This window comes from Oncorhynchus masou, chromosome 26 (genome assembly GCF_036934945.1).
Source record: "Oncorhynchus masou masou isolate Uvic2021 chromosome 26, UVic_Omas_1.1, whole genome shotgun sequence".
Classification (NCBI taxonomy): Eukaryota; Metazoa; Chordata; class Actinopteri; order Salmoniformes; family Salmonidae; genus Oncorhynchus; species Oncorhynchus masou.
Window position 1 is genome coordinate 22,308,588 of NC_088237.1, and position 52,164 is coordinate 22,360,751.

Genomic DNA, 52,164 nt, shown 5'->3' on the forward strand with positions numbered 1-52,164 from the left:
TTAGAGTGTTGGGCCAGTAACCAAAAGGTTGCTAGATAAAATCCCAGAGCTGACAAGGTCAAAATCTGTTCTGCCCCTGAACAAGGCAGTTAACCCACTGTTCCTAGGCCATCATTGTAAATAAGAATTTGTTCTTAATTGACTTACTTAGTTAAATAAAAAATCATGAACTGAATGCACTTGAGCTACTGTACAGCCAGTACAGCTGGAATAGTGTCTTAATTAAAATGAAACTCACAACCTGCTCCACAGTATTTGAAGGCCGATTCCTGATCTGTTTTTGATAAGGTGGAGGGTAGAGAACAACACCTCCTAGCTCCCACCTGACCACCAGTGTGTGACCTGTCCTGGAACATGACAAGCGGGTGCTAGATGTCAGGGCTGGATGTTAAATAGACAGGACAAAGGTATATTTCTGGACAGGCCAGAGTGCACTGTGTCATTACACCAGTAAAATTGCTCCCAAATGAAGAGTTATTATGCCCTGTGAGTCGGTCACAGGCGTCGTAACACCAGCTGTGGGCAGGGAGAGAGGGGATATGGTGAGTAGATACAACCCCAAGCAAGTGCACACACTCACATGCACACGTCCATTAGCCATACTGCATATTTGTTGCGGAGCTTGAAAGATAATGATGAATTAACATTAACACTATAGCTGTAGAAGAGAAGGAATGAAATTAAATTCAAATGTTATCATAAGTTGAGGTTCAATCCAATGTCATTTAATTAGACCTCGTTGTCAAATGTTAAAAAAATAACAATAATATTTCACATACTTACAAAGAGTTATGGTATGGTACTTAAATGATTATACTAAACTGGTCAAGGAATTTATAAGATGCATTACTAAAGAAATCAAGTCATATTTTTCAGTAGCTAATAATCAGAGCAATTTTTTGTTGCATTTTTAGTTGATTCTGGGTACTACTTAAGCAATAAGGCCCGAGGGGGTGTGGTATATGGCCAATATACCATGGCCAAGGGCTGTTTTTATGCACGATGCAACATGGAGTGCCTGGATACAGCCCTTAGCAGTGGTAGATTGGCCATATATCACAAACCCCCGAGGAGCCTTATTCATTGGTATAAAGTACTTAATTAAGTAAAAATAATTTAAAGTACTACTTAAGTAGTTTTTTAGGGTATCTACTTTACTATTTATATTTTTGACAACTTTTACTTCACTACATTCCTAAAGAGAATTATGTACTTTTTACTCCATACATTTTCCCTGAAATCCAAAAGTACTCGTTACATTTTGAATGCTTAGCAGGACAGAAAATGGTCCAATTTGCACACTTATCAAGAGAACATCCCTGGTCATCTCTACTGCCTCTGATCTGGCGGACTCAAGGCACAACTCCTTGTTTTTACCTCATTTCAACAGCAGAGAGATCCAGCCAGGTTTATTTCACATTTTTATTGTTCATGTTACATGACATTGAAACAGCTTCTCTGATACAAAAATCCCCTTTGTTCAGGCAAATATACAATTTGAATGTTAGTTGATCCACAGGAAGCAGACGCTGAACGGCAGGACACTGATGCTGACGCAGTGCTTCTTTCAGGCCAGGTTACAGATAAGGCAGACACTGAACGGCAGGACACTGATGCTGACGCAGTGCTTCTTTCAGGCCAGGTTACAGATAAGGCAGACACTGAACGGCAGGACACTGATGCTGACGCAGTGCTTCTTTCAGGCCAGGTTACAGATAAGGCAGACACTGAACGGCAGGACACTGATGCTGACCCAGTGCATCTTTCAGGCCAGGTTACAGATAAGGCAGACACTGAACGGCAGGACACTGATGCTGACGCAGTGCTTCTTTCAGGCCAGGTTACAGATAAGGCAGACACTGAACGGCAGGACACTGATGCTGACAGTGCTTCTTTCAGGCCAGGTTACAGATAAGGCAGACACTGAACGGCAGGACACTGATGCTGACGCAGGCTTCTTTCAGGCCAGGTTACAGATAAGGCAGACACTGAACGGCAGGACACTGATGCTGACCCAGTGCATCTTTCAGGCCAGGTTACAGATAACACTGAACGGCAGGACACTGATGCTGACGCAGTGCTTCTTTCAGGCCAGGTTACAGATAAGGCAGACACTGAACGGCAGGACACTGATGCTGACGCAGTGCTTCTTTCAGGCCAGGTTACAGATAAGGCAGATGGTTTTGGGGTAACACATTACTTAAACCCTCCGGCATGAAGCCTACTTGACTTTGTCAAACGCATGACACGCAGTTTGCATGCCAGTGTTTGGTCATTTAACGTATATTAAAGTCAGCTGTCGTGACTATAGCATGTCATGCTACAACAGTCTAAAGTATGTTTCATAACAGAGGGCGAGGACATTGTACCTGAGTGATATTGAGGGCATAGCGCTGAAAGATCCCCCCCCCCCAACCCAATTCTTGAGTGTCTGAGACCCCAACATCTGTGGTCTCCGCTCTGGTCCTTCATTGGGAGAGAAAAAATTCTGAAGTTTTAAGGCAAAGATTGGTGTCTGAGACCCCTGAGTGATATTGAGGGCATCTGTGAGTGTCTGAGACCCCAACATCTGTGGTCTCCGCTCTGGTCCTTCATTGGGAGAGAAAAAAAGGAGAATATCACTGTATGACGGTCTTACATCTGGTGCCGTGCCTGACCCTAAGGTTTGCTCCCTAGATGAACTGAAGTTTGCAATTATTAAGGCAAAGATTGGTTTCTGCATTCTCACACAATAGTAAGGTTTTTGTCAATACACTTCATGAAGTGTATCTTCACATATAGTAACTGAGGCTCAGGAGGAATTTCAGCAAAGACCCAGCAGCCCCTATCGATGCGGGCCGCATCTCAAATGTGACTGTAGGGTGGTTCTTACTAAAAGCATGTTATCTGAACGTCATGGATCTTTTGACAGCGCACTCACCCGCATGGCATGAATCAAATACTTCAGCTCAACATAGACAATATCTACCCAAGTCTCGCAAGACATCAACACTGACATTCTACTTGGACCCTGCAGCCCCTGTAGAACTGAGGCATCAGACAACATTACCAACAAAACCATTCATTAATTCAAGGTCTACGTCCTCCAGATATGTAACTATAAAGAAATGAAAAGGGATAGAGATTTTCTACAAATGTACAAGCTTCCATAAAAGAAAGAAATATCATCATAGAGCAAAATCAAAAACATTGAATACTAAAATAACAGTCAGATTGTAGAAGACTTCTGGTAAAATCCCTTACAACCCCCCACACACATAATTCAGTGAGTACCATATAATAAGATTATTTACAAAGCATATACAAGTTGTCAGAAAAGACCATGTTTGTAATCCAAAACATACGCATTACATAGCATTTCATTTGAAATATCAATTTGTTTCATGCATATGTAGATCCACAAAGGATCTGTAAATGTTGTCCATTCTGGCTGGATCCAATCAGAAAAAGCATCTGCTTTAACACCTTAGAAAACAGGTATTCTATGCTTTGAATGCAAACTGCTAATGTTTTTTCAGCACGGCACAATTTGCACAACATTTTGAAATTCCTTTATCGTGGTGTTAATGAATTAATTAGGGCATTTTAAGACACGGTGGCCTGTTGAAATTATGTAAATTACAGTAACAATAGTCACAATTACAGTAATAAACACATACTGTTTATGTTAACTCTACTATCAGCAGCAATCTGGCATAAACAAATCGCTGGTATAAACATCACCAAATGACAAGCCTGCTAAGTAACAGTGGATGCATTTAATTTCTCTAATCTTTTCCACATTTGACATTATGACCCATATTGAACTTAAAGGGGCAATCAGCAGTTGAAGCAATAACAAAGTGTAGTCCCCGGCTGTTCCGGAAAAAGCTGAAGGTTGAGATCTAAGGATGCAAGGACTGACCTTCCATGATATCAAAATGATTGCTTTAACCATGTTTTGAGTCTATATGTTGTTTACATTTACGTTGTTTACAAACATTGGAGTAAACTAATCATATATTTTGGGATCTGATGGGGTACGACGGTTAAACTAAGCTCTTGAGGCATTTATAAGTTGTATTTTTCAAGAATCAATGGGTACAAATCATTAATTTACAAGTAAAAAAATTTAGCAACTGCAGATTTCCCCTTTAAGATGTGAACTGCAAACACAGATAAAACAATGTATCTTGTGTCCCAGAAACAGCACAGTCTGGAGGTTCAATCCATTGCTTATTTTACCCAGAATATTCTTTCCCACAATTTAATTTTGTCACAAGATATCGTTTTACACACTGGGATAGAATAAAAACAGTCTCATGGGTTATAGGATCGCTGTGCCAAGTCAAATAGCTAAATAACCTGTATGGTATACTGCCAGTATACCTTTAACTCTCACAGAGTTCTGTTGTTGTTCCTTTTCACTGAAACTAGCGTTCACTAGTTGTATTTCATAGCACAGTTCACTTCACATGAAGTTTAGGAAGAGATGGAGTTACAAGCTGAAAATGATCTCAAGCCAACAACATGAGCTCATCTCCTGGTATTGTTCACTGCAATTGACCCAAGGGCTCTGTAGTGTGACACATTGGACAAGAGTGAATAAGAAGGCAAAGAAAGAAACACGTAAACTGTCATTGAGTAGATCAGTCGACGTTTGGCCAAGTACCGGTACATTCAAAACTCGGCAACATTCAAATCTCTGCGACAATAACACAGTATGCAGTCTCTTGTTTGAAGCTCAGTCTACACGGCTGTTTCAGAATGGCTGACAGTGTGTGTTGATAATCGCGTTAAGTGTTGATTGGGAGAATGGACATGGCTGAAATTTTTAACTTGGTGTATGTGTCTGTCAATGTGTATGATTGCTAACGTCTGATCTCATGATTGCTGTCAAGGGATGTTTGAGAGCAACACACCAGCCACTGAGAAATTTGTGTGTGCACATAAACTGTGGTGATTTGATTGATTGTAAAAGTATAAAATACAATATAAACTACTTTACCAAACCTAATTTACAAATATCCCTCAGAACAACTTTTTCCAGGCTCTAACTCGGAAAAAGATACTACACCTGTCATATGTACCGTTACATCGACTTTTCTTACTCCCCCTAGGTGTACAAAAATACATTTTGACAGTAAGCAAAATAGCTCCAATTAGTGTAGATGGCGTGCTGTATGTGTGTGTGTTTCTTGTGTGTCTGGATGTGTTAAAAATACATTAAAACTTGAAACATATGCTAAAAGTGCTCTTTGTTTTTGAACCCTTATCCCACCTCTCTCTCTCTCTAATCTTCAAGTGTGCAGAGCCCATGGTGCTGAAGCCACGCCTGCAGTCACAACCAGCTCCAATAGTGGCAGCTCTCAGATCAGCTCTCGTTCTCTTTGGGTTCTCTTGACAGTTTAATGGTTGAGGTCCCTGCTCGTATTTTTACTTTGCTCAGGGAATATCACAGAGTAGAGATGATGGGTAATCTAGACAACTACGGCAGGGCGCGCAGCAACAGCCACAGCGTCTGACGTCTTTTCTCCCGTTTCTGACCGTCCTCCTTGATTACTTTGTGTCCTTTCGGCGAGCCCCTGTTGTGGAGGATTCTACAGAACTAAACCATCCAACAACAAGAAAGAAAAATAATAACGAACTTAAAAGAGTCTGTTTCAGTCGTAGAACGTAGTCCCCTCCAGTAATACTTTGTGGAAAGGGGTGGGGGTTGAGAAAAGCGAACCGCCCCTTTACAGTACGCTGATGTACTCAGTCTGTGGGTGATGTGTGGGGGCACCCCCCGGGCCCGGTGACCTTAACCCCAAGGCACAGTCAGGGGAGGGGGTTTGAGGTGAGAGGGGGAGGAGGTAAGGGGGGGGTCGTCTTAGTGACCACTGCCGGAGCCGGGAGGGTTGTGGATCCAGTCCATTGCGATGAGCGACAGGCTGCTGAACATGAAGATGATGCCCACCACCAGGAAAATGGCCGCCTAAAAGACATCATGAAAAATAATAACGACTCTGTGAGAGGAGGTTGTGTGAAGTGTTCATATCTGTACATGCAGTGCAATCATTTTTTGGCAAGAATCTCAGTGGGCCTCTGGGAAACCCTGTTTTGGGGGACTGCTGTAAATCAGGGTTGTTGTGGATGGTGGTCAGCTATGGTGTGTCTGTGTGGGCATGTTGATGGGTGCTAATTTCGTCAGGCTATGTCATGTGTGTGTCATATGTTGCGTGTGTCAGAGTGGCTGTTCTGTGTGTGAGTCACCGTATGTGATTTTGAGTTGAGTGTTTGTGCACCATCGTTTCCTGCACAATTACCGAGATCTTTTGCACGGAGCGCATCGGCACAGACTTGACCAGGCGTAGATAGAAGGCAGCAGGGAGGATGAAGATGAGCATGGTGGCTGCAGAAGAGCCTGTCAGAGGGGAAACGGGAAGAAGAACACCATCAGTCATTTAGTCTTTTCTGTCTAAACAAATGTCCTCACTTAGACAGAACTAGCCTCAGGAGGTGCGGGCGTTTGAGCCAGCCCAGCACTAACACACCTCACTCAATGAAATACCTCCACATCAAGACATCAAACAGTGTTAGTGCTTGGTGGGAACAAAAGCCTGCACACCCCGTAGCTCTCCAGGAATGGATTGGAGACCACTGCTGTGGTTGAGGACTCACCGATGAAGCCGAAGATGTCTCTGATGGTGGGGACGAAGATGACCAGCAGGTTGTTGAACAGGAGGATGAAGGCGGCGATGAGCATGTGACGCACCCAGCTGAACTCCCGTTGGCTGAACAGCATCGTATTGATGGAGGAACGGATCTGCAACGCAAACATCTTTATAATGTCTGATCAACCGCGACATACTGACGATCAGTTGACCCTTAGGATACCACTTGTAAAGTGTTTTTTTAATGTGTTGATTAATACAGCAATTTTTTGTCTTTATTTCTCTTACACACACACACACACACACACACAATGTACACACAAACGCACACACAAACAATTACACACACAAACAATTACACACACATAGTCAAATTCAAGGGAGAGTAGGTAACAATATCGTCAGTCACGTCTGCAAACTAGTCTAAGCCCACAGGCCAATTCCCACAGTTGGCTGCTGACTGAAGTGTGTCAACTGCAGCAGGTGAGAGTCTAAGTAGGCAGCCAGGCAGAGAGGCAGGGAAGGTGTCCACCAGCTAAGAGGCTGAGAGCTGCACAGCTCAAGGCATTGAGTAAAAGACTTCACTGGGTGAGAGGTCATGGGCATCAGGTGAAAAGGAACTACTATGGGCCAGCCGGCCACAGGGGGAAAGGGTGAGGAGGCGGGGCTTAACGCGCCATTCAAAAGGCAGAGGATTAACTCCGGGAGAGCCACCTGCAACGGCACCTTGGTATTGCATCAGCCGATGACCAGCGAAGGAGGGACTGAAGGCAGCAGGATAGGCGTGTTCTGTCCCCAGGCAACGCTTGTCACTTAACAATTTCCCTTTACTGATATCCTCTCATTTGTTCTTATCACTAATGACACCTTTCCTATGTACACATTTAGAGAGCAGAAAGACGAGACGCTTGGCTGGTTCATGTTTCAATCTAAATACTTGTTTGGTGAGGGTTGAGGGCGCGCTGCTCTCTTAAGTTGTGGATCTAAAGCTAAAATGGCCGACACTGACACTTTGCTGAAAGAATGAAGGAGTGGCAGAGATTTACACCCTTATTGTTTTAAGGGAGTGGCAGTAAGTCTGCAAGGCAAAATTACCCCCCCCCCCCACATTGATAATAAACAATTCCCTCTCCCAGCAGTCATGGCATAATTGGGCCGGTGAAAACCTGGCGCCTGGGCGTGACATTTCTACCCACCTGTACGCCAAGGCTCTGAACTATTCAGCGCCCAACAGAGATCCTGCGCAGGGCCTTTGGAGTGCACCATGCAATATTTGCCTGCATCTCCCTCCCCCCACCTGCTATGACAGCTCTCACTGGGGTGAGATATGTGGCAAAGCGCCACTGCTGCTAAGGTACCCGGGTCTACCAGGCCAGCCAAAAGCTAGCAACATGGCCCAAAACCAGGGAGCCTCCTGGGCTCCAACCAAGTGAAAGATGCTGCAACCTTTTCAGCTACAGCTAGATATATGGCATAGTATTACCACGCCTTGGTTTGCCCCTGCTTTTTTCATAGGGTGGAAGACATTAAAAAGGGAAGAGCAGAAAGGTAAATCCAAGATTAAGAGGAACAATCACACCATAAAGTCAGGAATAAGATAGACAGGTTTTAACTTGAGATTTTTGAAATCCTCAATTGACTGACCATCAGAAATCAAACCCATGTTAATCCCTTTTCCACCACATTTAACAAGCCTATTCAACCACTGTCAAAGACAGGTGACAGGATTCACTTTGTAAAGCCAGTCAAATGATCCTGAAAATATTGTATTACAGCATATAATTGCCTTATTATTATTCGACCATGCTGGTCATTTATGAACATTTGAACATCTTGGCCATGTTCTGTTATCTCTACCCGGCACAGCCAGAAGAGGACTGGCCACCCCACATAGCCTGGTTCCTCTCTAGGTTTCTTCCTAGGTTTTGGCCTTTCTAGAGAGTTTTTCCTAACCACCGTGCTTCTACACCTGCATTGCTTGCTGTTTGGGGTTTTAGGCTGGGTTTCTGTACAGCACTTTGAGATATCAGCTGATGTACGAAGGGCTATATAAATGAATTTGATTTGATCAATAACAAGGGCAGATATATAATTAACTCACTAACTATAAGCTGTTTTTCCATGAAGTCACTGAAAAGACAGCATGCATGGCAGGCTACTTTTGGTCACAGCCAACTAACTGGGCATTGTGCTTGTGCACCACAGGATTTGCCTTCTCTGACCTGCCCTCTAGTGGAAAACTCAGCAGCAACCTAACAAGCCCATCACAAGAATAACATCACTACTAGGCCAATGTAACCATCATAACTGACTGCAACACAAACAGAATCACTTCTTATTACAGAGCCATAAGCAGCAGAAAATACCAAGGTTAATAGATAGAAGGCCCTATTTCCTGCGTTTTATATTTCTCAGACAAGTGGTCCCACTGCTTTATTTAGAAATACGATCAAGAAAAGGTCAACCACCTTGAGATATCACAACATAACAGATCATATCACACACCAACATTCAACAACAATGTTGTAGGTCAATTAAAATGACTCATGAAAACAGGAATCGTTACACTTAAGAACACTTTGACTTTTTAAACATCAAAATGAACAGTTGACTTGAGGCAATTTAATTATTTGTGTTCCTGTTATTGAGGCGCCATGAAACAAAGAGAGCATGGGAACTGGACAAGCCTGCCTACCACATCTAAAAACTGTTTCATTAAAACCTGCTGGTTCGTGACCAAGTATCTTTACTGTTGCCTTTAGGTTCTTTACTGTTTGAGCCCACCCTTTCACCTCGCCCCTCCTACACAAGCCCAGCCCTCCTGCTTGTAATAAAGGACATAGTGCTTCAGAGACAAAGCAAACGTTAATCTGAGTGCTGAAGGCTTCTCTGCCAAATGAAGGGCAAAGGACTCTCAAGGGAAGATCTCAAATGTCACGTCTCGTGATTCAGATGGCTGGACACCTGGCAACGTGATGCCAGCATGACTGGTTACTTTCATCTCATCTCTCCTATGTCTCCACAGCTATATCCTCAAGATTGTTCAGTGAACTGAACTCACTGCCCTGTAAATGCTGAGGTGCACGTGATGCTTTGTTGAAGCCTGAGCAGCAGTCAAGGTGGGGAAAATCAATGGTTTGATGATGGGTTATCTAGGCCTGGACTAATGTGTTTGGAAAAGATGCCATGCATATGCCCCACAGTTTTTCAGGTGTAGCAGACCAGTAGCCAATGGCTACAGAGCACACGGCAGCAGACACATCAACATGATTGTGTCCAAACATGTATTCCACATGCTGTACTTGCTTTATGTTCACATCTCCTCCCTCAGTTCCTGTGCTTGACCACGGCCTGCTCAAGGAGCCTTTCTGCTAGGGGAGAGGCTGTACAGACACTCATGGTGCCCTCTGATTCAGAGGAGTTGGGTTAAATGCGTTAGACACATTTCAGTTGAATGCATTCAGTTGTACAACTGACTAGGTATCCCCCCTTTCCCTAATGGATGATGGACACTACATGGCCAAAAGTATGTGGACACCCCTTCAAATGAGTGGATTCAGCCACATCCGTTGCTGATAGGTGTATAAAATCGAGCACATGGCCATGCAATCTCCATAGACAAACATTGGTTGCAAAATGGCCTTACTGAAGAGCTCAGTGACTTTCAACGTGGCACCTTCAAAGGATGCCACCTTTCCAACAAGTCAGTTCGTCAAATTTCTGCCCTGCTAGAGCTGCCCCGGTCAATTGTAAGTGCTGTTATTGTAAAGTGGAAACGTCTAGGAGTAACAACAGCTCAGCCGAGAAGTGGTAGGCCACACAAGCTCACAAAATGCGACCACCGAATGCTGAAGCGCGTAGCGCGTAAAAATCGTCTGTCCTCGGTTGCAACACTCAATACCGAGTTCCAAATTGCCTCTGGAAGCAACCTCAGCACATGAACTGTACGTTGGGAGTTTCATGAAATGGGTTTCCATGGCCGAGCAGCTGCACACAAGCCTAAGACCATCATGCACAATGCCAAGCGTTAACTGGAGTGGTGTAAAGCTCGCCGCCATTGGACTCTGTAGCCGTGGAAATGCGTTCTCTGTGATGAATCAGGCCTCCCCATCTGGCAGTCCGATGGACGAATCTGGGAAATCTTAATGCTACAGCATACAATGACATTCTAGACGATTCTGTGCTTCCAACTTTGTTGCAACAGTTTGGGGAAGGCCCTTTCCTGTTTCAGCATGACAATGCCCCCGTGCAAAAAGCGAGGTCCATACAGAAATGGTTTGTTGAGATTGGTGTGGAAGAACTTGACTGGCCTGCAGACCGTTCTGACCTCAACCCCATCAAACACCTTTGGGATGAATTGGAACGCCGACTGCAAGTCAGGCCTAATCGCCCAACATCACCAATGCTCTCATGGCTGAATTAAAGCAAGTCCCAGCAGCAATGTTCCAACATCTAGTGGAAAGCCTTCCCAGCAGAGCAGAGGCTGTTACAGCAGCAAAGGGAGGACCAACACATTATTAATGCTCATGATTTTGGAATGAGATGTTCGACGAGAAGGTGCCACATACTTTTGGCCATGAAGTGTATGTGACACAGCTGAGAGTAATGTCGAGACAAAGGGGTTTGGTTCAGTTAGTCATCCTGATAAGCCTCTCCCAGATAGGCAATGCTGGCTACCTGGCAACAGCAGAAGCATGGCACTAGTTAAAACCTGTTAAAGAACGTGATGATTATGTCGATGGGCGAGGGAGAAATAACTTGTCTTATTGGTCACCATCTCCAATTTGTTCCATCCAACATGATTTTATTCCAAGTACGATAGAAGCCTAGACAATAAATAACTTCTAATGTTTGTAGTAACCATCTGGATACAATCTACACTCAATGGGGAGAGTTTGTGCTGCAAGCATGCAACACAACAACACTGGGAACAGTGTCCTTCGCTTCCGCTTGCCACAGTAAGGAAAGGGTAGCTAGATAGCGTAGCCAATAACAGACCTTGGTGACAGCTGAAGCACATTTATTGTAGTTTTCACCAAAAATGTACAACTCCTGCATTAACGTCTAACGTTACATTCAAAAACATATATATACTCAGATAAAAACAAAATGATTTCAACTTCGGCAGACAAGTTTCAAATTCTCGCTGAAGTTTCTAGCCACAAGCATAAACTAGGTAGCTGGGAAGGGCTCATTGGGACTGCGTGAACCCAATCCATTCGTCTCTACTCGAATCTCAGTGCGCAAGAAACGTAATTAATTTGGGCACTAGGCGTGTCCATATAGCCTCCCTTCTGACACTGCATTTTGGTGTCAGCTGCAGTAGTCAGTGAGTGCATTGTCTCTCCCTCCCTCCCTCTGTCTTTCTCTCTCCCTCCCTCTCTCTAAAGGGGAGGTCACAGTGAGGGTTTTTCCACTGTCTGCTCAGGGCTTATCTCCTGTAAACTTCCACTGGGACTGTGAGATTCACTCGCACATTTCCATGACCAAAGAAGCGTTCACTCCCACAGTGAGAGAGCTGGTGAGTGTGAGTTTCTGTGTGTGTGTATGGGAGAAATAGCGTGTGCGTGTAAGAGTGTGGGAGTATCAGTATAGCCCATAGACAAGGTGTGTGTGTGTGTACCACTGCAGCCTACAGACAAAACGGATACTCCCCCCACCTCTCTTTCTCTCTCCAAGCAGGGCTGACTTGAGCCATGAGGCTGACAGTTCTCCCCTACCCTCTGCTGGTGGCTCAGTGTAACAACATGACCAACACATACTCCATTAACCCTTCCACCCTAAAACTGTCTCTCCCATCACTCCTGCAAGCTACAGTGACTGTAGGTAAACAGTGGAATTTTGGTGCCGTTCCCCTGTATAGCACTTTGATTGCTTGGAGAAAAAAACATTCCATAAATCTAATCTATTATTACCATCTTAATGTTCCTTGGGTCAACAAAGTCCTTTGAGAGGATCCATTCTAACGGGCACTGCTAAATGCGAATGCATGGTTCATTGTAGGCTACAAAGGAGGTCCATGACACGTCTGATACCCTCAGCCCTTTATGGGCTCCTGTGCCAGGCTAGGGCCAAGACAAATATAGCCCACAGCCATATAGGGGGGTCAGGTACGGCCATGCAAGGCCAACGCTCTCATTCAGTGACTCACACACCAGGCAGGCAGGCAGGCAGGCAGGCAGGCCGCATGAACAGGATATTACATAATAACCAGTGGAACAGAAACACAGTATCAGACCTGAACTGACGCTACAAACCAAGGCTAAACTGTACAAACCAAGGCTAAACTGTACAAACCAAGGCTGCAGCTTACACTTGAACAAAATAAGGATAGTAGCAAATGACTTTACGGTATTTATTTGCAAGGACAGCATCTGGTGACAATGTGCAACTTAGAGCAGAGGGGGAAATGAGAGACAGGGGAGTAGTGAACATTACACTGTATTCCTTGGCCGCCAGGCTAAAGAGCTTGTGACGAACAAGACGTCTATTGTACCACTGCTTTTCACATTGGCATTTAGTCATTTATCAGATGCTGTTATACAGAGTGACTCAACTGAATACATTTCCGTACTTTCACATGCTGAGCCTATTGATGTGTCCATCTATGTGTCTCCCAGAAGGAAGAGACTGAATATGTCTGGCATCATGTGGGGAGCAGTGTAGGGGTGGAATTGTTTCAAAGCTGTGTATGCGTGTGCATGTAAAGTTGTGTTTATGCTTGTATTTGTGTGTCTAAAGCAATATGATTGGAGGAGGGACAGACTGCTCTTGTAAGGAAGCTTACGACAGACAAACAGAGCTTTGAAAACCTGGGCTGGTTCTCATTTGGAACCTGGGGAGTTGGATTGATGGGATTGCTGAAAGTCAAATAATGAGTCAGCTAACATCACATCAGAACAGTATGTGCTTTACCAAGTTCAGCAAGAAAACCAGCCGTGTCAACACACCCACTCACTCAGCCAATACAGAAACAGACCCTCATGTTGGTATTAAAATATATAATGGATGTTTAGCTCATTTGGATAAAATGACCAAGGTGTTGAGCAGCGTGTGAATGTGTCTGCATAAATTGTAGGTGTGAGAATATGTGCATATGTTTTGTGTATGTGGGTGTGTGTGTGTCTGTGCATGCATGCGTGTGTGAGTCTCTGCTTGTGTGAGTGTGGATGTGCGTATGCCTGCGTGCGTTTGAGCAGATGCCTTGTTGTACTTACAGGGAACAGGACAATGGGGACAGTCAGGGTGACAGCGGTCAGGACAGCCAGACGGACCAGCAGGAGCATGGTGTCAAACTTATACACCTTGGTGAAGGTGTGGAGCAACTCCGCTTCCACGTTTCCTGTGTTTGGGAGAAAGAAGGAATACGAGCTGTCAGAGACATACCAAGAGTGAGATATGGTAAACAAACACACAATGGTTATAGTAGCTTACTAGTGTATTTTAATACATACTACTGGCTCTTTAAAAAAAAATTCACTTATAAAATTAACACATAACGCCAATAAAATCAGAAACAAAGTAACACAATTGCTGTAAATGTATCTTATTGTGCGTGTGTATCTTACCATAGAAAGTGAGGTAGCCAAACAGCGCTGAGAACATGTACATGACCAGCATGGCCAGGATGGACAGGTTGGACACGTTCTGCATCTTTCTCCGGGAGCGACTGGGGAAGACGCAAGTTGAGATGTGAGTTGTATGGAGAAAATGTACCGCAGCAATTTCTATGAGCGTCTATGCAAACGTGTCTTTTGTAATTCACTTGGATGCATTTACTCTTTGAGTTCACTGTAGATGGGTAGAATTTCAGGGTGGCACACAAAGGAGAAGGCCAGGATGGGAACAGTGTAAGCAGTCTGAAATGACAGGAGAAGAGATCGTGGATGAAACACAGGCCCAGATACACTCACAGCAGCTAACTATGTTTGGTTTGATTTCATGTACGTTAAGAATTGCGTTCTTCTAAACCTTGATTAATTCAGTTTTTGGGAATGTTTTTCAGAGGATATTGTTTCCAAAACACAGAATTATGACATGAAGCATCCTGACTCACCACATATATATATATATATATATATATATATACACACACACACACACACACCCCACCCACATACAGTAGCTCCACACCTCACCAACTCACCTGAGAGTTGAACACAAAGTACTTGGGCGTGCACATCTCCTCCACGTCGTCAGGGTGTGGTTCGAAGCGGACCCCTGAGGTGTGGTGGCCATCCAGGTAGAAGGCGGGGGACATGTCAGCTCTGGAGAAGTCCATGAGGACAGTGCCGTTGTGCAGGGCGTGGGGACCCAGGGCTGTTCCATTCATACTGTGGTTGGTATGATGGTACATGAAGGGCATCGGGCAGGGGAGGTTGTACTTCTTATAGATCAGCTGAGGGGTAAAGAGGAGACAGAGGGGTGAGATGGGGACAGAGAGGTGAGATGGGGACAGGGGTAAAGAGGGGGAGAGGAGTGAGATGGAGTGAGATGGGGACGATTAACAAACATAGAAATGCATTATATTACATAGGCAGCATTCCATTATATTGCAGAGCAATGAGTTCCTTCCATCCTGTAATCTTTCATTCTGTCTTCAAAGAAACAGACGCTGAACGCTAAACTATGTAATTTCAGGGTTACTAACTACATAGGATGTCTCTCTGATAGCTACTATGGTATAAAACCCGTGTAAAGCTGAGTGTGGCCGCACGCACAGATTTATTTAATTAATGATGATACAGACTGTATCAGGGTTTAATATGATACAGCACTAGAGAGCAAGTGGGCCAAAGTAGAGTTTAAGATATCAAAAGAAGGCTATTGATAAACTCATCTCTAATCTCATGTACGGTAACTAACCAGCTGAACACCACACCAGGCATATTCTAAATGTTACTAGGAACTACCATGGCATGCAAATCACCCACATTGCCTGTGAGAGCAAAGCCAGCATTGGCATAATACCCTACAAACTGTCAGGATGACATTTAAGGAGGATAAAGTAGGTATGATCAAGGCGCCGTGTGCCAAGAATACAAAAGCAATGTAGGCGAAATGTACTATTTTGGCAACAAGTATGTTCTGTCTGCATTGAAACATGACTGGACAGAAAAAGAATGTCAGAGTTGATAAAAGGCTGTAGTTGTTGGCATATTGACAGAAGGTGAAATGTAACCGTCTTATCTCACATCTGATGCTACTTTATATAATATCAACACCATCATCCGTCATTGTTCAGTCATTGAGAGGGCTAAAAATGCTAAACTAGCGGAGCAAGAGGAGGCAGGTTAAACTTACCACTCCCAGGAAAAACACCATGCAGGATAGGGAGAATCCACTGGTGTAGCCAAGGTAGCCTAGACACAAGAGAGAGAATTAGAGAGAAACTCATGTACTATCAAGCAAATATTCACACACATTTATGCAAACAAAATATACAAAGACTCAATATGAAACACACTCGCAACCGCACACCCACACACACCCTCACGCACTCACACATACACCCATACACACACCACTTACCCAGGTTTTTGAGTATGCAGAGAGGCAGGATGATACCGATGGACACAAACACAACCAGGTAGTTTCCGTTCATGTACCATTCACTGTAAACAACGCAGAGAGAACAGGTCTCACACACAGAGCATCAATCCATCCATCTATCTATCAATACACCAACCAAACTGTGTAGTGTGTTGTGCCAAATGAACTACAAATAATAGATTTTATGAAATAGTTAACCAATGACAGACAGACACCTACCCAGAGCTCTGCTCCAGTCCCATGAAGGCACGGATCACTTCTGGCAGCTCATACTTTACAATGAAGAGGTAGCTGGACATGGCTGTGTGCAAACAAACACAAATGTACATTTCAATATAGAATCATAACACTACAATGAATGCAACATTAGCTGTTCACTTACCACCAATATTTTGAAGGGTTATCGATCCAAACGCAGCCATTTTCCCCGGCCAGCCAAAAGCTCGCTCTCCCAACTTTTCATAGATGAGAGAGCCTGTTAGAACAACGACAATGTGCTGATGAGTGATATTCAAAGATACAGAGGAAAAAAAGCAGAAAGGCGAGGACAGATAGACAGACAGAGGCTGACGAAAGACAGACATGCCCATTAGTTAAAAAATGACACCTACCTCCTTCTTTTGCAGTCATTAGCAGCAAGTGAACGGAGTACAACGACAAGATAGCCACACCCAAGAGAAGGACTCTACGTTGGGATAGAAACCAGTCAGACATTAGCATTGGGCTATACCATACGGAAATTTTACGCAAACACGATGAACAACACTTGGAGAGGAATCAACCGGGTTACAAAACACCCTACATAATAACTTTCACTAGTTTCCCCCCTAGTCACTCTCACTCTGTTTTCCCCATTACCTATTTAGGGAGGTAAACTTAGGGGGGGGGGGGTCCGGATGCTTTCTCTGGCATGCATTTATTGCCTATTTGAGAAGACCATGTTCCAATGCCTAAAGCACATGTCAAAGACACTATCATGCCATGTCAATATATGTGCCAGCTCAGACAAAATAGTGGTAGATTAATGTGTGTCAGTGCTTAGAGACCAGACTAAACTCTGAGCTATTATATAAGTCAATAAAGTAACTTGGGTGTTATGTATGAGTTGTATGGGTTTCCCGCATCGGCTGAACATGATCAGCCTTAAATCCTTACACTTAGAGGTCACAAGGGGCCTTCGTCACCAAGGAGCCTCTAACCCAATCATCCAGCATCCAATGGGCTCCAACGTATTAAACTAACTGTTTAATTACATAAGTTGTTTTTGAATTGAGAGTTGCACCTCTACCCCTCACTGTACTATTGTTGGCCAGAGACAGGCAAGCAGGTGAATGACTGTATCAAATGGGTGTTATGTGATACCACCTTCCAGAATGTCAGGGAGTCCCAGAATAGATGGTGCGGAAATAAGATGTCGCAATTGATGAGGGGGACTGACGTTAGGGGACTCCCTGTTAAACTCTTTATAATCATCACGTAAGTAGGTTCCTAATCTACTTCCTTGTCTCCTGTCCTTCAATCACTTTCAGGGATATATTTTTGCTTAGTGAAAGTACTCAGTCACCAAATTCTTTCTTGGTAAAGCCCAGCCATATACAGTAGAAACAGGACTGAAATAAAGCCTCACCATCCTGTTTTGGACATTTGAGAAACCTGGTTATAGGGACTAATTGAACAGACTCTTATGGACCTTAAACACAATCCGGGGAAGCTGGGAATGGATGGGGGGATGGGGTTCCGAGGCGGGGCTGTGACATGGTTGTTCACGCTACCTTTTCATAAATGCTGGGGATGGCATGTCACAAAAAGGTCCTGACTTCGAGCCAGAGTTAGTGTCTGCCTATTCTCGAATACATACCCCACCACTCACCCTGTTGTCAAACTCCACTTGCTATACCAAGGACTCTGAAGTTATTCAGTCCTATCAGTAACACTATACGATGCAGACAAAATACTTTACTTTATTAGCTGGTGCTTTAATCACTTGACTGTTGCAGAAACCAAACATTGACCCCGTTCCACATAGTCTCTATGGCAGAAGTTGACACACACTTACACAAAAAGCACAATACCAGTGTTGGCCATGGCGTAGGAGAGACCCAGGATGCCGCTGCCCATGATCGCATTACTCAGGTTGAAGACCGACATACCAAAGGAGGTATGTCCTGGGTGCTGAGAGAGAGAAAGGTAGAGAGAGAGGGTAAGAGAGAGATTACCATGACTTCAACTGATCGTAAACAAGAACATTTCACACACACACATGTATGCACCACCCATCACACACACACACGTAACTATCAGTTCCTATGAAAGGGTTCCTCGGAATGAAAGTTTGAATAAAAGCAGACAGCTTTTGAGGAAATGGTCAATGTTGTTGCTAAGAGATACAGTGTCCATAAGCAAGAGCAAACAGGCATGTGTTGTCATCGATAGTTGATCATCAGTCTTCTTACGTATTCTTCTTGATCCTCCTCATACTTCTTCTTCTTCATAATCCCATTAGTGAGAAACTTGTGGCTCTCTGCGTCTCCATCCTCATTCAGGAAGTGACTGCAGATGTACAATCATTGAATCAATCTCTAGTTTAAAATATTTCTTTATGACTAGTTTATGACAGCTATGTTTGGACTTTGAGTGGTTACAGGGTCAGTTAAGCTAGTTCCAGTTTCTATATGTTCATTTACATTTTTTGGGTGATTGAAGAAATTAGATTACAGTGTAGCTAATCTGTTGGCGGTTTACAGTGAAGCTATGAGCTGAGAGATTCTCCTAACCAGTGTATTGAAAAGCATTGTGTACATTAGACAATGATAGGTAGGAGACAAGAAATGTATGATAAAGAACATAATTTCTGTACAGTTTGGCAAAGAACACATTCTAGTTGCAACAACTAAGGAAATGTGCTTTCTTTCCTGTTTTCTTTCTGTAGAAAGTCTCAGATTAAAATAATTGATACAGTATTGAACCACACCTGTTGATGGTGGCCTTCTCTGAGTCGATGGGCTCTGTGAAGCGGTCGTCCAAACTGTCTGTGCTGTCATCGTCTGCCTCCGTGCAGACTTTCTTCAGCTCCATGCGGTCCATGGTTACGGCTATAGTGGTGCGGGGCTGGGGAAGGGGTCACGGTCCAAAGCAGAGCAGCTGTACTCGGTAGATTGGCGTGCTTTATCTCAGCCTTACACTATAGGGCAAATACCTGCAGAAAACAGCAAAGGGAGAGATAGTAAATATTCAGAGAGCTGCTGATGTGGCAGGAAGCCCTTATAACCAGCAAACATACAACCAATCATTCAATGTGGTCTAAACGTTGACTAAATGTTCTGGGCCTCAACTAGCCATCATTTCTTTGTAATTACACGTTGACTAGCCCTCTATAAAGTGACAATATCCCTAATAAGATACAAAGGAGTACATGTCCAGTCAAAAAGGCCATGGCCACAAGTTCTCTGATTTGACTGTGTAATCTGTCAACAATGAGCTAGTTACTGTTAATGTTATGAAGATACATTCAATGAGTCGTATCTGACTGGCCAGAACTCTAGGGCCTTGACAAAGGACACTTCAAGGGGAAGAAAAGGAGTCGATCTACACACACCCTCCTGTGTCACATTCCCCTGAACCCGCAACCGCATTTTATCTCCCCATTCGATACATGTTGGCAGCTCATGCATTTCAGTGAACTATGGGGTCGTTCATAAACGTTCATAAACAATGTTCCTGTCACGCTTTGGAATCTTGACGTTCCGTGCTGACTGGTTTTGGATACCTTTTGTACTCTGCTATACACTGACAGTTAACAAAATGGCCTCTAACTGTATCAAGTTCAAAAGGATTTTGTAGTCGATGTAGATAAGTAATTGTAGTCTTTTTTTGCTTAACAGACCATAAAATCCCATATCAATTGTGACCTCAATTTGACATAAAATGTATTTTAATAGAATAGCACACATTATTTCCCCCTAAAAGAACCTCTAAGTAACCCTTTCAGACACAAGTCCATGTTCTTTTGCTGCTGTGCAGTCTCCTTTATGATGCTATAACCACATTCAATATAAAACGTGGTGGTTATAGCAAGTCTCAACATTATGTCAAAAACACGCCTGAATCCTAAATTCAGGTCAAAGAGGTTGGCTTATGAGGCAGGCAAGTTTCCAACCAAATGTTCCTAACCTCTGGGAGAGCACGCTACAAAGACCTGTCTGTATTGCTGTCCACGGTAAACCCAATTCAATTGAACGCACCGAGTGCACTGAAGTAGTGGGCCAGCAGGAGGCATGTGTTCTTATTTCCATTCTATTGAACATTTGATTGCTGCTATTACGTAACAACAAGATGGGGCACTGGGGAGCGCACACAGAGCTCTGCTAAATGATTTTAACAGCCAATTACCCACAGTGCTGTTCTTCCCATACAAAGGCTTCTTTGACAGGAATGGGTAAAAACAGCCGAGCAGCCAGGGCCCTTGTCCATCCAGGTTCCCAAAAGTCGCACCCTGCTCCCTCCCCTGTCCTACCGACCAACACCCCAGTAAAAACACAATGGTGAAACACATCTAAACCTTAGTAACACACATGGATGTCCAATGTTGTGACAAAGCCATAAACAAACAGCTATGGAACATGACCTCATCCACCAATCCAAGTCCATGAATTAACATTTCAGTGCTGCCCATCAAAAAACAAGCATTGTAAAAACTCTTTGAAAGGAAGTTTTAGTGCTAGAAAATACATTTCAGTCACATGCTATTTCAACTCTTGCTATTTACACTCTGGCTATTTACACTCTTGCCCCAGACATTGAAAGGAATTAATGAAACTGGGCCAAGTATAAAATCCATCATCCTCACATGAGCGCACCACGTTAACAGTCAATAAAACATTATGTAAGTGAGCCTATGCACAGTAGGTCCTCCATGTTGTACCCAGTCAGGACAGAGATCCATGGCCTTCAGGACTGAAACAGGTCATGTAAGGGGTTCCATGTTTCCCTTTAACTCCATGCTGTGGAGAAGTCATAGACAGACTGAACCTGTATCTTACCACACACCTCATTTGTTGTGACTGCTGTCACCTACCCTGTATGGATACGCATAGCCAAGCCAATCATTAGCTGTTTGTGAAGCATTTTTCTACATACTTAGTTTTGCCTGGCTTGTCTACTCTACACAGTTCTGGTTTGATCGCATTCTAGTTCCTGCTGTGCCTGGACCAGCTGCGTTCCTGGAACTGCTGTGTGTCCTAGTACATTTCCTATGTCTCTTCTAGATAGAGGCCTACTAGTCAATCTGTCTATCTTCGTATTGGTATATATTTGTATCTTTGTGATCAAAAGTGTGCATTGCATACAAATACAATCAATCACGGTCCCAACTGTACACCTCCCCAGTGTGCTACCCTCGAGGAAATAAGATGGAACCTGCTCAACCAGACTTCACCCCTCCACCCAGGCAGCTAAGCACTCCACTGCTCCCCGTGCATATACCTTGTGTTATGTTATGACTAAGCTACCTATAGCCATAGACCCAGCCCCAGCAAAATCCTTCAACCTTTGCCTTTCATGCACTTCTGAAATGTATGCTTTACCCACTGTAGTTAAAACCACTGCTACTTTTGCATATGATTGTTTGAAACACGTTTTATATTGAATAGCAACAACTGAGTGAATGTGATTTAAAGTTGTTACAGTGTGTTAGTCAATGTGTCTGTGTGTGCATTTGCTGTTTGATAAAACCAATGTGATAAATGTACGCAAGTACAGATGTAGGATTTTAATTTGAGACCATTTTTGTCACAGCAGGAAAAGAATCCTGCAGCAACAGGAAATGTACATTATTACGTGGATTATAATTAATGGACATTTTGTGTAGGGGTTGATACCTTTTTCGTTAGGTCAAGTCTGAAATGTTAAAGTGAAAATAACAAACTTTAGAAGCTTTTTTAAACCTCAAATACACTACAAATTTCCATGTCCTGCTGTTAAAAGAAAATTCTTGCAACAACAGGATGATCAAATTAGGATACGGCACCTGTATGCCAAACCGTTTATTGCATTATCAAACACAATATTTGATACCATTGTGCAAATAAATAACCTTCTTGAAAATGCCGAACGCCTAAATGTAATGTAGTGTTCTTGCATACAACAAGGCACTTTTAATAGAAAAGTCAGTTCTGTGACACAACAAACACTGATCAAAACTTGAGATTCTTCTTATCCAATTTGCCAACAGCGTGACATCAATCATCTGAATGGGAAAAACATGAACTTCATTTGTTTTATCTGTCCAGAAGTAGCAGAAAAGGAGTCTGTGCAACTTACTCCAAGTTTAAGGACACAACAAAAGTACAGTACCAGAGGATCCCATTCTTACTGGAGGTACACAACACATAATTAGCTCAAAGATTAGCTCTGTCTAACTCAAACTACCACTCAAGTTATGCAAGTCCCACTTCAGCAAGTGGCATGGTTTTCTCAACAACCCAACAAAACATCTAATAAACCCACAAACAAATGCTCAAAGGAAATCAACTGAATACTTCAACCAATGAAATACCTCCCACAATCTCAAAAGCACAAAACAAACTAATTCAGCTAGGTGCATCTAGTTTCTCAAGAAAACTGGAAAATTCTCCACTTTTTTCTACAAGATTTTTTATTTTCTCAGCAGTTACAACTTAGTGCCTATTTGAATAACAAACTTAGACCAAGGTAACTAAAGTTCCCCGACATGAGAAGCAGATAAATCATGTGGAAAAGGAGATATACTCACTCATTCAGAGATGACAGAGAGGGGGTCCGAAGTGTTGTTTTTTGCTTGTTTGGGGGGAGATTGAGGACAGTGCTAGTGAGCAGCCAGGAGAGGCAAGAGCTGCTGCTTTTTTGTAACCCAGGTGAGATGAAGGCTTTTAAAGAGCAGGGGAAGGACCCACCCTGGCCAATCACGTCAGGAGCCTGAAGCCAAAAAATGCCCCGCCCCTCCCCCTTTCCCCTAGTGAATAAAAAAGAAGCAAGTGAGAGAAAGGCAGAGAGAGGAATTAATCAGTAGAAGAAGAGAGGGAGGGGTTAGAGAGAGAGAGAGGGACAGCACACAGACATCCTGAAAGCTTGGCCAAGATTGCACAGTGAGCGTTGTTGCATCAACTGCTGTTTGTTCTGTGATGGCCCGCCAAGCACACACCCCGGGTGGTCACCCCCGGGTGCAAATGGTACCGTCCTCATGCTACGGTCACTGTCCTACCCTGTCCTGCCCTCAACCACACACCCCTCCCTTCCCACTAACCCTACCCCCTACTACCATGGGTTGACTCAGCGTACCGTTAAGCATTCAGAACCTGCCAAAGACAACTGGCATCCACTGGGGAGGTTGTGACACTGCCCGCCAATCAGGGGCCACAGCTGAGTGTGCCGCTGAGCGCAAGGTCACACTCCGCTGAAGGATGGGGTCTTAACAGTCCAATTTTGTAATCCCCCTCATACACACGTACACACACACACACACACACACACACACACACACACACACACACACACACACACACACACACACACGCACACACACACACATTTTACACAGAGAAACTTCAAATCAGACACATGAAATGCTTCTTTTGAGTCCACAACCCACCACATTTTCTGAAATAAAATAAATATTACTGAAAGTATTGTCTAGTCCACACCTGTTACAGCAGAGAGTATTGTCTGGTCCACACCTGTTACAGCAGAGAGTATTGTCTGGTCCACACCTGTTACAGCAGAGAGTATTGTCTGGTCCACACCTGTTACAGCAGAGAGTATTGTCTGGTCCACACCTGTTACAGCAGAGAGTATTGTCTGGTCCACACCTGTTACAGCGAAGAGTATTGTCTAGTCCACACCTGTTACAGCAGAGAGTATAATCTAGTCCACACCTGTTACAGCAGAGAGTATAGTCTAGTCCACACCTGTTACAGCAGAGAGTATAGTCTAGTCCACACCTGTTACAGCAGAGAGTATTGTCTGGTCCACACCTGTTACAGCAGAGAGTATTGTCTGGTCTACACCTGTTACAGCAGAGAGTATTGTCTAGTCCACACCTGATACAGCAGAGAGTATTGTCTGGTCCACACCTGTTATAGTAGAGCGTATTGTCTGATCCACACAAGACATCTGCAGAAGCAGTGCAGTACAGTCACATAACATCACTCACACATACAGATCTAAAATCTCCACAGAATAACCTAAATAGCATGTTGTATATTCACATGTAGTATGTGTAACTCGTTACAAGTTAAGAGACAAAACAAACCAATTTTGCAAGTAAGTTATCTCAAACATTCAAAGACTGAGTCAGTCAGGACGATCCAAAGCTGGAAGATATGTCAACTCCATTTATTCGTCAACCATCATTCACGGAAAATGATCTACTACTATGCATCAATAGCCCGAAAACACAAACAAAAATACTCTTCTATGCTACCATTGGCAATGCATCACCACACTGGCAAATTACATGGAAAATATCCAGCCAATTCAGAGGTGAGTGCAATTTATAAAAAGAAGCTCAGAAATTCAATCAGTGAAATTTTAACGAGAAGGTAAGAGAAATGAATACAGGAAGAATTAAATGAAAAGGTTAATTCGTGTGACAGTCCTACTGACCATGCCTGATATCTTCACAGATCTTCACAGACTTCCTTCTGGCTATGGGAGCATTCCTTAAAAGGTGTCACACTTCTGGAGTGCAACGGTTTCACACCAAACGGTCTAAAATCTTTGAGCCAATCATTAGCAGTTCTAGACCAGCCCAGGTCACACAGGAGAAGCAACTGACTGGAACAAGCATGCTCCAGCCACTACTCAAACGCACAGAGACGTGCTTAGTCATTACAACACAAATTCTAAACTACAACACAAAAAGCCTTGACATCAACTTTATTAAGACAATAACTACTACATTGGCTGAAGCAAAGCTCAACATTATAGAAGCCAGTGAAACATTCTAACCAAACATTGTTTTATCATGGCATTTGTCATGTCATATTAAATCTCTCACACACAATATGCATATTTACTCAACCTCACATGGATTGACCACGGAAATAACAACAGTTTAGCCCTCCGACCAGTTGCACTCTTTACCCCAGCTATTTCCCCATGTCAAAACATTCCCATCTTCAAACACTCCTTTTTCAAATGGGGATATAAATAAAACCTTCCTGTAATGATTGTTCCAGTAAACATCTCTTATTGACATTGAGGAACTTACGGAACACTTTGCATTGGGCTCATCTGTATATTAGAGGCCATCTTCAATCAAATCAATGTCCTAATCTGAAAATCTCAAGCATCTACCTGGAGGATTATACGGTACCAAGCATTGTGGATAACGGGCTATAAATAAGAGCCAATGTTTTCCTGCTGTATATCAGAAGTTTCAGCTACATGGGCTGAACTTTCTATGGTATTTTTTACAGTCATTTGAACTCTCTCTCCATCTGTGTCTCTGTGAAGACCAAGAGCCAGATCCCTGCATTAACTGCATTACTGGAAGTACTTCAACTGTGGTCTCCCAAAAACCCACTGGACTGGAGGCAAATACTCCCCCTCCAACTTATTCTTTTTATGAGGGGTCTCTGACGTCGGCAGAGTAGGACCTGGCCTATAGATGCCCTATAGTTGGGTTATTTCTGCAGCAGGAGACCCACATGTTGGGTTAACAGCGGTTGTCAATTACAGGTCAAGGGGCCTCCTGACCTCTCTTATCTTCCAAAACAAAAACACCAAACCAGTCCACTGGCACCAGCAGGTAACTGGAACAGCTGAAACACCATGTCACCGCAATAATACAGGGTCTTGTCCCAAGAAAGACACATGCACTCTCACAAACTGTACACAGCACTCCAGTCACCAGACTCTTACCAGCGCAGTCGTTCAGCTAGCCTCATTCCAGCAGCCTCCACAGTTCTCTAACCAATTATAGAAAGCAGGAATTTTAAGGCAACCAAAATAAGTCAGTACTCCAGACGCCATGTGACATGCTGCAAATAGCTCCGGTAGGTGGTGAATGAATGGCCAGATGACATATCACCAGGATGGTAATGGAAAGTGCCGCTTTTGTTGCATCAAACAAACCAACATCTCTTTCCGTCCAACATCAACATTGCTGGAAGAATGTCTGGGCCCTTACATCATAACAGTTTAGAATGTGTTGAGAGACACATTTTGATCTTTGCTATGTAACTCTATGCTTACGTCTGGTGAACCATTGGAAGCCACTAGCCTGTGCACTATCAGGTGTGTAACACTGGCATTCAAAAGCAAAGAGGATATAACACAATGCTTCTTCTGGTAATCCCTCAAATGCTGAAAGGTCAATAAGGAATGAATACAGTGCAAGAGATACACCAGCCCTTCCACACACTTGTTACAAATACAACAAGTGTAGACCTTACCATGAAATGCTTACTTACAAGCCCTTACCCAACAATGTAGTTCTAAGAAAAACAGGGGTTAAGAATATATCTTTTTAAAATAACAATAACGAGGCTACATACAGGGGTACCGGTACCGAGTCAATGTGGGGGGAACAGGTTTGTCAAGGTAATTGAGGTAACATACACATGTAGGTTGGGGTAAAGTGACTATACATTGATAATAAACAGTGAGTAGCAGCAGCATAAAAAAAGGAGGGGTCAATACTAATAGTCCGGGTACAAGATGATGTCAAAAAAGACTCAGGTTACAGTGATCAGCTGACACCTCAGGGAAGTTTAGGAGAAAGTCAAATGTATCCTGCATGTGGGACTACTCCGAAATTCACAGAGTAGAGTTACATCTGTGAAGATTCTTTAATGGCATTGTCGAAGAGGTTTACAACCAGTCAATGCACATATCAAGAAGCACCAAGCAGAGACGCATCAGTTCCCTTTTTTACAGTATGACTCGGCCGGGGATTACATTAATATCCCCACAAGGTTGGTGGTATTAATGTGTTCTAACCACCCTGCCAGTCAAGCTGATACCCACAAATCAACTATTTAGATGTTGTCTGCACATGCAAGTTAATTATGAGTGGCATGTGCCTCCCTCTCTCTTTCACAGACGTGACACATTCTACATGTCCACTCTCCGAGGCTCCCTGCCACAATTTCAGCTCCACCATGAATGCCTTGGGTGTTATGGGAGCCCAGTTCAAGATGGGGTTGACTCGTGTAGCCTACCTGGATGCATCTGATCCACTGCTTATCTACACTAGCTAGTTACTATTGTTGGCTGTGTGAGTCCTTGTATCCATCTGTGCAACTAGAAAAGCTTTGAATGTCGGCCACTGATCAGTTTTAAGCCCAGTGTTGAATTTAGGTGTCCCTTCTCTCCATTCAACTCGTGAGAATGGTTTCTGAATGTCGGAAACTCAAATTTGCAAATGCAGCATTTAGCTATTCACATAGAAAAGGTTGCTTCATAACACTGCTGCTATTCACCTGTCTGGTATCAGTAAATACCCAAAGGTATCCATCCAAAAACTTGCAAGGTGTTTGGTTAGGCCTTTGCCAATATCATCTAACAAGTAGGTGTGTCTGCTAGCATTCCCACAGGTCAGAGCATGTGAGCTGGCGTCTATGGAGATGAACATGTGGGTTGAGGGTAAGCTCCAAAACATGCAAATATTTCCATGAGGATCTCCATACAGATTGACTACAGCCAAATAGTGCATTTGTTAAGAACCAAGTTAGCTTGTGCTCTCAATGCTATCTTAAAGAACCCATGTTAGCATTAAGCACAAGTTAGCCCAAAGAACACAAGTTAGCATTGAGAGAGCAAGATTGCCTCAAGAACACAGGTTAGCACTGATAACACAGGTTAGCACTGAGAACACAGTTTAGCACTGAGAACACAGGTTATCATTGAGAACACAGGGTTGGATTCATCTATGGGGTTTGACTTAGAGCATAGCTGGGCTGGAGTGGGAGAAATTATCTGATAGAGGCTGAGAGACTCCCATCAGGCCAAAGTCCACATAGCAACAGAGCTAAATATAAGTCATTCCTCAGAACCTCACATCTCTACACTAGCTGTGACATGCTGCCATGCTTTTACCACTTCATGCAACACTTACACCTGAATCTATCAAACCAATACAGTGCTGTAGAAGTGCACAAGGCAAACTGTTCAAGAGAACATCTGGTTTTGTCTAAAAGATCTTGGCAACCCATGTGAAAGTATCAATATTGTTCAAGTTCAATATCTCAGTGAAATCTGCTAAACATGAAACACACGAGAATCTGACTGCCGATAGGTACTTATCAAAGTAGGAGGCCAATCCTTCTCTTGCTAGAACAAAAGGCGTACCTTCAGTGTACTTGTAGAATCGCAATGGTCGGCAGTGTCCAACAACATGACTTTGAGCCAATCAGAGAGCACAAAACTCCACATGGTGAAGCCGAAAGGAGTGACAATAAAAAGGGAAAAAGGAGAGTAAATCCACCCTTTATAATCAGAATTGTTCTACCTAAAACAATAAAGCTGCATAAAACATAGAAAATCTATAGCAAGTGTTTACATCTTTTACGTCTAGGTAAGGAGTTTTGTGCTTTTTTTGGTAGGTTTGATAATGTGTACTAGCTTATTAGTTAGCTAGCTGGCTAACGTTAGCTTGCTTAGTGAGCAATGCCGTCACACACACTTCATATGAAACAAATGGGGCGGTAAGTGCAGCACAATACACACAACAGTAACCAAGCATGCTACCTAGCCACAGTAGCTAGTAAAATTATAATTAAATCACAAGGTATTTGTTTCCATGAAGCAGCAGCTGCCTGTAGCTGTTGAGAGTCAATGCAGTATCTTTACTTTACCTAGCTAGCACATCATGCTAACCATTTAGCTAACGTTAACCACTGTATGCGATTATGGAGAGTACATTTAAAAAAAAAAGTTGGCCACAGCTAGCTAGCAAGACATCTGGCTAGTATCAACAAGGACTTTTTACAACCATAGCAACATTAGCGCATCTAGCTCGCTAACATTGACTAGACAAAGCAACACAGACACATTGCCAAACAACTCTACTGCCACCTTCTGGTAGGGTGTATTTTAATAAGGCTGAGTGGCTGACGACTTCAAGGTCTTTGCTGTCTGAACACAGAAGAGATTGGTTGCCAACACTGTTGAGAGGTGCTAAGTACTGTCGGCAGGCAAATGTTTGACAACCTACTAGTGTCTGAGCCATTGTACTTCAGAATTGGAGTTGGGCTTGGTCAAAGAAAATAGAGGCCATCAATGTACAAAGGTACAGTATGAGTTACAGTCACAAGCATGTACTGTACTAATCATAGGAGGTAGGTTGCACCTTAATTGGGGAGGACGGGCTCATAATAATGGCTGGAGCAGAATAAGTGGAATGGTATCAAATACACATGGTCTCCATGCGACTATGTACATACGTACGACTCAGTGACCTTGTTGTACATACTTCTCTGCTCATGCCTTAGCATCAATACAGGTATTTATACACTCATGACGATCTTGTGAAGAGTGCGGTGATATGTATTGGTCTTGTCAGCACAAGAGCCTGATGTATGAGGCCCTGCTATTACTACGGTATAATCAAATACAACAATGTGTGACCAGGTTTGTGGTGAAGAGGATCACCGAAGCATGGTCCCTGCATCTTTGAGCTGGACCTCTGCAGTAAAATCTATGTTGTTGGCCTGCTGGGATTCAGGCTGTAGTCGTTGTTGCTTCCTGGTACTGTACATGGTCCGTCCTAACTTTGTTTGTGAACACTCTCCCCAGGTCCCCCATGTTCTGATGGTCTTATCAGTCTCTATTGATCTGTCCATGGATTTGTTGGCTGATGACGAAGTTGCACTGCTTGACGTAGGCCCACATCTGAGTGGCCTTGAATTTGCTAGGGGAGGAGGGAGCTCCCGGGGACAGGTAAGGCCCTGCATGTCATTAGCCGCTTGCTCATAATTGCGCAATATCCGAGCCAGTACGTGCTGGCACCTGAGACATTTGAAACTGAGACTCATTTTTTAAAATAATTTATTTCACCTTTATTTAATTTCTTAGGGATAGTCCCCTTTTTTTCAATTTTTGCCTAAATGACATACCCAAATCTAACTGCCTGTAGCTCAGGCCCTGAAGCAAGGATATTCATGTTCTTGGTACCATTTGAAAGGAAACACTTTGAAGTTTGTGAAAATGTGAACTGAATATAGGAGAATACAACACAATAGATCTGGTAGAAGAAAATACAAAGAAAAAAACAACCTGTCTTTTTCTACCATCTTTGAAATGCAAGAGAAAGATCATAGTTAGAGCCATCACTCTGGTTGTAAATATGCAGTAGGATGTGGTATTACATTAATCAATGCAGGTTAGTCTCATAGAGATAAGATCAATTATTAAGAGACCTGGTTCAAAGCCATTTCACAAAAATTAAAGCTAGTCTAAGAAATATTTCTTATCACTAGTGCAGGGCGTATTTAAGTTCCATATTCTTATTGTTCAAACTATTTAGTCATTGCATTATTCAATAGTAGTGGTAAGAATAGCCAGCCCTCACATTGTATGCCCTTCTCAGATTTCAAAAGGACATAGTGACAGTGTTTTGGAAAATCACCCGAAATCCTTTGATTCCTTGGTGGAATAATAGTGGATTAGTGTTAATAGTAGCTGCCATGCACCATGCACCTCAAACACGACTTTGCGACCGGCTTAAGGGTAAGTTTGCTCTGTTCCACACAGTCCCAATTGCATCAGCCGTCATTGCTCGAACATGAACAGCTCTGGGCTTTTTGACCTACATCTGTTCGGTCATTCAAGACCCTACATCACACACCTCATACTGACCAATGAAAAGAGCATGCCCATTTCTCTACCCCCACTGACAGGTGTGTGCAGAGAAAAAGTGGCAGGGCCTGCCCCTGCATTTGAACACACATGCACACTGCTGACATGAAAGTCTTTGACATAGAATGAACCCATTTTCTAGACCGTAAACAATCAAAGGTGTACAGTCTTCTCTGTAATAGCCTAGGCTTCTGTCTGTCACCGAATGGTTACATCAGTAGATTAGCTGTGAAATCAAGATATAAAATGTGAAAAGTATTTCTCACATTTGCAAATAATTACCCATCTTTGTCTCTATAATTTGTAATACCATTTGTGAGAATAAATAAAAAAACACCACACATCTTTACACTTTATTAATAATAGTCCCTTTGACAGGTGTCAAAAGAGGCTTCACAGAGATAGAGATAGTTTACCCATATTACAAATTGACCTTATTTTATGGATACCTAGAAAATAGTCTGTGGACACACTCAGCAACCCAAGATGTGGGTTGGATTTTACCAAGCAACAATTTAGTAATTGCATTGTAAAGTTCAAAATAATGGGAACTGTATGACCCCTTTTTGTATGCTCCATATAACAGACCTGTCCTTTCACCGTGATACATTTGGAAGTTAGACATTTTGTTAAAGCTTCATGTCTAACTTCCTGAACCTTCATGCCATAAAAACATTTCACTAAACGGTGAAATTTTGCTCAAATACTAACCTATACGTGTGCTGCACTTTTAAACATCAGCACTTGTCTACATATGTGCGAAACATTACCATTTAGGGACACACTTGAGGTCAGGTCATCTGAATTTAGTTGCCCAACTCAAAACCAATATTACTTAAAATAATCCCATCTCACAGTAGTCTAAAAAGTATGTTATTGGTGGCAAAAGTAACCTAATAATGCATGCAGTTTCCGTGGGAGTTCACCAGACAATATATATAAATCTTTCCCTGAATCACTTACTTTATTTGTATTTATGATATATGTCTGAACTTCTGTTATGGTAGGCTCACTGGGTTAATAATGTATGCTACAACCTTAACTCGATGCTGGTACAGAGAGGAGTGTTTTTAAACCACATGGATTTGAGAACCCTGCACTTTTACAATATATCTAGGTTTACATCTTCAAATAAAAAAGTAGCAAATAGAGAAGTGAAATTAAATCTGAATATTATCTGAGCCTATCCCTATCAACGACATAAAGAAAAAGTCTAAGGGTTAAAATGACTTAACCCTTTAGGAATCTTCCAGATATACGCTCCTCCCCAATCAACGAAAGAAGGTAGAATCTGTCTGTAGGCTAAACCATACACTCCAAAATACCTTTCTCGTTTATTTCACATGTCCAGATATTTCTACTATATTTATAATTGTAAAACTATTAAAAACACACATATACAGAAATTGTATTCAAAAATAACTATTAAACCTATGTAAACTTTATAACTCCGACAGTGTCGTTGTGAAGATTATTGAATGGTAACAATAATAATTTCCACGTTCCTTTGTAATATGCGAAATGCACACGCAGGGCAGTTGCAAACATTGGAAGAAACTGCATTGTTTCTTATCCAAAACCCATCAAAATATTTAATGCATTTGGCTAGTAAGTGAATTACACATGTAATATCACTTACTGGCGTTATATAATAATTAACGGTCTACAATAGAATATTGGCCCTTCATGTAAACTACACGACACATTCGACACGTGTTATTTTCGCGAAAAACATTATTATTTAACATGCAGGCTACACCAAACACAGAAAATATACTCCTGGGCTAATACCTAAGAACGTGTTTTAAATATCCCATAGTTCCTTTAAACGACACATTTATTGGCTAAACAAATTACCTGAGAGATTAAACGGCAATTTTCAGCCTTTGATAATTACTCTTGTGGATGTTTTGTCAATAATGTCAACATTAACCATTAGCTTCCCGGTGCGAATTGAAATGGGATACAGTGTTTCAGAATTCCGACGTTGACAAATAAGTATGCAATACCTACACAACTATTGGAGAACATATACAGGCGTTGGAAAAAAGCTTAAATGGGGACCTACCTACCTAAATGTTAACTGTTCGGGGCTTCAGAGGTGGAGGACAAGTAAGCGTCGTGAACACCAGTAAGGGAGACCCTTCCCATTTAACAACCGAGGGACACAGTGGAAATTTCCACCATGTGATGGCAACTCTTCAAGCATCATGTTTCACTACCAAGACACCCTCCGACTGAACGCAACCAATTGGCTGTTGTACCTCACAGTCCTCGATAGGCAATGGCAGAACATAAACGTTGTATGTTGTATGATGGACAGTGACTGTGGTCGACTAAAATATGTAAAACGTAGGCAATATGAAGAGCACAATTGATTTTGGAGCGCCTTCACGTTGGTGTGATTCATTTGTTGACACTACACATTCTGTTTGTAGAGTAGACGCACTCAAGGAGTGGGCACGGTTACCTTTGTTTGCGCGCGCTGCATAAAGTTTCCAAAAACCTTCAATTGTGGATGCATTTTCATTCAACACGTTCACTTTCAAATTAATTTCAGTTAGATAACTGATTTTAAGAAAGTAATTACTTATATGAAATAATTTAACATTGCAACAACCAACAGTGTTTTTCTAAAGATGTCTTGTCTTCGTAATCCTAGAACTAAATCCTAGAGCATTAGGGAAAGTGTTTTGCAGTTTATCACTGTAGGGCAAGCTATGCTAAAAATGAAGACAATGAGTTTATTATAGATTACATTTTCATAACCCAGGTATCATAATAATGCATTAAAAACAATTGCCACCTAGTCAGTCACCATCATTTCAGGTAAAATATTGATAAAGGGCAAGTAGCTTAATTATGTTGGCCTTTTGCATTTTGGTAGGCCATAATTGTAAATAAGAATTTGTTGTTAATAACTGACTTGCCGAGTTAAAATAAAGGCTATATATAAAAACATATTTAAAAAAATATGCTCACTCCACTTTACAACAATTTATGAATGGTTTAATATATGTATAATATATACAGCCACAGAGATCTCATAAAGACATGGTGCTAACTTTTTTTTTTTTTTTTAGCACCATAAATTGCCTAACAACCTACTACAGATGTAGGATCATAATTTGATCACCCTGTTGCGGGATAACTTTTCTTGTAGTGTATTTGAGGTTTAAAAACGCTTCTGAAATTTGCAATTTCCACTTTGAAATTTCAGATTTGATTTTCCCTTACAAAAAATGTATCAACCTCTACAAAGAGTTATATGAATTATAATCCACATGTTTCTAATTTCCTGTTGCTGCAGGATTATGTTCCTGCTGTAGCAAACTGGCTCAAATTAAGATCCTACAACTGTATGCAATTGTATGTATTTTTTAAAATTATTGTTACAAGGTAATAACACCCCATATAGTGACCTCATAGTTGGTGAGTGGAATAGAAAATGTTCTATACAGTAGCAAGTCAGATGCGAGGACGTCAATGGGGCCAATGTAATCAAAGAACTGAGTGAGCTGTATAAATTGGATACATAAAATAACCAGCTCAACTGGCTATACTTTGCTTGTCTAAGCAGCTCATAAAATCAGCTTTAACATTCTCAAAGCTCTGAGTCAGCAACGAACCGATAGAGCAAGCCTGCTAAGCAAACTAAAAACTATATAATACATTACCAAAAAATGAGAAAATCTCCATTCATGCACTGAAGATGATATTGACACAAATTATTTTCCTGCAATTAACAACAGATTTAAAACTTTGGCATGACAAGGTTTCATCAATAACTTCACAAACCAATCAAAAGGGACATATTCAACCCCATTTGGTTTCCTGATAAGTTAAAAACAACTTCCAGTTCAGCAAGAAAGCAGTCATACTAATAACAAATGAGTATGTAGAATTATTTTAGTTTTGCACTATATATTTTTTTTTCAAGTGCAAAATAGTCCTCTTCTGGACTTTCCCTGAATAATGGCTGATTAAACAAGGCCTAGCTATTGAAATAGTCAATATGACATTTATTTTTTTATTTCACCTTTATAGGTGAAGGTAGGTTAGTTGAGAACAAATTCTCATTTGCAACTGCGACCTGGCCAAGATAAAGCAAAAGCAGTTCGTCACATACAACAACAGAGTTACACATGGAATAAACAAACATACAGTCAATAATACAGTAAAAAAAGTCTATATACAGTATGTGCAAACGAGGTAGGATAAGGGAAGTAAGGCAATAAATAGGCCATGCTGGCAAAGTAATTACAATATAGCAATTAAACACTGGAATGGTAGATGTGCAGAATATATATATTTTTATATATATATATATATATATATATGCATATATGAATGTGCAAGTAGAGATACTGGGGTGCAAAGGATCAAGATAAATACCAAAATACAGTATGGGGATGAGGTAGTTGGATGGGCTATTTACAGATGGGCTATGTACAGGTACAGTGATTTGTTAGCTGCTCTGACAACTGGTGCTAAAATCTACGTAGTGAGGGAGATGTGTCTCCAGCTTCAGCGATTTATGCAGTTTGTTCCAGTCAATGGCAGCAGAGAACTGGAAGGAAAGGCAGTCAAAGGACAAATTGGCTTTGGGGGTGACCATTGAGATATACCTGCTGGAGTGCCTGCTACGGGTGGGTGCTGCTATGGTGACCAGTGAGCTGAGATAAGGTGGGGCTTTACCTAGCAGAGACTTGTAGATGACCTGGAGCCAGTGGGTTTGGCGACGAGTATGAAGCGAGGGCCAGCCAATGAGCGAGTACAGGTCGCAGTGCTGGGTAGTATATGGGGCTTTGGTGACAAAATGGATGGCACTGTGATAGACTGCATCCAATTTGTTGAGTAGATTGTTGGAGGCTATTTTGTAAATGACATCGCCGAAGTCGAGGCTCGGTAGGATGGTCAGTTTTACGAGGGTATGTTTGGTAGCATGAGTGAAGGACGCTTTGTTGCGAAATAGGAAGCCGATTCTAGGTGCAGAGAGCATGCATTTAATTTTACTTGCATTTAAGAGCAGTTGAAGGAGAGTTGTATGGCATTGAAGCTCGTCTGGAGGTTAGTTAACACAGTGTCCAAAGAAGGGCCAGAGGTATACAGAATGGTGTTGTCTGCGTAGAGGTGGATCAGAGAATCACCAGCAGCAAGAGCGACATCATTGATGTATACAGAGAAGAGAGTCGGATCAAGAATTGAACCCTGTGGCACCTCCATAGAGACTGCAGAGGTCCGGACAACAGGCCCTCCGATTTGACACACTGAACTCTGTCTGAGAAGTAGTTGGTGAACCAGGCATGGGTTTGTTGGGTTTATGGGTTTATGTTTGTTGTATTTCTTAGTGGGGTTTTTTAGTTATTGGGATTGTGGCTGATTAGGGGTGTGTTTAGTATAGGTTTGGCTGCCTGAGGCGGTTCTCAATCAGAGTCAGGTGATTCTCGTTGTTTCTGATTGGGAACCGTATTTAGGTAGCCTGGGTTTCACTTTGTATTTTGTGGGTGATTGTTCCTGTCTCTGTGTTAGTGTTCACCAGACAGGCTGTATAGGTTTTTTCACGTTCCGTTTGTTGTATTTATAAGTTATTTCGTGTATCGTCATTTGTTCCATTAAAAACATGAGTAACCAACACGCTGCATTTCGGTCCGACTCTCTTTCGACAAACGAAGAACGTCGTTACAACATGCTTATTTAAGATGGTGAGGAAGGCACTTTTAAAGAATAACTAGGCATCCTCTACTGACAGGATTAGGTGAATATCCTTCCAGGATACATGGGCCAGGTCGATTAGAAAGGCCTGCTCGCTGAAGTGTTTTAGGGAGCGTTTGACAGTGATGAGGGGTGGTCGTTTGACCGCAGACCCATTATGGATGCAGGCAATGAGGCAGCGATCGCTGAGATCTTGGTTGAAAACAGCAGAGGTGTATCTGGAGGGCAAGTTGGTTAAGATGATATCTAGGATGGTGCCCGTGTTTACAGATTTGGGGTTGTACCTGGTGGGTTCATTAATAATTTGTGTGAGATTGAGGGCATCAAGCTTAGATTGTAGGATTTTCTGGGTGTTAAGCATGTCCCAGTTTAGGTCACCTAGCAGCATGAGCTCTGAAGATAGATGGGGGGCAATCAATTCAAATATGGTGTCCAGGGCACAGCTGGGGGCAGAGGGGGTCTAGAGCAAGCGGCAACGGTGAGAGACTTGTTTCTGGAAAGGTGGATTTTTAAAAGTAGAAGCTCAAATTGTTTGGGTACAGACCTGGATAGTAAGACAGAACTCTGCAGGCTATCTCTGCAGTAGATTGCAACACCGCCCCCCTTTGGCAGTTCTATCTTGTCGGAAGATGATATAGTTAGGGATAGAAATTTCAGGGGTTTTGTTGATCTTCCTAAGCCAGGATTCAGACATGGCTAGGACATCCGGGTTTGTCGGAGTGTGCTAAAGCAATGAATAAAACAAACTTAGGGAGGAGGCTTCTAATGTTAACATGAATGAAACCAAGGCTTTTACGTTTACAGATGTCAACAAAAGAGAGCACCTAGGCAGTAGGAGTGGAGTGGAGCTAGGCACTACAGGGCCTAGATGAACCTCTACATCACCAGAGGAACATAGGAGGAGTAGGATAAAGGTACGGCTAAAGGCTGGTCATCTATTACGTTCAGAACAAAGAGTAAAAGGAGCAGGTTTCGAGGCGCGATAGAATAGATTCAAGGCATAATGTACAGACAAAGGTATGGTAGGATGTGAGTACATTGGAGGTAAACCTAGGCATTGAGTAATGATGAGAGAGATATTGTCTCTAGAGACGTTTAAACTAGGTGATGTCACCGCGTATGTGGGAGGTGGAACTAAATAGTTGGTTAAGGCATATCGAGCAGGGCTAGAGGCTCTACAGTGAAATAAGACAATAATCACTAACCAGGAAAGTAATGGACAAGGCATATTGATATTAGGGAGAGGCATGCATTGCCGGGTGATCACAGGGGTCCAGTGAGTGGTTGGGCTGGCTGGAGACATGGCGATTCAGACAGCTAGCAGGCCGGGGCTAGCAAGCTAGCAGAAGGGTCTTAGAGGGATGTCTCGGTGGAGGAAAGTCTGTTTTACTCTCCGCGTGTGGTGACGTCGATAGACCAGTCGTGATGGATTAGTAGGGTTCCGAGTTACAGAGGGGTCCAAGTCCAATTGGCCCAATAGATATAGTGGCCCAAGAAATTGGCCGATAGATCTATTCAGCTACCAGTCTAATATGCTCTAGACAGCTAGCGGGCCGTGGCTAGCAGCTAGCGGGCCGCGGTTAGCAGGCTAGCAGATGGGCATTCAGGGGACGTTGCGATGTAGGGGCCAGTTGAGTACCTCCTCGAGCAGATTACGTCGTAATCCAGTCGTGAAGGATCGGCGGGGTTCCGTGCCCCGTACCGTCAATAAAAGGGGTCCGGGTATTGTAGCCCAGTAGTGGCTGATGGGCCTCTTCAGCTAGCTGGTAGAATGGGCCAAACATGGGCTAGCTCCAGACTAATTGGTGCTTGCTTCGGGACAGACATTAGCCAAGAGTAGTCACTTGGGTAGCAGCAACATAATTACCTTGCACACCATTTTTTTAAGGTTCAGGGTTCAAGTTTTAGTCTACTATGTGCACTATTTCAACTGTGACGGCCATACATTATAAAGTGGTTCATGAGCGGCATGTCATCTTGATCAATGGCAGGACTTTGACAAGTCTATTTATGTGATTACTGGCAAACACATATTCCCCATGATTTTGGAGCAAAGTCTCATGATTACTCTGTCTGACCATACAGTCTCTCTAAAAACAACAAATTCTGCTCAGATTAAAAACATACTTGAATGTCACTAGTCAGGTCAGTGAAGACAGTCAGTTTCTGCTTTCTATTCGTGAGGATGAGATGCTATTCTGGCATTATGCTTTGTGTTCTGGGTTGTAAAGCATGGCTTCTAGAGACCTTGTTTTATATGACATTCAATTACATATTTTATCCATTCTGTTTGTATGACTTTTATTTTATTTAACCTTTATTTTAGCTATAGATATAGTTGTCATTTTTTTGTCACTCAAACACCACATGAATACACATTAGACATGGCAAAATGTGTAGAATTGCAAGAAAACTAGCTTTAAAACAGCAACATTTTATTTTTACCCCATGACAAAATGTGTAGAATTGCAGGAAAGAAGCTTAACAGCTGCAAAATTCAGTGCTTATTCCCATAGAATGAAAAAGCTTGGGAACACCTGATTTAAGTGACAACTACATAACCCATATGTACCGTATGATGTTTTGGTCGCAAACTTCATGTTGGTATATCACATAGACGTCAATTGTCAACATCAATTGCTGCAGGAAAATTACCATGCTGCAGGAAAATAATCCTGCAGCAACAGGAAATGTTGATTATTATGCGGATTATAAATAATGGACATTATTGTTGGGGATGATACATATTTCTTGCTCAGGGGCAGAACAACAGACATTTACCTTGTCAGCTCTGGGATTTGATCCAGCAACCTTTCAGTTACTGGCCCAACACTCTAACCACTAGGCTACCTATAGGCTACCTGCCACCCTACAGTACATCAGCAGATGGTGAGTATGTTACTCTAATGTTTCCCTATCAGGACTCTGATTCTGGATCTGCTATGATTAATGGATACATTATTTCTAAACAATTTCACTGAAGTCCATGGAGAGGCTGGCTTGTGTCGTGCATTATCTGAGATCAGCTGTCACGCTCTGGTTTAGAGAGTGATACCTACTAAAGCACTCACAGGAGGAGGACCGGTGCCTACCAGCTGACAGTGATTAAAGACTCCTACACTGTAATGAAGTTTGCAATGAAGACAAGTAGGTCTGATCTAGGGAACCATTTGAGGATAGGAGTCAGGTGACGCCAGAGCAGACACGGCATGGGTGCCGCTATTCCCTTTGAAATAAGTATTTTCCCTTTTGTATATTTAACCGTGATATCAAGCATTTCTGATAAACATACTAGTTAAATATGTATTGCCAGTAACAGTGTACTACATCAATAATTCACCATGTTTTTACAAGTTCTGCTTTATGATAACGGAGGTATAAACAGCATTGGGGTGGGTATGATATTACAAGAAACTGTTTAAAAGGGGAGGATGATATAGCAGAATGATGACTTCTATGTGGGATTGAGTAAAGGTACCTGATGGTAAAATCACGGGAACACATTGTACACACACTCCTCAGGTTCCTGCGTCAGAGTGGCTGAGGTGTTGGGTATTTCACAGAGGTGGGAAACATGGCTTGCAGAGGTGGCTGACCCAGTGAGCTGAAATAGACTGGCTTTAGATTTGGGGAGGGGACACAGATAGGGGTTTGGGGGGGTGCGGATGTACAGGGGCCAGGAGTGACAGGTGTGACTGGGGTCACAGTCCCCAGAGTAACCTCATACATGGCATTGCATAGTATAAGGCTCACGCCACCTTCCCATACTCAATTCTCCTACTCAAAACAAAGCTTTCAAAACGAGACCCTCCCCATTCCCTATGCCACCCCTCCAAAACCTCTCAATAATTGTTTCTCATGATGTATTGGAAATTGCCATTGAATTTCCCTTGTAGTAATAATGGTGAATTTTTAAATTTTTACTATTTTAGCAGGTGTTCAAAAACCTTTAGGTGGGGGGGGGACTTAGTAAAGACTTGGAATAAAAACTGGTATGGTCTATAAAGGTACAACGATCTGTGCAGTGTGACCATTTTTTACATTTTAGTAGACAATCTTATTCAGAGAGACTTACAGGAGCAATTAGAGTTAAGTGCCTTGCTCAAGGGCACATTGACAGATTTCACCTTGTCAGCTCGGGGATTTGAAACCAGCAACATTTTGGTACTGGCCCAACCTCTTAACCACAAGGCTTCCACCCAGCCCAGAATTAGTGCAACCTGTAATAGTAGAATGGTAATTTGGACTATTGTAAGATGTCTGATTTAGTGAGTTCTAACAACACCTTAAAGTGATAGTTCTCTCTTTTTACATTTGAGCTTCTTTTTGACTTCCCTGGGACGTTATCATTTCCTCCAAAATGTTTTTAAATTCGTTAGCTTGTTATTTAGCAACGTACAAAATCTCCTGGCTAGCATTTTTGGAGAATGCCATTTTGTTGCTACATTGTTTAATCTACTTATAGCCAGACATTTTGCCAGATAAACAATAGGAAACCATCTGTATTATGGAAAGATTATATCACCTTTTTATACCAACAAATCCCTAATTTGCTCTTGGGGATAAAGCAACCAATTTATAGTAAAATAAAATAAAAGCTTATCCTGGTCTTTCTCTGTGAAAACTGAATGGTTTTCAACATAGCATGTATTGATCAGATATGGGTGCGTCTTTAGCTTGCAGGTATTGATCTATAAATACCAAGAGAGTTTATGCAACAAATACTGCATGTTTTGATCTGTTAGCCAAATGGGAGTCACTCCATCGAAACAGGTCTAGTGTTTATACAAGTTCTGATGTTATTTTAGCCATGACTGTGCCCATCTGTCTTTAAAAGAAATAAAATGTTATTAGTCACATACACATATTTAGCAGATGTTATTGTGGGTCTAGCAAAATGCTTGTGTCCCTAGCTCCAACAGTGCAGTAGTATCTAACAATTCACAACAATACACAAATCTAAATGTAAAATAATTGAGTTAAGATATGTATAAATATTAGGACGAGCAATGTCGGAGTGGCACAGTAGAATAGAATTAAGCAATAAGTCCCAAGGGGGTGTGGTATATGGCCAATATATCACGGCTAAGGACTGTTCTTACGCACGACGCATTGCGGAGTGCCTGGACACCGCCCTTAGCCGTGGTATATTGGCCATATACCACAAACCCCCAAGATGCCTTACTGCTATTATAAACTGGTTACCAATGTAATAAGAGCAGGAAAACTAATGTTTTGTCATACCTGTGTTATACGGTCTGATATACCACTGCTGTCAGACAATCAGCATTCAGGGTTCAAACCACTCAGTTTATAATACAGTATATACATATGAGATGATAAAGCAGTATGTAAACATTATTAAAATGACTAGTGTTCCATTATTAAAGTGGCCAGTGATTCCAAGTCTATGTATATAGGGCAGCAGCCTCTAAGGTGGTAGCCGGCTAGTGATGGCTATTTAACAGTCTGATGCCCTTGAGATAGAAGCTGTTTTACAGTCTCTCTGTCCCAGCATTGATGCACATGTACTGACCTCGCCTTCTGGTTGACAGTGAGGTGAACATGCCATGGCTCAGGTGGTTGATGTCCTTGATGATCCTTAGGGCCTTCCTGTGACATTGAGTGCTGTAGGTGTCCTCGAGGGCAGGCAGTGTGTCCCCAGGGATGCGTTGGGCAGACCGTACCACCCTCTGGAGAGCCCTGCGGTTGCGGGCGGTGCAGTTGCCATACCAAGCGATGATACATCCCGACAGGATGCTCTCAATTGTGCATCTGTAAAAGTTTCTTAGGGTCTTAGGGGCCAAGCCAAATTTATTCAGCCCCCTGAGCTTTAAAGGTGCAATATGCAGAAATGTCTTTGCCATTTCCTGGTTGCTAATTTCAGTTTGTGACAAAACAAACAAGAAAGTATAGAGCCTCCAAAATCAACTCTGGACCTTGAAGCCAGTTCCACTTCATTTTTTAATTGTTCCCCTTTAATAAAGGACTGATCTAGACCTGGGACACCAGGTGTATTAATTATCAAGTAGAACAGAAAACCAGCAGGCTCCGGACCTCGTAGGGTCAGAGTTGAATACCCCTGGTGTAGAGAATCGTTGTACCATCTAAACCGCTGTGAAATATCTTTTCAATAACGAACAATATTGTATTTTCAGCTGTTTTAGATGGTGTACAAAACCAAAAGTAAAAGACACAAAAACTAAACTTTAGAATGAGAAGCATAGAAATACTGCACACAGAACAGATCTACCACTTGCTTACAATGAGAATGATAGATCTATAACTTTCTATGTGAATTTGTTTGGGTTACCCAAAAAGTTGCATATTGCAGCTTTAAATAGTGGGTAGGTATGGTGTCCATTTCAGTAGAGTGATTTTTGCTCAACCCCAATACCTGTCAGTCAAACAGAAAGCAGACAGGAAATGGGGTCACTGAGCCAAATAGGGTTTAGCCAGTAGCAACTGACAAAAAGTCCAAGTATATATCCAGATTTTCGATGTATTTTCATGATCTGACACGGTCAAGTTACAGTAGACATGGGACCAAGTCCCAATTATTTCAAGTTCGGAGTAACATCAAATCAGCCATGTTGTTTGGACAGCTGTGAGACGCAACTGGTACAACTCCACAGATGTCAGTGTTGCCTGCTGCATCAGTTCTGTAAGCTGCATGTTAGTGCAGCAGCAACGCATGCAAGCAGACTTACCTCCCTGTTGTGTGTACCTCCGTATCAAGTCGATTTTCTATGGAGCATAAATACAGAGTGTCTTACACTTCAGACTCAGACAAGTTATGTCTCTGAGATTGCCTGAGGTTGTAGAAGTTTGTGTAAAACTGAACTTGGTAGAATACTCACCATATGCTAACCCAATACCTCTGCTGTAGTTAATCACAGTTAGTATTGACCTTCAAGTCTCAAGAAGGTTCCAAGTTAAGAGCGTCAAGTCTCAAGAAGTCGTCCTGTGAACATAGTGAAAGTGGGAAGGGTATTTGTATCAAAAAAGTGTTGAAATGGTATAACTCATCTGTTCAGTCATCAGTTTTAGTCTTACTCAAGTCCCTTTCGGTCTTAGTGTAAGGTTTGCCGTAATTTGCTCAGTCATAAAAATTGTCTTAAATCTTAAGTCATGAAACACTTGGTAAGTCTGGGTGGAGTGTCATGTCACATTTTTTCTACTTTGAGTCAAGCCTACAACTCTGTTGTGTAGAATACATTAGGCTGCATTCAATATGGTCAATAATCAGGATGGAAAATGAACATGCATTATGTAAAGTCAGGCTTCAGATGGATGTGTTGAGTCAAATATAGGAAGACCAAGCGTTTTCGAACAACAGACACCAGCTGTTCTTGTAGAATAATAAACAATTGTATTTTATTGGCTATCAACATGACCTGGACTTTAATTAATCGAGGGACAAACAGTACTCAAGAGTGAATGTGAAAATGTGTCTATTTTTGCATGAGAGAACATCTGTGTACTCAGTTCATCTCACAGACAGACACAGTGGAAGTTCTCCAACCAACTGAAAAATAGAAGGCCCCCTATGGCTCCCTGTCCCTGTTCCTAGCTGTTTACTCAGGTGGGTAGGGGCCACTCAGTCACAGTTCTGGGATCAGTGTTTAAGACAGGGCTCAGCAGAGCAATTTGTTCACAGGCATTGTCACTTACGATGGCCCCTTTAAATCCAAACATGCATAACAGGGGCACTGACAAAAAGCCATCGTTATGAATGGTTAGAAGATCCCTAATTACACGAACATCGACACATCTGAGTGGTATCATTTCCATTACATCATGTCGCACTTCAGCAAACGTCTTTTGCAAAGTACTTGCCTAAATTACGATTAGACTGTTGAACAGAACATTGATTGCGGTCTCCTCAACTCAGATTTGGGTGTACTTCTTGTCATTACGTTTGGGTAATATTTGTATTCTTCATCCATGCACGCAAGCTCATTCATGCACACCAGGTTTTGATCAATGGTATAGTAATGGCTCCACAGTCTTGGTCATAAATTAAATTATACAGTAATAGGTGCCTCAGTTCAGTCCCTCTCTGTGACCATATTTTTATTTTGGGGACTCTGGCTTGACATCAGACCAATTATCAAATTCCAGTCTCCTGTTTTCAATTTGTAAATTAATTCACATCTTTAACTATGGAAACTACTAAAGAGCTATTCCATATACCATAGGAATTTTATCTGAATAATTATAGAATTGTCAATTTCCATCGGAAATTGATTACCGGTAAGACAAATGAGTTCAAATAGGTAAAACATAATAATAACACAGCACTGTGATTCCTGTCAGTCTTATGACATCTACCCAATCCATCTCTAATTGCACAGTTGGTTGCTCTGACTGGAATTCAAAAGTTTCTGCATTACACTTTCAGAAGTGTGTTTGATTCATACAGCAATTTATCCAACATGGAGGAAATTGACACCATTAGGGCATTTAGCCACCATTAGGGTTACCATTTGCCACCATTAGGGTTGCCATTTAGGCCCTATTAGGGCATTTAGGCCCCATTAGGGCATTTAGCCACCATTAGGCTTACCATTTAGCCACCATTAGGGTTACCATTTAGCCACCATTAGGCTTACCATTTAGCCACCATTAGGCTTACCATTTAGCCACCATTAGGCTTACCATTTAGTCACCATTAGGGTTACCATTTAGCTCACCATTAGGGTTATCATTTAGTCATCATTAGGGTTACCATTTAGCTACCATTTGGGTTACCATTTAGTCTCCATTAGGGTTACCATTTAGTCACCATTAGGGTTACCATTTAGCCAACATTAGGGTTACCATTTAGTCTCCATTAGGGTTACCATTTAGTCTCCATTCGGGCATTTAGCCACTATTACGGTTAACATTTAGGCTTACCATTTAGTCACCATTAGGCTTATCATTTAGTCATCATTAGGGTTACCATTTAGCTACATTGGGGGCATTTAGCCACTATTAGGGTTACCATTTAGCCACCATTTGGGTTACCATTTAGTCTCCATTAGGGTTACCATTTAGCCACCATTAGGGTTACCATTTAGTCACCATTAGGGTTACCATTTAGCCACCATTTGGGTTACCATTTAGCCACCATTTGGGTTACCATTTAGCCACCATTTGGGTTACCATTTAGCCACCATTTGGGTTACCATTTAGTCACCATTAGGGTTACCATTTAGCCACCATTAGGGTTATCATTTAGCCATGTCCTCTCAGTCTTTTAAGTGTTGTGTATTATCCTTCCAAGTTGTGTGTGTCACATCTGTCTTCAACACAGTTGTGACTGACTAACAGATGACTTTCTGCTTATTCTGGTGTACTGTTGTGTACATCATCTGACCCCAGAATGACCTCTGACTTCTTGAACTGGATTGTCTCGTGATTGTTTGTAAAATGTATGTATCACAGCCCATTGTTTTTGTACCCTAATCATTAAAAATGTTAATGGTTCTGGAAGTTTCAAAACGTGTTCATTTGTAAGATCAAGCACACAAAACCTACCAGAGGTATAAAGCAGTAATTTTTGTGTCTTACTCTTTTGGCAACAGGCTTGAATAAATGCTTGTTGTATGTTGATATGCCCTCTATGGTTAGAGTAGGTTGTGGTTTAGGTCAGCATCTGGACAAAAATAAACAAATAGTCTCTTCAGCTAACCCTATAAGTTCAACTGTGAGGCGACAGGTCAGTATTTGTACATTTATTTTCTCATCAAAACGATGAGCTAAGAGTATCTGCTGGGTGGGATACATCTCCAATAGTCATCCTCAGCTAATTCTCCTTGGACGGTAGACAATCGGCAGAATATTTTGCCCTAGTGGAAGATAGGATGAACGGAACCCCCAACAATAACCTCCCTCTTCTTTATTTCTGGGTAATAATTATCTTTCATGGAGGGAAAAATGCTATCTGTTCTACGTACATTGAGCCATGATGACACTTTAAAACATCCCACGTCTGTAATGTGGTGTATAGAATATTAAATTCAACAGCTAGCCGTCTCTGGGTCAGAATTAGGTCACATACATATCTGTCCTCTAGCTGTTTCTAAGTCCATTGGGGATGTCTTGTATGTTTACGGTCTAACCATGACGGAGGGGCAACAGTAAGTGTCAGTAGTCTGGAGGTCATGACTAGTTTGGGGTCATGTACTCTGAAAACACCACAGGTGTGTTTACTGTTTTTCAGAAGTGGCAAATCTTGTCACAACATAAGGGCATCATAGAAACGTATAAATATAGTTGTTTGTCAAATGACCCTTGGACTAGTTTTCACCATGTCACTATTCACAACACTTTGTACCTTTAGGTACAAAATGGCCATTCTGGTGGAATAGGCCTAACTGTCAATACAGAGTTGTGTTGAGAGTGAAAATCATAATCCCCATTATCCAATTAGATAAGGCATATATAGCTGTTGTTATGACTGCATTTAGGCACACTGTACCATTCTCATTAGAGACTAACCCTTCGGAGGCCCCTGCTGTGCCTCAAAGACCAGTCTGGGCGCTCAATGCCAAGGTCAACTGCATAATTTCCAAATTCTTCCGCTCCTCTACCCTCGCTTTAATTGTTGAGGTCGTTATGTAAAACCCATTATGTAATCTATTTTTCAGACAGTTATTTTCCTGGCCCCTGTTCTCTAATGGGGAAGGGGTTAGGGGGTTGCATCCCTCTGTTGACATTCACATAGCCATGATAAGAGCCCAGCTCATCTCCTGCTGTTGTGCTTCATTCACAAGGCACCCAAACACGCAAACGAATGGTCAGGTCAGATTGGAGGAGCGCTGCAAAAATACACACGTGTCCAACGGAACTGTCCACAACATGCAGCAACACGTGCCAGTCCACCCTCCACATCATGACCGCCAGTAACATGCCAATCCACAGTGAAACCAACCGACGCATGAAGCTGTAGACGTGTCTGCTGAAACCAGACCCGGCTTCACTTTCTTACTATTTATTTGTTGTTATGAAGGATATAACAGGTGTCTCATCATACAATAAGAGGCTACATTTGTTTTGAGGCTTTATAAACGTATATTAAAGAGTCTAATATTATGTAGAGCATTATGACCCTCTATGTCATGCTCATAAAGGCTTTATGAATGCTACATTATCACCACTCGGAGGTGAAGTTCACTACACCGCTGGATCACAGTCAATACATGCCTCATGGACTAGAACGTGACAGACAAAACTACTAGCATGTGATGGGATCTGAGGACAGCCGATTGGCCTTCCCACATGGTCATACAGTGAGTATAGAAAACATTAAGGACACCTGCTCTTTCCATGACATAGAATGACCAGATGAATCCAGGTGAAAGCTATGATCCGTTATTGATGCCACTTGTTAAGTCCACTTCAATCAGTGTAGATGAAGGCGAAGAGACAGGTTAAAGAAGGATTTTTAAGTCTTGTGACAATTGAGACATGGATTGTGTATGTGTGCCATTCAGAGAGTGAATGGGCAAAATGTAAGTGCCAAGCGCACTAGTTTGTGTCAAGAACTGCAACGCTGCCGGGTTTTTCACATTCAACAGTTTCCCGTGTGTGTCAAGAATGGTCCACCACCCAAAGAACATCCAGCCCACTTGACACAACTCTGGGAAGCATTGGAGTCAACATGGGCCAGCATCCCTGTGGAACGCTCTCTTACACCTTGTAAGAGTCCATGCCCTGACTAATTGTTCTGAGGGCATAAAGGAGGGATGGGTGGAGGGGCAACTCAATATTAGTAAGGTGCTCTTAATGTTTGGTATACTATATACCACCCTGCATACCACTGCTGGTGTGCTTCTGAAGCTAAGCAGGGTTGGTCCTGGTCAGTTCCTGGATGGGAGACCAGATGCTGCAGGAAGTGGTGTTGGAGGGCCAGTAGGAGGCACTCTTTCCTCTGGTCTAAAAAATATCCCAATGCCCCAGGGTAGTGATTGGCACTGCCCTGTGTAGGGTGCCGTCTTTCGGATGGGACGTTAAACGGGTGTCCCGACTCTCTGAGGTCATTAAAGATCCCATGGCACCTATCGTAAGAGTAGGGGTGTTATCCCCGGTGTCCTGGCTAAATTCCCAATCTGGCCCTCAAACCATCACGGTCACCTAATAATCCCCAGTTTACAATTGGCTCAATAATCCCCCTCCTCTCCCCTGTAACTATTCCCCAGGTCGTTGCTCAGTCAGCTTTACCTGGTAAAATAACGGATAAATAAATAAATATCCTCTAAACTTCTGTCTGGCCAGACAGGAGAGGATGAACCCCCCCCTCCAGTGTTAATTTTTCATTGTCACCGTCATGTTGTTAAGCACTTCATCTCACACTATCAAATGGTCACCATTCAAAATGTGACAAACCACTACAAAAACAAGTGCGAAGGTGACAATCCCCAAAATGAGATTAATGTGTAGGTCTACCGGCTTCACACAACATACTGTCTTACCGGCTTCACACTACTTACTGGCTTACCGGCTTCACACTACTTACTGGCCTACCGGCTTCACACTACTTACTGGCCTATCGGCTTCACACTACTTACTGGCCTATCGGCTTCACACTACTTACTGGCATGTGAGTGTCTCACAGAAATGCTACTGACACAATCATGTGACTGTTACAAGTGTGTTATTATGTACCACCAGTGTAGAGGGGAGGTTTTGATGCATGTGCACCCTTCTTGATCTGCAGCAAAATAGTCACTACTTCATGAACTAGCACACCTGATTGAACTGACCAATGGCGTGTTACTTTAAACAGGTGTACTAGATCAGGAATAGATCAAAACAGTGACATTTGCCACAGGTACTTGAGAAGAGGTTTGGGAAAAGACCACTAAATCTAACTCCTAGAAGAGGCCTTTGGCATGGGCTACAGTGGCTGTGTGAGTGTGCAGGCACTAAATGGCTTTCACAAAACTGAATGAACAGCTGTCCAACACTTCCCTGCCTAACTTAATAAATCTTGTTAGGGATAGGGTCTAGTTTCCTGAATTTCCGCCCGACTGACGTGAACAAAGTGGATATTGTGGGCAGATTTGGAGAGAGTTCCTCAGTGAGATGAGAGGTATTCCGTTCTGGGAGTTTGTATGCTGTGTCACTGAGCAATTCAAGGCTGCCCCTCGTGAGGTGCTCGCACAAACAAGGACTTTGTGTAATGAGCATCATGCGCCTGTTGTTTTCTTAAATTCAATTGCGCTAATATAACAAACAGCACTGGAGATTGGGAGGCTTCAGTGGTGGTTGTAGTGGGTTGGCACTGGGTGAACGTAGTCCTATACTTCCATGAAGCAGTTGAAAAAGCGGACGCCTGTCTAGCGTCACAGCACCATCATGCTCTTTTTGAGAGCTGTATTCTGCTCTTTCATCCCACTCCTCCATGTGAGGGGAGGGGGCAAGGGAAGCGACTCAGTGTGAGGTTGTTATTGTTTTCTGTGTGTTGGACTGAGTGGAGCCATGGACTGTAGATTACATGCTTTTAGCTGCATCTGTGTTCAGCTCATTGTAAGGATGGGCGACCACCTGTACCCTCCATGTCCATTAGCTTCCCGTCAACATTATATATTTGGACTTGACCCCGTGACCCCCAAGCAGATCACAATAGGAGCTATTCCCCAAGCCCCTGCGCCTTTGGTTCAAAAAGCATAATAATTATAAAAAATTAAAAAAACGAAGCCAGAATCTTAGCAATTACTTTCAATTCTAGTTTACAAACTGTCTCTGGTAGCGAACGTTCATAAAACTTTCAAGCTATTTAACGTCAGAGCCTAATTCAAGGACCCCAGCAATATGTTCTACCTGGAATGCAAACCCAGTGACCTTCCCTCTGATGAACAGGTTGTATTATTTACCTCTGTGTAAATACAGGATACAGGACGGGTATTTTCTGTCCCAATGGGTTCAAAGTCATGATGTCGGGTGCAGACAAAGATGTAGGCAGTTGCCTGTTTGTCCACTTTTAAACTATAGGAGTCACACACACCTCTACATACAGTAATAACACTAAACTGACATGGCCCACAGGAACGCAAAAGTGCGCACGCACACACATGCACACACACACAGACTCAGAAATACATACAAGTACTAGAAACCAGTTCCATTAACAGTGCAATTGTTATTAAAATGAAGAACTATCAAATACTTTGAATTTCCCAATAGTTCTTTGCTAGAATGGTGGATCTTCTCCCTTGCAAAGATCCATACCGCAAATGGTACTTAAGTAAGTAGCCTTGCACAAACCTTGGCTTGTGTGAGCCAGAACAGCTAATAGAGGCAGGAGCCTATCTCCTGTTTCTGTAGTGTGAGGCAGGTTGATGTAGAGGTACACCCCTGGAAGGGACGCTAGGCTATTGCAGGGCCTTACCCTCAATCTATCTCCTTAATGCTTAGTGCCAAGCAGGTCCCACTTTTACAGTCTTTAGTATAACTCGGCCGGGGATCAAACTCCCAATCGTCCTTAATTACCTTCCAGGGCAGCAGGTAGCCTAGCGGTTAAGAGTGTTAGGCCAGTAACTGAAAGGCTGCTGGTTCAAGTCCTGACTAAGTGAAACATCTCTGCAATGTGCCCTTGAGCAAGGCACTTAACCCTAATTGCTCCTGCAAGTTGCTCTGGATAAGAGTGTCTGATAAAATGTCAATCTCAGGGCTGACACTAACCACAATGCCACAGAGTTGGTAGACTGAATGGACTCATTGTGTATCTGTCTCAATACTCGGACTGTGAAAACATTGTATGAGTATACTAGTGTTATGGGCATCTTTTATGTTTCCTTTAACAACTTTGTCCAGCTGTGTTTGTCATGTAGATAGCAACAGACAACATGGGTAAAAAGTTACATCGCATGGAATTACATGGAGAAACCCGAAACTAAAAAAATGAGAGAACATGTTACAAGTAGCAGGACTTTGGATGTGTGCTGATTTGGTGTTTGGCGGTAAAGTTTGCGATCAGAAATTTGAGAAATTATCGACTATTTTCCTTCGGTCATGGTGAACGATTTGGGTCCTTTGATGGCAATCATTAGCAACCATGAACAAAGATTATCACAGTTACAGACTATGTCTTGTGATGCTACAACTGGCTTGCATCTCAGTAGGTACAACCTCTTCTTGGTCACAAAATTGCAATCTGTAATAGTGTTACTAATGTAGCACTGAATTGGTAAGGCATCTGACTTTTTGTAAATGCTTGTTTATGTCTCTGGCTTACAGTCGGCTACATTAATATTTGGAATGGTGACTCAAATAACCATTTTTAACCTGATTAACGGTGCTAGGCTGGACCATTTACTGGAAGCTTGCATGTCACAGGTGAGTGAAGTTGCAGGTCAGACAGCTTGTCATTCATTCTTGATTGTACAGTACAGAGTATAAAAGCTTGCTCCCATTCAAAGTAGTGTACACACATCCA

The 52,164-nt window shown here is 42.4% G+C and overlaps 1 protein-coding gene across 2 annotated transcripts; it reads right to left on the reverse strand.

Moving 5' to 3' along the window:
• Window positions 1–3,301: 3,301 nt before the first annotated feature.
• LOC135515039 (sodium-coupled neutral amino acid transporter 4-like) lies at window positions 3,302–33,195 on the reverse strand. Of its 2 annotated transcripts, none has more exons than XM_064938844.1 (16): window positions 33,095–33,195; window positions 19,159–19,383; window positions 18,641–18,737; window positions 18,244–18,359; window positions 16,799–16,872; window positions 16,570–16,662; window positions 16,407–16,488; window positions 16,167–16,249; window positions 15,939–15,997; window positions 14,782–15,033; window positions 14,415–14,494; window positions 14,204–14,304; window positions 13,853–13,977; window positions 6,643–6,787; window positions 6,288–6,385; window positions 3,302–5,956 (listed from the first exon to the last, which is right to left on the reverse strand). In XM_064938844.1, the coding sequence occupies exons 2-16, from the start codon at window positions 19,269–19,271 to the stop codon at window positions 5,852–5,854; spliced, it is 1,623 nt and encodes a 540-aa protein (XP_064794916.1). In that variant the 5' UTR covers window positions 19,272–19,383; window positions 33,095–33,195; the 3' UTR covers window positions 3,302–5,851. The 2 variants fall into 2 exon arrangements, with proteins under 2 accessions (XP_064794916.1, XP_064794915.1); XM_064938843.1 differs by lacking the exon at window positions 33,095–33,195 and adding an exon at window positions 22,957–23,082.
• Between the last annotated feature and the right edge of the window lie 18,969 nt (window positions 33,196–52,164).

What these genes read in the sequence shown, in the direction of transcription:
- LOC135515039 (XM_064938844.1), bottom strand. Translation starts at nt 19,271, where the DNA reads ATGGACCGCATGGAGCTGAAGAAAGTCTGCACGGAGGCAGACGATGAC. An exon ending in GAGAAGGCCACCATCAACAG is followed by an intron (nt 18,738 to 19,158) that starts GTGTGGTTCAAT and finishes GTACATCTGCAG; the next exon opens with TCACTTCCTGAATGAGGATG. An exon ending in AGACATCTTCGGCTTCATCG is followed by an intron (nt 6,386 to 6,642) that starts GTGAGTCCTCAA and finishes CCCCTCTGACAG; the next exon opens with GCTCTTCTGCAGCCACCATG.